This window comes from Tachypleus tridentatus, chromosome 10, assembly GCF_004210375.1.
Source record: "Tachypleus tridentatus isolate NWPU-2018 chromosome 10, ASM421037v1, whole genome shotgun sequence".
In the NCBI taxonomy this organism is placed as follows: Eukaryota; Metazoa; Arthropoda; class Merostomata; order Xiphosura; family Limulidae; genus Tachypleus; species Tachypleus tridentatus.
The window spans coordinates 44731032-44803120 of NC_134834.1; the positions used below are offsets into that span (position 1 = coordinate 44731032).

At 32.7% G+C, this 72089-nt stretch overlaps 2 protein-coding genes across 8 annotated transcripts in view; one reads left to right on the forward strand and one right to left on the reverse strand.

Moving 5' to 3' along the window:
* Positions 1 to 362: 362 nt before the first annotated feature.
* Positions 363 to 27677, reverse strand: LOC143229172 (akirin-2-like). Of its 7 annotated transcripts, none has more exons than XR_013015712.1 (6): positions 26904 to 27208; positions 26206 to 26397; positions 10996 to 11292; positions 5430 to 5531; positions 2387 to 2458; positions 363 to 1553 (listed from the first exon to the last, which is right to left on the reverse strand). XR_013015712.1 is itself a non-coding variant. In XM_076461092.1 (5 exons), the coding sequence occupies exons 2-5, from the start codon at positions 26390 to 26392 to the stop codon at positions 1543 to 1545; spliced, it is 558 nt and encodes a 185-aa protein (XP_076317207.1). In that variant the 5' UTR covers positions 26393 to 26397; positions 27563 to 27677; the 3' UTR covers positions 363 to 1542. The 7 variants fall into 7 exon arrangements, 2 of the variants coding, with proteins under 2 accessions (XP_076317207.1, XP_076317205.1); XR_013015714.1 differs by having other exon boundaries at positions 11005 to 11292; positions 26904 to 27204; XR_013015711.1 differs by having other exon boundaries at positions 5472 to 5531; positions 26904 to 27203.
* Positions 27678 to 47571: 19894 nt separating this feature from the next.
* The window catches only part of LOC143229173 (uncharacterized), a 32194-nt gene continuing 7676 nt past the window's right edge, over positions 47572 to 72089 (forward strand). The window contains exons 1-6 of the mRNA XM_076461093.1: positions 47572 to 48860; positions 58854 to 58891; positions 59268 to 59306; positions 61079 to 61150; positions 66531 to 66575; positions 69480 to 69533. Coding sequence (XP_076317208.1) covers positions 47780 to 48860; positions 58854 to 58891; positions 59268 to 59306; positions 61079 to 61150; positions 66531 to 66575; positions 69480 to 69533 — 1329 coding nt within the window. The 5' untranslated portion in view covers positions 47572 to 47779. The remainder of the gene's footprint in view (positions 48861 to 58853; positions 58892 to 59267; positions 59307 to 61078; positions 61151 to 66530; positions 66576 to 69479; positions 69534 to 72089) is intronic.

Genomic DNA, 72089 nt, shown 5'->3' on the forward strand with positions numbered 1-72089 from the left:
CTGGGAATGTCTGTAACTATCAAAGTAAAAATTATGAATTTCTTGTTCTTTTTTAATATACAGTAATCAAAACCCAAAGCAATGGCATCTACCAACTTCACTGAAATGATATAGTTTCAAATGCAGCATCTGCTTTTATATGCATTATAAATTTGAGTGGTTTTCCTTTGGTGGCAATTTGGGCACCCTTCCAGAAATCAGAAACATTTTGAGTACATTGGGTATAGATTTTTTCCTGAATGCATACTTTAACTGAGCTTTTAATAAATTAGTGTGTATACGAATTATTTGTCAAAATGAATAGAGATACAAAAAATATTCATAGTAGATGTCTATTCTCAAGAAGAACAAATATTTTAACATTTAATTTTAAGAAAAGCTTTATTATGTTTATATTTGTAATACAAAGTTGAGGAAAACACTACATAAGCTTCCATATGAAACTGAAGTTCACTGAAAGGTATATTATAACAAAAAGAGATAGTAATTCTTCAACTTCTTAGAAAAATCTTTTCAGCCTCCTTTAAAAAGTTAACACTTTCCTCCATACTATAACTTAAATATAAAACATTGGTGAATGTGAAGCCTAGATGGCACAACAAATACTAGGAGCTTACCAAGTGGTGCTAGAAATTTTATACTATAGAATAAGGAACAATGTCTCTTTATACACTTGTTTCTCTCATGTTTGACATATTCTAAATTCACATTTTATCAATGCCTCATGAGTGCAATTTTTGCTACTTCATCCTTAATTTACAAAACTACAAAGTTTAACATTATGACAACTATAATTAAAGCTATGGAAAACTACTATTTCGTAATTGAGGTTCAAACCACTTGCTTCTGCACATGATTAATATGTTCCACATACTGAATCTATGAATTAGTGTCTTATCTAACTATTTAGTCTTTACCTCAGTTTATAAATGTATGATAACAAACTCTAAATTTAAATAAAATCAGACCATTTCCAATGTTGCCTTACATTTAATCTCCACTACAGATTTTAATTTTATTATTTTTTTAATGCTGCTAAATAAAAAGAAGTGCACACACATATATAAATGTCAAAATCCTAACAGACATGTTTCTGTCTGCACATATACAATCATGGATATGGAATTTTTTACTGCATTAATATTTATCTAGAGTAAGGAAATATCCTTATTGGTTGTTACTGTTTTTTACAGCACATGGACCAATATTTCATGTGTTTTCTTCTACAAGAAAAGAAACAGCATTATATACATCTAAACTCACTGCATTTCAATCAGTTCATTTTAAAATACTGATATGCCTCTGCAGCCACACTAGCAAAATAACAGAAAATTATTTGACTTTGTTCATTTTTTTCAGTTCACATCCAACACCTTATTCATATCCCTTTCTCTCCAAAAAGTACACATTTTATGCTGGATCCATGCTTTCTTGGTATATTATTTTAGTTGATTTTCTGTGCTCAAAAGCTTCACCCACAATGCTGGTGGACAGAAAACAGGGTCCAACTCTTGATCTAATAATGACACACTAAGCAAGAGCTTATGACAGGTCTGGAAAAACAAACAGAATAGAAAAAAAAACCAAAAAAGAAACAATCTCTTTAAAAAAATTACACATATACATAATGTAGTAAGAAATATCTTTTTATAAAAATTTACCTTCAGATGTGCTATTAAACTGCATATAAGTAAATCTAATAATGGCATATGGCTAATCTTGAAAACGTAGCAACAGTGATTCAATAAAGGTGTAATATTAAAGCAAATATATGCATTTTTCATTCACTAATGAAAATCTTCCAACAAATTTATCTCCCTGCAGAACATTTCTAATATGAAAATTTTACAGCAACAATATTACACATACAGACACACAAGTCTACAGCACTATCCAATAAAATTGTGATGAGTAAAAGCCAAAAAAAAAAAAAAAAACTAAGAAATTTCTAAAATTAAAAAGTAGTTTTTGACATCCTTGTGGATATAATTTTATTATTCAAAAATATTAATTAGATGTTCTAATGAAGAAGGATATACTTTTAAAAGTTTTAACATAATCAAACTATTTTGCTAACTTAAAATGTTACTTCACATCTGTATATACAAAAGTATTATTTAATAATTCTAGTATCTGAGCTAAAGTACTATAGCATGAGTAATAACTCTTCTACACATGAAATATCTATGATTAGCTTTCAGAATGACCACCAAGAAAAAGCACATTAGTTACTGGAGTTTACAGATACTCATTTACTGGAAGTTGATTTTTTATAATAATGAAATAAGACTAATTGCTCTGTCAGAAGATTATTATTATTTTTTATGTCTCATCAGGTCACATCAGGTAAGTTAAAAATAATGAATAAACAGACACCAGTACTTACAGCTAGGTGTTTCAGTTTCATAGCTCCTTTGTATTTGGTCATAGGTAAATTTCACAAAAGTATCATACTGTTCTGAAAATTCAAACATAATATTGTCAATAATGTGCATTAAATGCTTTTCCACAATATATATTTATAACATCTAATTATCTCTGTATGAATTATAAGTTAACTGTTTGTTAAACTTAACATTTTACATGGTTATTCCTGCAAAGATACAATCTATTTTATGTAAAAACATATCTGATGCAACAACTTGTCAAAAATTAAAAAACATGTCTGATAATTCATTGGAACACTTCATGTTTTAATGAAAGTTTGAATCCTGTGGGTGAAACACACTGACTTTCTCAAATTTCTCAAACTGTAATGTCTCCAAATCCTATACAGTTGAGGGTAAAGGAAAATATGTTCTGACAGCATGATTCAGTATGTTACACAGATTCTCACATGGGTTGAGGTGTGGGGAATTGTGTTTACTAAAGAAGATAGTGGAACTCTTCTGCACACTCTTCAAACTAATCATGAATAATACCAGTACAGTGAATGGTGGCAATGTCATCAGATACCCATCATTATGATGATACAAATGGAGCAAAAGAGAAGAATGCACTTAATACAAAGATCTTGGATATGGGTGAGGTGTAATATTCACAGGGACTAAGAGAGACACTCTGTGTCATTAAAATGCACCTCACAACAATACTTCACTTCCAGCAAAGTGAAAATAACACATGAAGGTTTCAAAGCTTGTGTCTGTACAGAATAACATGTATTGAGATTCATTTGATTACATGACATAATTCCAGTAGTCAACAGTTCAATCCCAATTGTCCAAAGTATCACAGCAAATGCAACCTTTAGGTAGTAGTTGAAACTACTGAGTGTCATAAAAGTAATTTTTGTAGCTCCCCCTATATTATTCTTGTTGAAATGGCCGATGTCATCTATCAATTGCTGCATTATTGGACACTTCTTGCAGTTTTATATTTCCCCATGATAAATGTAGCTACGGTCATCAAAACACTGTGTTTGGTTATACACACACAAAAAAACAAAAAAAAAACAACTCTTAAAAGGGTGGTAATAATTGGTCACAATTAACTTATAGGCAACTCTGTAAGTAACTTTTTCTTTTCAAAAGAGAGATGGTTAACATGCATGCCTAAAAACGAGTCTTAACCTTTAGGCCTAGCTTTTAGTTGTTTTAAGTAATCAGTAATTCATGAGGAACAATGTACACATTTCAGAATTTTATTCCTGATGATCAGAGCTGAATTTTAATTAAAAATTTTTCTATTGACAACTGGTGAATATTGCTAATGATCAATTTATCATCATCAGGATCAAATGTCTCTGCAGCCACACACCCAAAAAATCAAAATTCATTACTATTTACCAAAAAAAAGAGAACCAGGCTTTAGCATGTTATCAGAGAAAGCAGTTAATTATCTGAACAAGTTCATCAATGCAAATATCAAAACTAGAATCCAGCCAGACCTATAAAATTGAATGAGTCTGTGTTGAAAAGCAACTATTTTCCTATGTGGAAGAACACTAAAAATGGACTACATAACATCATTCTTTGGTAAGTTTTATCCAAACTGTCAAGAAAGGGGATTTTTTTTTACATAAACTCTGATTCTGAGAAGGAAACAGATTTCTATGTAACTTCCAAATGCCTTTACATCATATTATATATCACCATTTTAGTCAAGAGACTCCTCTGAATCAGTGTACTTGTTTGAATATATCACACCTGTCCTGGACTCCACCCAATCCAAACACTACCACAAGTATAACTTTCTAAAAATTCCAACATTTTAATTCTAACATCCCCTTTGATATTCACCATCTTAACTGAGTGTGCATTAGCTCAGTCCAATGAAGCAACCTCTTTTCAGAAAAGGAATGCTAACTAAAATTACATATTTATTTAGTGCACCTATATGAAATGTAGCAAATTTTATAAAAAATGTACAGGTCTGCATGACATTAGTCTAACAAGTCAGAATTCTAGGTGATGTTCAGGTAAAGAATAAAAATATTTTTGTCTGTTGCACAGTTTGCATATTGTATTTTCATGACTTTTACAACCTCCAAAATGCACATCTACATTTTTGTTTTGAATACTTGTTTATTGTAGCTGGTATTTACTCTCCTTTACTACAAACTGTTGCTAAATCAGAAAAATGGGGTAAATTGAAGAACTGATAACTCTAAAATAAAATACGTAATACATTGTTGAATGACATTCTGTAAATTATCATGACATACATTTTGGTCACCACACTGCAAACAGGAAAAGAGTGAAGGTATTTTTTCCCAAAAGTAATTGAACTTTGTGTCATTTATTTTAAGTAACTGATTTAACCTCGTTTTATTTTATTAATAACAAGTTTATCAATTTTAATTTTGACAATGTGGATTTCATTAACTTCTTAATTTATGATGATAATAATAATAATAAAGATGCTTACAATAATTTTAATATACATATACTGACTGTTTAAAATAAACCAATTTGCAGTTCAACACTCTATTATATAATATTCTTCTATACAAAAAACAAAATTCAAATGTTGAACCTCAAAAACTTCCCAAAAGTATTAAATTTAGCAAAATTATAACTAAGAGTTGCTACTGGTCATTGTGAAATGTACATGAAGTTCCCTGCACCTTGACTGTATGGTTAGTTTAACACTTTTTAGAAATAACAAAATGAAGTGCAGTTAGCTGTAGAGTTAGATACACTTTCTAAAACTAATTAATCAATATAATGAATAACATTAACACTTCATAAGGTCCTTAAGAAATTGGAAAATAGAATGATTTCATTTAACACAACTGAAAGACTAAAAAATGCAAGAAAAAAATTCTTAAAGAAATAGTTGTTTATATTCTTTGAAAATCAACTTTAAGAATTTATTCCAAAACCTTTTTAATGTTTCATTCTCCACAGTTATTTACTTTTAAGCATCAACTTTCAATCCATGCAATAATAGCATTTGCATCACAATTTTTCATAACCATGATAATTAACCTCAGAAAATGCCATAAGTTGTTTGAATAGTTGTCTGTTCACCTCAACAAGTATTTATGATGTGGTTCAAAGTTGTTTCTGGCTCTTTGCCACTCACAGCATCTATAAAATATTGATGTCAACACATATATTTGCATGTCTTGGATCATGGATGGCACAATAGTCAAATGAATACAAAATCGAAGTAAGCTTAATAAAGCAGGAAGTTTATAATAAAACATTAGAAAAATGTTTATGTACATATCACACAAATGTCAAACAACATCTTGGTATAAAGTATTAGCATCAAAATTAGCTCTGAAACCACAGGAAGTTAGATGATTTAATTCTGATGTACAAATAACCTGTCTAATGCTGCTTCAAATATAATATTACATGTTGGTTGCACTTAGAAAACTTTTTAACAGTGTTTTGCAAAATGTGTTGATTTTAGTACAGTAACCAACTAAATCAAAGCAACTTTCAGCATAAATTATTTGGGAATAGATAATCTGCATAAAAATTTTGTTTTCTCTTTCTCTAATACTTTTCTCTTTATATACAAAAATGGTATACTACTTTTTATATTTAGTATTAATCTTTAAACCAAAATAGAGATATGACTGCCATCAATTACACTTTCTGATATAAAAATAATAAAATATGGTTTATCAACTTTTTGTCCTATGTTACCCAGTTATTGTGAAAATAGTCGGAAATTGGAATTGAGGTTTAGGTAGGTTTAGAGTACCAAGAACTACATGGGCATATTAGTTAACACATCATCAATATCAAGTTTATTATTTTTTTAAAGGATTATATGGTTTCATTAGTATAATGCAGTTATTATGATAAATAACACAATTCACAGTAGGCAATATAGTTTTAGACAATGAATATAATTAGTTTTAAAGTTAGATGCATTTTTGAAATTAATTTTTCAATATGACAAATAACGTTAAAGATTCATAAGATCCTTAAAAAATGGAACTGTTTTTTCACAGCATTTCTTTAAACTTCACAACTTCAACTTCTAAAATAAATCTGTGAACATTTATTTTTAATTACTTTGTACTAAATTGTACATAACTCCTAAATTGTACCTACATTATTTAGTAGACTTAAAGTTATACCATGTGCAGTTTCAAATTTTGATGTTTCTACCCTAACTTATGATTAATTTTATGGTAGTCAAATAACACAGTTCTAATTTACAAAAATAAATACATTTAGTTTACTATAGAAGTAAGTAAAATATTAATTTCTGAGACAATTCTTTACTTCTTCACACAGAACAGTTAGAATCTCACAATAAAATGGTTGAGGGGCCAATGCAAATTTAAAACATAAATGAGCTCTCTTCAATAAGTGCCTGAAAAGAGAGTCCATATGGCATGGCTTCATAGGGGTACACCTGTGTAAAATCTGCATGTCAAACCAAGCACCCACACTTTGCACCTCTTTCCTACACCACTACTGGCTAGAATGAGTAGAATAAGTGGCAAACAAGCACTTACCCTCAAGTAGTTGATGAGCTAATATGCATAGTGTTGTTATTTGTGTAAAAATAAACATTATATAACAAAGAAACACTGAAACTACTGAATACGATTGCTGCAAAACAATATCAAATGAGTCTTGTGAAACCTTGACTTACTAGTTCACTATTAATCAAGTAATAAAAACAATTTATAAATGTAAAATGATGTAAGGATAGCAGTACCACAGAGAATACAAACAAGAATATACAGATGATACAGCTATATAAAGACCATCCCCATATGATGTTTAATGTCACTAGTAAAAAATCGTTAGAAGGTCAGTCAAATTTACTGATCTTATAGTGAGACTCTGTAATATTCAAGACATTTTGACTCCACTTGGTTTTCCTTATGTAACTTTTAGGCTCTTAGTTACATTAAAACAATGCTTACCCTGATATAACCATAATATTATAATAAACAAACAGCATACCAATGGTCAATATACAACTTCCAACTGCATTAATATTATAGCATGCATTTTATGCTGTAGCAATAAATTTTAATACTGAAAGTCACGTAGGTATGATCAATGAACAGCTGCATTGTCCTTATATTCTTGTTTCCATTCTTTTTTGACTCTGCCCTCCTTACATCATTTTTAATTTACAAAATGTTTTTATTACTTGTTTTGTGATATTTTTCTTGACTAAAAGTGTATTCTATGAAAGTGTGGAATAAAATTTAATATCATAGGCAGTTTTTACTTCTTCACTTCATACATAATATAGGGGTTGGCTCTTAAAAAACACCAACTGTATAGTGCACAAAGAAATATGTATTCTACATGTTACAGACATCTAATGTTCATCTGATATTAGCTGACAATTCTTGTTTGACCCTATACTTAAGCTTTTTAAAGGAACACCAGATTTCTGTAAAAAATCTAACTTCAAAAAAGTAATGATAACATAGTTTACACTAGAATGTTTTTAAAAAACTGACTAGTTTTTATGATTAAGTAATGACATTATGCTCTACCCAGAAACACACAGAATGGACTGAGGTTTAAAATAACAATAGTGATAAAGTAATTGTAGTTATCTTGACTAAAACAAGAAGAAAAACAAACAATTTGGAAGGTTGGTCACTTTCTGGTTTGGTATCTTAGCAATGGTTTCTTGTCTTATTTTTCAGTTGTTAGGTAGCAAAACAAATAAAAGTGAGTAGAAACCATCTTTTAAAGTAAAACTCTATGTTATTGTTGATTTTGTAGCATCATATTTGTATTAAGCCTAATGATTATCTTATGTATTGTAATTTATCCTGGACAAGCCTCCAATTTATTATGTTATGTATTACAATTTAAAACAGTCTGAAACTGAATTGTAATTTGGAATTAGAAGTTAATTAAATATTAATAGGTATCAACTTTATGATGTTTACTAACAAGATTGATACATGCAGTTTTCTTTCTCAATACAAATAAATTTTAATATACAAATAATGGTTTATACACAAGAGTTTTACAAATAATACTGAGCATTCTGTCCATTCTAGAACTTCTTTGATGTCTTACTGAGGGTTCACAATGAGCAAATTAATTTAATTTTTAGTTTATATTGCTAAAGTTTACTCAAAGAGAAACTAGCTAGCTCTTCACATGCAAGTGTTTTACAGCTGAAGTTACATAACCTCTTCACAGAAATACTAACTTCCAAAATTAATCTGCTGGAGTCAAACAATTTGTAATGTATGAAACTATAAACCTTTTGGTTTCATGATTAATTGCAGTTATAGTTTCCAAGGTTTATAGAATACAAACTATAGCAAACCAACAATATAAACTGTTTCTCCACGTGTTGCAATGGCTACCTTTTATAATAGACAATATTCTCAAAATTTCAGTTGGCAACAATACTAGCAATTATTAGTACTTACATACACACAGAGTACATTGTTAATTCTTACACTTGAGAATCTTCCACAACTTTAGAGAATAAGTGGGAATTTCACAATACAGATTTAACAGTATAAGTTGCATGCATTTCTAAATATATATTTAACTAAAACAAACACTGATATAAAAATAATTATATAAAAAGCTTCAAAATATATTTAAAGCATGCTTAATGCTTTTTCTTTTCTAAAAAATGGAAATACCCTTAAATAAATAAAAAAAAGAAGGGTAGGTGAAGATAGTAGGTACAACCTTTTGGAACTTCTTTTACTTCTCTACAAATTTTGCATCTAGTGTTAACATTTTTCACATCTTCTAATTAGAATTATAAAAGTAACTATGTGGTAAATAATATTTCCCAGTGGTTTACTGTGATCTCAAAATCAGTACTGTATTAGTTCACCCCAGGTAATACCTAATAAGGCTTAACTTCTGGTATTTAAAGTATTTTGTGTAATGCATGCTAGTTGTACTTTTAACTATTATCCTAAAAGAAACTATGGATGGTACTTAAAGTAAAAAAAGATAGCTTTATTACACCATCAGTCTCAACAGCAGCAGTTTAAGAGTCAAACCATTACTATAAAAACTAATTAGTAATTGATATCTATTAATAGAAACCTTTTTAACTAAGTAGGTTTAAATGATCATATAGGCTACTGACCAAGACAACAATAAATATTCAGTTGTCATAATCTTACTATAAATATCCAATCAAATTCTTACATTTGCTTCTGTTGTTTCTAAAATTAAAAAAAAAACAATGAAAAACTACTGGTATGAGCTGTTATAGTGAAAAGCAAAAGTACTTTGTCTATTTAAATAAGCAGATTCTTAAAGAAAAAGGAATAAAACCTGAAGAAAACATCAATGTTTAAAAAGCTAAAAAGAAGCACTAATATCTATACAAGATAAAGATGAATTAAAGATAAGTAAATTCACTTCAATAGCAATATGTTTCCCACTAAACTTATTATTAAAAATACATTTTACTTGCGTAATCTCTTTGTTGCATACTATTATATATATTCACGTGTCTATGTAAATCAGTGATACCCGATTATGACAATTTTGTTGAAACATTGTACATTTACAATAATTTTCTTCATTACATATTCAAACCACCTCCAAACCTTTATATTCTAAAAAGTGAGTTCATCATCATCATCAAATATATTTAGTTGGGTTCCACACCATACAATAAAAATGAAAGTTGTCAAACATGCTTAGTGTATATACCAATACACCATCTTTTATAAATAAATAAAAAATATATATGTATAAAATTTCTTTTAATAAAGGTCAAAATGAAGACTTTTATTCTTCAGAAGTTAGAGTTTTTATTTATGATATACAATTTATTTGTCAAGTAAAATTGTTTTATATGAATATTACATAAAACAGATAGAAATTCACAGCACTACTCGTATTTTATGCACTTTGAAATGCAATATAAAGGTACTGAAAGTTGTTAACAAGACAGTAATACTGGATGAACTCTACTTGAATAATCAATAGGTTGACTGTTGCATCCACAGAGAGGATTCTTCATACAAGCTCAAAAAGAATAAAGAAATCAAATTATGATATAATTAAAAACTAACAGTTCTAACTGGGCAATCAACCTCAATCTTTTACTATAAGGGAACAATGTTAATCACATTTAGATTTGAGATAACTAATCATAGGTGAAACTATGAAAGCCATGCCTACCTATATGGTATCAAAATCTCAAGTTAGTATTCATTTGCACTCAACTTCTTGTAATCAATAGATATTTATGATAAAATAAATGCCGAAGTTCATATGTCTGTTGCACAACAAGTCAGCATATTCAAATTCATTACCTAGATACTTAAAAAACAGTAGAGAATCAAGGTAGTACACACGTGTATGTGTGTATGCATTTCATTATGATTTTACATACAAAGCCTATTATGTTGGCAAAAGACAAACTACATTGACTGCATACACAATAATAAATGCTTAAGACGTACAAGTTTTCAAATCAAGATAATGGATTATGTTAGAGTATATTTTAATATAATGCTACACATTTACATATGATTAACAATTTCTAAATTACAGCTTTCAGTGTTGAAATTAGAAAACATGTTATCATAAAAATACAAATTTATATACATACATACAGTACCTGCTAATTTAGTATTCAAAACATGATCATATTCTTCTTTGATCTGTGTTTCTTGCTCTTTCAACATGCGCTCACAGATAAGTCCAACTTGACGGAAGGTAAAAAGGGGTTGATCCTTACGTGCGGCAGAGTGTAGACCCTGGCCTTGAGCTCCAACAGATGGAGATGTGGTTACTGAAACTAAAGGATAGGCTGGCATTTGGTTTCCTGACAGGGAAAAGTGCATCGATTTATGACGCTGCAAACGTCGCACTTCTTCACGAATATTTGCTGCAATCTGACTTCTTACTAATGTAAAGATAAAAGACAATATCTTAGATGTTCATGTCATACTAAATACAATTTAATTAACTACCTTGGGTAGTGATTACATTAATAAGCATCACAAACTGATTACTCAAAATTAAATTAAATCAATTGTAACAAAAATAATTAACTGAAATTTATATTTTCAATCATTATTGTTTTTTTATTATTTCAACAACTGATTACACCTATGCACACAAGAGTAAGTTTTACTGACTTTTCACAAATGAAATAAAATATAAATATAATTCTGAATATTACAAATTTCATGTATAAGTATACAGAAAAAATGTTGATAAAGTATTTTTTCAACACATTTGTTTGTGAATTTGTGAATAAGTTGAGTGAAATACGACTTTCACACTAAAAACAGAAATATTTCTTTCCACCTTATAGTTGTCATATTTCATTTGCATGACCATTACAACCTCCAAAATGAATAAAGAATTTTTTGAGGTGGGGAAACTTTACAGTTATCTACTACTTTCTCTATCCTAATATGAACTACAGCAAGATCATCCAAAGCAAAAGTTAAAAAATATGAAATAACATCAAAAATAGTTTTTAATCTTGCACAACTGCAGATTGCAACAGATAATTACAATCCTTCACCCTGAACACCTTTTGCCTCCTAACAGTTTCATATCTCCTTTCATTTAATTTTATTCTTTTATTGTTCTTTATACTGTGTTTAACTAGTGTAACAAAACAATAAATAACCTGCAGAGAGCTTAGTTAAAGTTAGGATAAACAAACTGAGTTAGATTACTAGTTATGTTGACAAAAGCAACCTGTGCCTATCCTTTAAAGAGAAATTGTGTACTTAATTCTTTATAAATTTTATTATCTAACCTATTAAGCTTATAGTCTTTAAAATTTACTTTTGTTTCATCATGAATTTTACATTTGGGTGACTGATTTAAATGAGAAAAAAACTGTGAATTATGATAAAGTTACTGAAGGCTGAAAAAACGTCTTAAACATACTGAAACAAAAAATTGGTTTGTAAAGTAAATTTGAGATAGTATTCTCATTTCTTATCACATATGTATCAGGAAGCACTGGAGGTATAGGATTTATCACACCGAGGCCATCAGTTCAGATATAATTCACATTTTCAAACTAGAAAGTGGAAGGTTTAATGGTAGGAAAAAAATTTTCTTATAATATTGATTCAGACTTGAGTGGTCGGATTTTTTTACATTAAGTGTGATGAACTGAACAAAATGAATACATTGTTGAGGTTTTTTTTTATAAACATTTCATAATGTTTTATGAAGGAAGAAATGTGTGATAAACATATTTGGAAAACATTCAAGTGAGCAATTTTCTTAGACTATAATTGTAAGCTTTGTATGCAGAAACAATAGGATGTAAGGGGAAAACTAGGTTTGTGAATTTTGGAGAGATCAGAAATTTGATAAGTATGGGAATTTGAGGGATAAAGCAATTGAATAATTGAAATATACCACCAGAAAGTTGAAAAGTGGTTTGCATCTGTAAAATAACTCAAAGTTTAGTTCCCATTTTTGAAAATGATCAAAATCTTTTGCTGGTATATTAATTCTTAATGGTTTTAGTGCTTATGTTATTTGGAGAGAGGTTTAATTTTGGCAGTCTAGGTTTTTCCAGATGTACAATACGTGAAGACAGATGAATAAGTACAACTTGACAATTTTCTTGAATTTAGGGAAATACCAAAATGATGACTAAGTTTTAGGGAAGAATGCTTTAGTTATTTAATGAATTACCTCATTTATCTGTACTTCTATGAATGATATCAGGAGATTTGTAACATGAGTTTTTGAATTTGAAGTAATATGCAGAGAGGTGGATTAATTTGATAACCAAAATATCAGTACTAAAGTGAATATGCTCTATATCATGTAATCTTGCACAATTATGCAGATCAATTATTGCCTGGCCCTTTCTTGATGGGCCATGGGTCAAATGCCATGACATCATGTTTGTTGACTTGCATTCAAAATTTGACTGAACTACTATTTTATGAATTTATGTCAAAAAGTTTGGAATCAAATTGTGGATTATAATTCAAACTTTAATGTTATATGAGTAAGTTCTAAATTTAAAATTGAATATTAAAAGAATACAACTAAATACAGATTTTAGCGAGCCATGTGGTATGTTGAATGCAGCACTTGTTAAAATTGGATGTGTGTAATGTCAAAATACTATGTTTATAGTTTTGTACAAACAATGAACTCAAATTACTAATACTGACATGCTAGAATACAAAATAAGAACCTCACATCTTTTTATTTTGCTGAGATATAGCTATGTATTAAATCAAACATGGTGGCACTGTTCAAGTTTTTCCATTTTTTTGAAAAAGTCCCTTATATATCTATATATAGAGTAATGACATGTGAATAACCAAATGACAGCTTAGAATATCCCCTTTGTGGTTTTCTAAGCCATTTTAATCTGTGAAAAAGCTAACACATTCTTTCAAACCAAGATTTCATGAAGGTAGGTTGTGTCTTTAGTCTGCTCAAAATTTCATATTTTAAAAAAAAAATCTAAATACATCTTATTTACTAAGTTTAATAAATTATAGTGGAATTCTATAGTATTAGTATAATTATGTCCAGCAGCAACTGAATTCAAAGGTTGTAGTGACAAGAGATAATTGCTTGCTTTACTTTTAGATTGATAGTTTTAAATTTTAAGAAAAACAAGTTAAATAACATATTTCTAAATAGTAATAACATATATACATATATAATGTATAATAATTGAAATATGACTGTATATTACAAAATACTAGCCAGCTAAAACACAGCCAAGACAGGGAAGAGAAAAGGTCAGTTTTATATTATTAGACATGTAACATGAGTGCACATGCACCACATAAGTGCAAGTTATGTAATGAGGAAGATCAATATAATAAAAAAATAATAAATATATATGAGACTTAAGCTACTTAGACTAAATATTTGTATTTTTTGTTATAATATGTAGTTATTCTATTCCAGCATGAAAAAAGCATAATTTATATTTATTTCCTAATTTTTTTATGATGGTTACGTAGTTGATCAAGTGACAGACCCACATAGAGCATAAAAAATAACAAAATACAGTCTTACTTAAAACAACTGTTTGAAATGTTAAAAGGAAGTTTTAGAGATCTTGCAAATATTTGAGATTTTGGGGACAAAGAATAGTTTTCTTAACCATAACATGAAACCACTTTGCACTCAGACTAGTAGTGAAAGATGTTATTTTCAGACACAAATCTTTAGTAAAAATATTTCATTAAAAATTGTGATTTTTTTTGTACAAAAAACTTGTAATCTTTATTAAATGATCTATCAAAGTTTGTGAAGATATACATGTATCACAAGTTATAACACAAATACTTAACACGTGCGAATGTGCAGATGAACTCATGTATGTTATACCAAGCACGTATCCAAAGGGTTAGAGAAAAAAAGAAATTTGTAAGGTGCTTACCATTAGTATTTTCATTTAGTATCACTCCTATAGTTGAATTCCAAGATTGATTTTTCATAATCTTATACTTAACACAAAATGTTAGCCAATTTGTTAACAATGAATTTATAGAATGGCAATATGATCCTTCTTACTAGTTCTTACATTTAAGCTTGCTTTGCAACAAAATCTGTAGCCATTGCATAGCAGCTCATATAACGGGTCCGAGTTTGTTGTTCTTTTTTTTCATGTGCTAACTGTTCGTTCACAGCTTCATCATCTCTTGCCTAATTCAAAATCTAATTAGAGTTTTAATCTGCGGACGTCAAAACCTACTACTTGATGTACTTGACAATGCCTAAGATCTTATAGAATAATTAACTCTAATCCTGCCTAATTAAAATTTCAATTTGAGGATAGGCTGGTAGAGATTTTGATAAGTAATACAATTAAATCGGGTATATGTGCGCTCCATACTTGGTATTGCTGTCACATAAAAATATAGCTAATAAAAAGGAAAAAAACGTCTCACAGGTTAATTTACTCTAATTCTACTGAAAAAAATTTTAAGTGCTACAGATACTGAGGATTCCATCTTATTTATTAAGTACAAATGTTTAGGTCATAGCTCTGTCATCTTTTTATTAACAATTTATCTTACTCTGATACCACTTAAAGACTATTTCCCTACATAATCCAAACATCAAACCAGAACTATCAACAATATGACTTCAGTGGTTTCAAAACTTAATAATGAATACTGCTTATTATTGGTATGTTGTGTGGTCTGCTGGTTATTTGACATATTGAAACTGAATAAAGAACAATAATTAAATTAAGGTCTTTTCACACTCACACACACACACAGATATATATATATAAATACTAAATTTTATTATACATATTGTGTGATTGCCTCATAAATTACTGGTTACACCAACTTCTAATGATACCAAATGAACACTCTCCATCCTGAGGTTTCCTCAATGGTAAAATTTTTACTCCAACCTTCTTAAAAAGCTTGTGAGTTCCTCTAAAACCTCTTTTCTTAAGTGACTGAACTCGTTAATTTTTAAATGGTACTAAATAAATTGTCTCAGCTTCAAGACATGGACAAATGTAAAACTTTTTACCCAATCCCTTATGTATCCCAGGTATTTTACAAAAACACTTATGAGAATTATCCGTAAGTGAACCCAGTATTTGGTACTGATTTACATTTCAGCAAATAAACAAGTAAGCCTGCTACTTACCTTTCAAATCTTGACTAGACTATTAAAAACATTATAAATCTTTCATACACAAAAAATAAGACTATCTTAATTAAAGCTTTGTTGATGATTTTATTTGTATCATTTTTGCATTCAGAATGCTCAATATCTGATACAAAACATTTTTCATAATTTGTGCAATCTATGAAACCTACTAAATATATATCATTTTCCTTTCGGTAAGTCTTTAAATTTTACCTCTTATTTATTCTACTATAACAATATACTTAACTCTTCATGCTGTAAACAAGTTATCAAGCTATAGTGCAAAATAAAGTATACAGTTCCGTTAGTACTGACCATAATGTTCCAAAATACTTGTGTTCACAGTTTTTACTTCTAACCTTCTCACGTCTATTTCCACTATTTACTTTACTTTCAGTGACTCATTTTGAAAGTTGCTGAACCTAAAATAATGTGCCAATAGTGTTTCCAAAGGTTGCAGCAAGTAACTTCCAAAAGCAAACAAGTATGTTCAGACTATTAGAAAAGCACTTTGAATGTGTGTAAATGTTTATGACATAATTGAAATAAGATCCCCTAAACTTTGAAGATATATACATGTTACCTTTCAAACTTCCAGGGTTATGACAAACTTAGTAATATAAGAGTACAAAGTAATTAATATACATCCATATAAATATCCTATTTCCTATTTGTTGATGTTTCCACATCAACCATTAAATAACCAACTACTAGTAATATAAAAATGGTCCATTCTGTGTTAGTTAGCATTTCTAATTTTGCCTCTTATTTTGTTATCAGTCAGTTTTAGTATGTCTGTGTGTACCTTGTGCTAACTGAAAGTAAATATTATTGATAACACATCCAAAATCTCTGTTCAATAGTCACGATATATATGGTTCTTGAACAAAATATCAAAATCTAGTGTAGCTATTTTTCTTTTTTGGCACAATACATATTGCTTCTGTAACCTATGATACACATCACAGGAAATATTGTAACAAGTATCTTTTGGGTTTTTTTTTTACTGTTAACAACTCTTGTGAAGTTCAATTTTCATGTAGTTATTACACACATTCAACAGTGATTAGTAGTTCTTACCTAGAAGAAAATAACCATCATTTATAATTGCAATGGATTTACTGTTATACATTTATTTTAATACCTATGTTTGTTTCAGTTTGATGCATGTAACAGATGGTACAGCCTGTTCTCTAAATTTGTAGAAGATTCTCAAGAGCAAGAATCAACAATATATGGTTTAGGAAAACAATAACATGCTTTGAAACACCATTTAATATTTCAGAATCTCATCCTTAAGTATATAAACCAACATGCTGAGAAGAAAATACTGTTAGTCGCTACAGTCAGTATACTATAAGCCTCAGAAGCTATAATCGTGATTAATGTTTTATTAATTACAAAACTACAGAAATTGACCAGAAAGTTTGAAGATTTTTAACAATAAGAACCATTAAACTTCAGAGAATTAACTTCAGATGTTAGTATTTCTACGAGGACACTAGATATCTATCTTCCTCTGTGAAAAGTATGCTTGTAAATTGTGCTAGGCCAAACAAGAATAGAGCTAGCTAGCATCCCATTAAGTAAAGTATATTTGCATATCAACATTGATAAAATACTAAGTTCATACCAGAGAAAAGACTGAATACTGTTTGCAAGTTTGTAAAATGTTTGTATATAAAATAATTATTTCTATTAAAAAAGAAAACTGTATGTGTTAATTTTGTTGGCAAATATCGTAAATTTGATACATATCTAAATTAAATTAACTTCTAAATTAAAATTAAAATTTACAGCTATTTAAAATAATAATATATAATGTATGTAAAATAATAAATCAGAGACACAACCATGATAAATTATAATATGTAATATAATATACATACAGAATCTCTTTTCAACTAATGTAGCTGTTTCTCTATTTTAGCATAACATGTACTGCTTCTGAAACCTATTGTACACATAAGAGAATATGCATATGCATAAAGAAATGATAAAAAAATGAAAGATGTATAATGTTACATAATAAATGTATTATAAATGGATGATTCAACACAGAAAATGTAAATTTTCTCTTTTCCTTTTAAAAATGGAATCTAACAAAAAAAAAAAAAAGAGATCAAGACCTGAGAAAGAAGAAAGCCCTCACTAAAGAAGAAGCAGTTTCTCTAAAATGTTTCCTTCTCATCTGATGAAAGAGGTCTGTCAGAGCCACCTGAAGCTGAAGAATTTAATTGTACTCTTTTGATGCTCTGACATCATGTACAAAAGTAAATGACTAAAACATACTGAACCAGCTTCTTGATTCTGTCCTATAGACTGATAAGGTTGTAGATAGACATTCAGCAGATAAGGATGATCCTGAAGAACCCATGCCAAGTACTTCAAGTCAAAAACCTCCAATAAAGAGAGACAGGGCAGAGTAGAGTATGGAAAGAGGCAGAGGGGCCGAAGCCAAAAGTAGGACTGTTCTTTCTTAGCAGGAAAGGCATCTTTCCTGTAACATGTGGACCTGAGTAGAAGTCACTGAAGGGGAAGAAAGTCTCCCTACAACAGGCTCAGGGAGGTAAACCTGTTTTTTGATAGATGATATCTGCAAAAAATGTTTTTCATTTTTTTTATACTTTTCACAACAGAAATTGTACTCTTAATTATAACATAAACAAATAGATACACTAAAGACACACATAAAATTGGATCCAAAGTTCCAAGAAAGACCATAAAATTGACTGATTTTACTGTTGAGGATATTTCAGCATATTTTGGACTTACTGCAGATATGGATCTTGAAACTAATTCTTCCATTTTAGACTACTGACCTACCTGTCCTCTTTTTCATACTCCTGGGTTTACTGACATCTTATCTGAGGGAAGGCTTTATGCTTTTCATATATTTTTTCTTACATTTCCATAATAATACTAATGCTCTTCTTAAAATTTCTCCTACCTAGGAATTATCAAAAGATGAACAAATGTTCAGTACAAAATGTAGAATTGAATTCCTCTAGTATATATTAAAAAGGATGTCAAGTTGTAGGATCTGGCAGAAGCTGCAAGTGGATACTGTCTTAAGTTTAAATCTACATAGGCAAAGAGGGACAAATACCAGCTTGAGGTCTTGCAAAGAACATTGTAACAGGATTAACAGATAACTACAATGGACTACACCAGGGATCTTTCTTGGACAACTTTCACACTTCACCTCATCTATTTGACAAATTACTGGGTGTTGGAACTTATGTTTGTGGGACATGAAGAAGAGACAGACCTATTTCCCACAAGAACTGGTTGTAACCAATCTACTGAGGGGAAGCACTTAGTTAAATGTATGACTTTTGACAGCTGTAAAATGGACTGGCGTAAATGACATTTATGTTCTTCCCACTTTGGTATTATGGCAACTGTGACAAGAAGAAGAAGAGAGGATACTGAAATTGCAAAACTTCTTTACAGAAGTTCCAACCACTGAAGCCTGCAAGATAGCCATAGAACTCTATATCCAAGACCCTAACCCATCAATAGACATTCCCAGCAACCAATTAGCAACCCTCATAGAATTCACCACGATGAAGACAAACCTCATGTTCAACAACCACAACTATATACAAACAAATGGCCTAAGCATGAGCAACCCAGTATCACCAGTTGTAGCCAATATTTTTATGACACAAGTTGAAACACAAGCAATTAACACAGCATTGCATCTACCACTATACTGGTACAGATATTTAGATAACATGGTTGTGGGATTCACATCTACAGAACACACACTTAATTTTTTCAATCACATTAATGCTATACATCCCAACATCAACTTCACATATGAAAAAGAAAAAAGCAATCAAATATCATTTCTTAACCTCAAAATTACAAGAACTGATACACAATTTAGAATGGAAATCCACCGAAAAATCACCCATATTGGACTATACATTCCTTGGGACTCAGCACATGAAACAAAACAAAAACTCAACATACTAAGAAACCAAATAAACACAGCCATAAAACTATACTCACCAGATAAAATTAACGATGAATTAAGCAAAATGAAACAATACTTCATCAACATCAATAGTTTCCTCCACAAACCATAGAAAACATTATATGCACACACCTAGACAGAAAGCAAAATCAACCAACAAAAGTAAATATATCTCACGAATCAAAAAATCACGAAACCATATACTGCTGTATACCATATATTACCGACATCAGCAGAAAAACAACCAACATTTGGCAAAAACTAGTAACAAAATATGACATTCCGGTTAATACCAAATTTATTCAAAAACCAGGCACAAAACTAAGGTATATACTATGTAACAACTACACTGACAAACACCACACCAACATTATTTATAAAATAAAATGTGATAACTGCCACAACTTCTATATTGGAGAAACTAGATTCCAAGAACATAAAAAGTCACCTTCACACGTTTTCGAACACTGCTAGTTAAATAAACACAACATAATCATAGAAAACACTCAAATACTAAATAAAGAAACAAACATAAACAAATGCAAAATTAAAGAAGCCTTACTTATACAACAACTCAAGTCCAAAATAAACCAATACAAAAAAAACATTTATACCTATATTAAAAAAATAATATAAAATTATATATTCAAACATCTAAGCCTGCCCTCTACATTCCAACACTCAGTTACACAACCCCTTTCAAACATGTGGTCAGCTTCTGGTCAGTTACCTCTTTCTTTTTTGTGAAACTGACAATGACCGAAGAAGGTTGAAACGTTATTCGTTCCTCTACGTAAAAAAAAAAAAAAATTCTCAACCGAAACGAGCTGTTTTTACATATATATTTTTCTCTACAAGTGAGTTTTCTCGACATCACTAGTTGTGGACTACAAGTTTATGGGGTATAGGGTGGACCTGAATGGTCAACACACAAACTATTATTCAACTGAACAAAAAATAAAAATGTTATAAAAAACTTTTTTTTGGGTTTTAGACTTGTCAATTGTGAATGCTTGCATACTGTACAAAATGCAGACCAACCAGACAGCACTGTCACAGAAGGCCTTCAGAATGGACCTGATCACTGCTTTTGTTCAACCTTTACTTCAAAGCAGACCAAATCCTTCTTGTACATCAAGAACTTCACAAGAGACTTCACCTGTGAGACTCACTCCTGACAGGTATTACCCAACACCTGTTGAGAGAAGTCAAAGAAAGAGATGCAGACTCTGCCAGAAAATGAATAGAGTACAGGTGAAGTGTATACTCTGTAAGTAGTTTCTGTGTATGAGACACTTTGAAGAATGTCACATTAATGCTTTTCTTCTAAGAAGCTACAACATTTACTTGGTATACAGCCAACACTCATGAAGTTATCATAGTTGATTTATTTTCCATATTCTAACATCAAAGAAGTTGTTAAAATAAGTTAAATATGAGAGCTTCTAAATTGTTGTTTATGTACTTGGTAAATGTTTGAATGACTTCTGCTATTTTCATTTTACAGTTTCTATAATACTAACAAATATCTTTGACAGTGATTACTTTTTATCACTAACTATAAAAAGCTTATTCCCTTTCTCACTGTCTTTGAATGTCTTCACACTTCTTTATTAAAGAATTAATATTATTCTTATTATTAAACATGATAATAATAAGCAACAAAATTATCACCTGGCTGTTTTAGACCAACTATGGTGTTTATGTAGAATGCTCAATATTCATGTTGATTTGTTAGAAAATTTTTAATCTTTATTTTTTGATAACTTCAGTGATATAACAGCAAAACAGTTTAAATCAGAAATTTTATGAGACTATGTTTTAGCTAAAAGCAAAGTAAAATTTACTAAGCAGTGGTTCAGCTAAGTTTTACATTACATTTCTGTATTAAGCCTAATACTTAAATTAGACTACAAATAGGCCTACTATTACTGACATCAATACAGTCAGCATTTAAAAAGTTTTAAAAGTTTTCTACTTCTTGACAGAATACAGTGAAAAGGCTCAAGGGTACTATTCAAGTCTATTTCAGAGTACACACATACTTTGGTTCATGATAACATTTTTCTGTACAAGTTTTACTGAAAACGTGATGATTAAAAAATTACCTTGAGACTGATGAAATAAGTGAAGAGTAAGTGCATTCTGGAGGTACAGACAATTCAGTTTAGTTAAACTCTATGATTTACATTAATTATTCAACAATGGTATCTTGTCAAAAATGTATTTTTTGACATTTACTTGCCTCCACTCACATACATAGCTATTCTTGTTTGGTGCTGTCCTCTATATACATTTTTTTCTTGCCACAAGCCTTGCACTCCACAATCACTATAGTTGAACTCTGTCTTGAATGCAAATTATTGTGCCAACCTTCCACCAAAAGGAGTGCAATACACCATTCTGACATGACTCACTCTATTCAATTCTACCAAACTATCACTTTCAGTTTAGGCAATAGATTTCAGTGGGGAACAAGAGTGGGATGAGGTATCTATTCAAAATACATTTTTAGTGTTGAAAAGTTGTAATATTTGACACAGTACATTACCTCCTTTCACATGTGTAGCTAGAACCCCACACTGAATAAGTGGAGGGACTGGTGTTGAGAGACAGAGAAAAGCATCCTTCAAAAGCACTGAAAGTACACCCAAGAGTTATGAGCCATGTAATGGGAGATTACACAACTTCTATACCAGGTAAACTCTGCACACAGTGTATAAAAAGGTGTCACATATACCGACAGAGAAAAGAAACATAACCAAATGGGACAGTAAAATAGTTGGATTGGAATCTAAACCACAAGTTAACATTATCTTAGTCCTGTTAAAGAAATGCTGTTGAAGAATAATCCAGTAATGCAGGAAACAGCTGAAATTAATGTGCATCCAGTGTAAAGTGGTTAGAGTGCAATGACTCATGTGGCAAGCAAATTCAAGCCCAAAATCAGGAATATAACCTCTAATTCATAGTAGGAGGAGGATCCACACTGTCTTTGCCTCAAGTGCAATAGAATGGAAATATATACTGTATAAACCAATCTATGAATTGAGTGCACATGCACAAATCAACAATTAATCATACATACAGGAACCCAAAATCTGAATGACAGCAGCTAAGAAACTCAATTAGATTGGCACTCTATTGTGCAAAATCAACTTTAGGCCATGAAAACTATTTGACAGGGAGTGGAAGAGAAAGAACAATCACCTCATTCAACATCATCCTCCAGATACAACTAGACAGAATTTGGAGTGCAATGCCACCCTAATCCCATCACATGGAAGTGGATGAGTTTGAAGAGAAAATTATAATCACTACACCCTTTAGATAGAACTATACAGGAAGTGGATACATCGTAAACTCCTTGGACCCACTACATGGAGTTGGTGATCATAAGGCAAGTTGAGTGAAAACATTTGAAACACAGGAGGACTTGCACTGATAACAACAGCCCATGGCTGGTCTCTCTTGCTATGCATGGTGAATTTAAATAATAAAATACATGTGGAAAATGTATCTGACAAACCATCATAAATATTGCATTATTCTTGGTTTTAAATAATTATTTTGTGTTTACTTAGTTATCTATCATCCCTGGGATTAAGGAGGATCTACCTAACCTCTGTGGTCTCTTTGACCTACTACTATCTGAAGTAGTTGAGATTTTGTCTGGGAGCTGACAGGATCACAGATCACCTAATGGTCATGTTCCATTCATCTTCAATAACAGTTATTCATTTTCAGAACTCAGTATTACTTTGCACTAGAAGACTAAATGCTAGCAGGGTCCATACTGAGAAGCAGGTGCAAGAGAGAGACAAAAGAAGAATCCAAGAAATGAGTGTTGGGACACCACCGAACACTGACACTAATACATGCTACATTTCCTTTAATTATTTATTTGTTTTGATTAGGAAAATACATTAATTTAAGTTAAACTCATCTCCACCTAAGGCATTTTAGAGCTATCTGCACTGTTTTCCATATGTTACTGATTTGAAGACTTTGCACATTACAAATTCAAATTCATGTTTCAGGTTATAAAAGAACTGATTGTTATAAAGTTAGTGGTAATATGGATTGTATGATTTTTCCATCTATCCATTATATGTGTTTGACATTTTACTGACAAATGTATGTCAGCTAGATGATAATGGATTATACTGGAACAAGAACAGATTACACTAATAGTGATGTAAAAACTATTTTTCATTATTTATTTTGATTATTAAAGGATATTACTTTAAATATGAACAAAATGTTACTGTTATAACATCCTTTATATAGAGAAATTAAAGACCATATATGAAATAAAAAGCATATAAGTAATCTTAAAGAAATGAAATGGTTTGGCTTTTCTTTTTTCCTGAAATACCAAGTTCACAACAAAATAAACTATGTTGACATCTTTAAGTTTTTTTTCAGTTTACACAACATCTACTATTTAATTCAGTGTTTTTTTTTTCCTGATAACATCAACTATAAATTTATAATGAGCTATAGGAATGGCCCTTAAAAATGCTGGCTCTCTAAAAAATACAGGTTAGGGTAAAAAAGATGTTACGATGAGTGTAGAACATTTGAGAAATGACAAAGGAAGGCTAATATCCAATAATTTAAGATAGCTGAGTTATTAAATTATATCTTTTCTTCAATATTTACTGAGAAAGGTTTAGACAATATTCCTTGTTCTCAACAGTTGCAAGGTGGAAATAAGATTGAACAGGATGACATTAATTCTTCAATTGTTTAAAAAAAAAGCTCCAGGACCACATCGGGGTTTTGAAAGAGGTTAAGGATTGTGTATGTGGAAGTTCATTGGAAGTCATTTAAAAAAGTTTAAATGTTTTGCAGAATTATCAACATCATTTCACTGGGAGATAATCTTGCCTTACTAATATTTTGACATTCCCTGAAGAGGTTCCTTTTTATGTAGATAAAGGTAATGGTGTGTTCTAGTAGATCTGGATTTTCAGAAAACATTTGAGAAGATGCCACAAACAGGCTTGTTAAAAATTATTTCTATAGGTGTGAGGAATAAGTTAGTTTATTAGATGGGTAAGTGACTAGAGAACAAGCATATTAGAAGATACATCAAAGTCTAGTGTTAAGACTTTTACTTGTTTTGATTTATACCACACTTGCTTACAAAAGAATGGTCAATAAATTACTTAAAATTTGCTGCTTATATTAAGGTATTGCATGTTGTTCACTATAAAGATATTGCTACTGCTTAATAAAAGGACTCAGGTATTTGATTAGTTGGGTGAATAAACTGCAGATGATTTTAATTAAAATAAATTCAAGATATGAATAAAAGGATCTTGGTATTCTGGTTTATCAGTCTCAAGCCATTCAAGTACTCTTGTTGCTAGAGGTATGGGAAATAGAATTCTAAGGAATTTACAAATTCATTTTATATATCACTGGTTAAGCCACATTTGCAGCATTATGTTAAGCACCTGGCTTCTTAGTTTATGATGGATACTGAACTGTTGGAAAGGGTTTAGAAAAGTTATTAGAATGATACCTGGGATGGAAAGGTTGTTAAACAGGGACAGTTTACAATCTCTGAAACTGTTTTCTCTTGGAAAAAAAAACAAGGAGATCTGACTAAGGTGTTAAGACTGTTAAAGAAATTGATAGTGATGATTCATCAACTGTTTTCAGAATTAATGGTTAAAATGGTAGAACTAAGGAACACAAAATATAAATTTTGGCAGGAGTAGGATCATCTTCAGCTAAGTTTTACTTTTTCACTCCATAGTTGGATTTTGGAATGGTTTAGCTTCAGATGTGGCAGATGATGTAATTTAAGGAACTTTAAGAGAAAGCTTGATAGATATTTGAAAGATATATTCTGGCTTTCAGTTTACTTTTTTTTTTTTTTTTGGTGATGTAAAAATAGATGGACAAACACCTCTACACTTCATTATGACAGCTCATAAAAAGTGTTCAAAACTGAACTTCTGCCATAAGCAGTATCCCAAACTGCAAACACAATAAATTCTTTCATTCCAGCTTTAACATAAGCTTACATACATTTTTATACGATTACAATGAATTTTTTTAATAGCTCTGTAAAATTGAATATCCATGGTTTATCATTTTATACAATAATAAATAATATGTAATTTGTCAATTACTTTTTAACACATAATATTTCAAGTTTCTTTTAAATAAATTTATAGTCCCTACCTGATGATAAATCAGTTGACATTTCTTCAAATGGAGAATAACTTATTTCATGGGGCCTTGTACTTGTAGATGGAATGGCTGAAGGAACTGTAACTGGTATGCATCTTCGCCTTTTGGCTGGTCTTCCACTATTTTGACTTAACAATGGGTCAAATTCACTTGATCTTTTTAAAGTTGCACAAGCCATATCCTCTACTCAATAAAATATTTGATAATGATTAGAAGTACTGTACTCGTGTTCAAAGTTCACTATAAATATAGATAGATATACTCCTAGGCTTTGTGGTAATCTGTTTAAGTTGAAACTAACGTTAGGACACTGATTAGAACTAATATGATTAAGGGTTACTAACTTAGTACTAATGCGGAATACGTTATATAGATGTATGGACACAGTATACTTTTAAACTACTCCTATGCACGTTCGTGTACAGAGAAGTGACATTTTAAGGCAGTAAAGAGCTAAATGACTACTCAATTTGGGAAACGTAACATTGAATTGGCATGTCGTTTTCGGAAATTTTTCAATAACACTAACACTACAGTCAGATCTGTCACAGTTAATTCTTCGTAAATAAGCTCAGAAGCAACTGCATTTTATGTTAAACTAAACAAAACTGATGGCTACAGATGTTACAACTAAAATCATCAAAATATAATAGAATGTGATTTCGAAGTGAAGAACACACGCTTCATACCTCACATTCAAACTATTCAAGCCCACAGTCCGGTGTTTTCAAAATGGCTGGTCTTTTCGGGTAGTTGAACAGTTTCCTTACCTTTGTATTATTGTTCAAAATTCCAATTTTAGACCTAACATATCCACATGTATTCAAATCATTAACACTGTTTCCAAATTCAGTATTTTTGCATCATAAATCTAAATTAATATCGTTCATATTTCAAGTTTGTGGTATAAAGTATAACATTGAATTGTTTCTACATACGACAAACTATTAGGAAATAAATATATTTGATTAAAATTGAAGACGATTTAATTGAGTATTGAAGAAAATTATATCAACATATGATATGTTCCTGAGTATCTTAAAGTAAACAAAAAACATGTATGAAATATGACCTAATACGGGGGGATTTATGATGTTTTTATTGCTTATATTCATATGAAGATTTTAACGATGAGTTTTCATAAAATGAAATATTTTATTTTCATTTTACCATACTAAAATAGTCATGCACTTTAATGCATGTAATTGTTTGATAAATAATGTTCTACATGTTACAGTATTATGTGGTGGCTTTTACAGACATGCTAATAAGAAATTACATATCGTAAACAGTTGTTTTTCTTTAAGATTCACACTATTGTTGATACATTGATTCTAAACATTATTACCTCTGCCCCGCTGGTACAGCGGTAAGTCTACGGATTTACAACCCTCAAAGTGGGAGTTCGATTTCTCTTGGTAAGCTCCGCAGATAGCCCGATGTGGCTCTGCTATAAGAAAAACACACACTAAACATTATTAAAACCTTTTGTTTAATGCATTATTTTATTACATAGTAATACTTTTAAAGTTTATTATTGCAGTGTAAAAGAATAAACCTATAGTGTTTTTCATCGCAAAAATTATTAATGACCTTGTGATGAACTGAAATATTGTCGTATTTTACATTTATAACTGGCCCAGCATGGCCAGGTGATTAAAATGCTCGATTCCTATTCTGATGGTGGCGAATTTGCTGCACCACACGTATTCGCCGTTTTAGCCGTTATAATGTTACACTAAATCGCACTATTCGTTGGTAAAAGAGTTGGCGGTGGGTAGTGATAACTAGCTGCCTTCCTTCTAGTCTTTATACTGCTAAATTAGAGACGGTTAGCACAGATAGCCCTCATGTAGCTTTATAACTAGTAAATAATACATCTTTATTCAATGCAAAATCAAACTCTTCAATGCTATAACTTAAAATCACTTTTTCCAAACAGTGCATTGTAACGCATTTACCGTTCTACATTTATTTTAATGACTGTGCTTGTTTCTATATAGATTTCTTTCTTGCATGTGGCATATATTCTTGACTGCCTATTCCACAAGTTCTGCCTGTTCTCGAAACTTGTAAAAGGTTCTCGAGCATAAGAATCAACAATGTACTGGGTTCAAAGCATTGTTGCCAGGCGAACTTTGGTAATGTTCTAGAATCTCGCGTGATTGATATACAAAAACCGACGCGCTGAGAAACAATGTGGAATTATTATTGGACAGCTTCAGTGACGTAGCTATATATTCACACATCTATGTCACTATGTTAATAGTAATATGTAACATATTACTTCTGGTGAAATGGCCCAACACCCATCTAAAGATTTTAACATCACTTACTTGATAAAGCTATATATAGTGTCCACTGGAAAGAATAAGGTGAAACTAAAGAAAGAACAAACACATAAAACTATAGAAGACACAGTATGTATTGTTGGTCAATAAGTAGAACTGGACCAATAGCGTTTATAGATTTCGAATATTACAAAATGTTCAACTTCAGTGAATTACTTCGGACGTTATTATTTCTGCGAGAACATTAAATATCTCCCTCTGTAAGAAACGAACTTGTAACTAGTGTGAGACCTACCAAACTAGCTAGCTTGAGCGAAATATGACAATATATACTCAGAATTAAGTTGCTCGTTGTGGACCTGTATCGTCGATAAAATATTCAGTTCTAGATCTGATATAAGACTTAATATTGTCTGTAAGCCATCATTTGTAATAACTATTAGTAATAAAAAACCTGTGTGTATTGCTAGCATATAACATAAATTTAATACATATTAACATTTTGTTAACTACTGAATTAAAATTAAAATTTCTGGTTATCTGAAACAGTAATATGTAACATAATAAATCGGAAACTCGTCCGAAATAAATTATATGTAACACCACATAATTAATTAGAGCCCTTTAAAGCAATAGCATACATTCACAAACACACACAAACCTTTAACCCTTGGGTACCTATCTCCTATAGAAAGGGATAGTTAATCAAAACACAAGAAATAATTGTAATTGCCCTTTAACCAACTTAACATATACAACAAAAGGTAATAGAAATTAACAAAATATGTAAATCCCTCCAGTATACACTACATATTTGAAAGGCAACAAAAGTTCCAGCAGTCGACTGAAAACATTATAATGCTACATCAGTATACTTTGCATATAGAAACAAACTGGTCAATACAGAAACACAAATAGGTTTTCTAAAATAGTGCTGAAACAATAAAATTATATCAACGGGAATCCAACGTCTCATCCGACTACCAATCTGCCTACAAAGAAATCCCCTAAACAATGAGTAATCACTACAGTTTCCTTAAAAACATTTTACGAGATGTTATAAATTCTAATTATCAAAGAAAAGAACATTATAAGAAATTAATAGAAAAAACTATTAAACATCGAAAAAATAACAAACCTATACTTCCAAAACTGGCTTAATTCCATTTCGTCAAAGATGTGGTTAGAAGAAATGAATGCTTGTCGAACACGTCATATACGTATGCTATCAACTCTACTAGTACTTAAAAGCAAAAACACCGTTACACAGTTACGAGAAGACTCAAAAATATTCGAAAAAGCTGTCACAATACGAAATGACATAAAACTTCAGCCAAACGCTACGTCTCTTCTCGTGAAATGACCCAAGTTTGTTTTAATATAAAACTTACAGTCAACACCCGTCTAGATATTTTAACATTACTTCACTTGATAAAGTTATATATAGTGTCCGCTGGAAAGAATAAGATGAAACTAAAAAAAAAGAACAAAAATCTAAAACACATAAAACTATAGAAGACACAAGTAAAATCTCCTATGATACTCCTGACTATGTTCTATCCTCTACCAACCAACAACCAATAGGAGATACAAATCACCAAAAAGAATATCAGTTAAATCTATAAATCAGCAATCACCCATTTCATTCACAGAAGTATCAACCACACAGAACAAAAGATCTCCTTCCTACGGCATCAGATACAAAATATTTTATCTACATATAAAACTCGTCAAGAAAAAGATAACACCTAACCAGCAGAAAAAGTAGCTAAGAAAGAGCTTTGAACAACAATCTACTTATAAAATAATTAGATAAATGGAACGGCTTTGTAATTTAACCTAAAATAGTTATCAAAGTAAAATTGAGGAACATCTTCAAGACACTTCCACCCATGTAACATTAAAGAAACATTCAATAAAAACAGTCGAAGAAGAAACCAAAATATATTCTTAAACATCGAAAAAATTAAAATCCTTTGCCAAAAAATACTAACGGAATTAAAACCCTCCCACAGCCGTATACCTGAAATATATGGAGTCCTTAAAGACCATAAACAAAATTTACATTTAAGACCTATAGTGTAAGAGGATAACTTTCTAATAGAAACCATATCATGGTTATTTGATCAACTGTTTAAACCTTGTCCAACGTATGTTCCATCACACTTAACAAATACTAAAGAATTGTTAGAAAAGATACACTATTCTACACAAACAATATGCGCTAATTCCACTTTATATAACTTAGACATAGTCGCCTTGTGCCTATCCATACCCGTAGATGAAGGATATGCAGTATCATGAACTTCACATATTCACTTGATCAATACATTTTTTCATTGAACATCACTTTAGAAATCATTAACAATTTTGTCCTATACAACAGCTATTTTATATTTGGTGACAATTTGTATAAACAAATGAAAGGAGTAGCAATGGGTAACAAATTAGTAGCCACATTTTCCATAGTATTCATGCATAGGCTAGAAACCAAAGCTCTTGACACATATAGTCGAAAAGCAGGTTTAATACCAGAAGAATGGCACAGATACATCGACGACATATTTGGGACATGGAATCACGAAAAAAACACACACTACATCAATTTTATATTTCATAAATAACTTCCACCAATCACTCAAGTTCAAAACTAAAATTACTCATCACAGAAGGATACTTAACGTTCTAAGGCGTAGCCATAAAACTCTAAGACAGATAAATACGGAGAAAGAAAGAATGTAATTTGACGATATTTCTACATCGGAAAATCACACTACCCACAACAAGTAAAAAAAGAGAACAACAACAGGAGAATTAAAGTAAATAAATCAAAACGTCTCCACATCGAATGCCATACAAACAGCAAAATATGACTTTAAGCTATTAAATGACCATTACGAAACGAATACTCCGAATATTACATGGACAATGTTTTCAAATCACAAAAAAATTTAAAACAGCAACAAACCCCAAAACAAACAAAAACGTGCACGAAAACACCAACAATGAACATTACTTTCATAAACAACACAACCACAATCAAAATTCGTAGAGCCATTAAACAATCTTAATTGACAATCAACGTAAAGCAAAAATCAGGTAGAGCACTAAAATAGCTATTAGTTTAGTCTACATTCTCCCAAACAAGATGTGTCAAAAAACAATGTTATGCCAAAGAAAACGGAGCAGGACAAATGTGTCACATCAAAAACGCACTATACCAAGTCATTTATAGTACATGTGGAGATGGATATATATATATAAAAACAACCGGTAAACCTGTACAGATGCGTATCTCAGAACACGTCAGTACCTTACAAACACATGACCAACATAAAACCACTTCAGCAGAACACTTTCTATACAAATACGGTACCCCAAACACAGAAAACTCCTTTTAAAGTTTCTATCTTATAAACAACCAAAGACTTTAAAGAATAAAACCCCTCGTGTCACAGCGGTGTGTCTGCGGGCTTATACCGCTAGAAACCGGATTTTGATACCCGTGGTGGGCAAAACACAGAGAGCTCATTGGGTTTAACTTAAAAACAAACGAATGAACATGAAGAGAGAAAATACATGGAAGCCATATTCATTAACGAAAAAAATTCAAAAATAAACGGAGCCAATGCATGATACACGTAACTAAACAACCATTATACCTGTGCACATGACACTATTACTCTTAGTTTAACGCTTGCATACTCTGGAATATCACACAGTCTTGTAATTTGTCTTTAACATTGCTTATAAACTTGTTATCCTTTCCACCTATTATTGTTTCTTAGCCTCTTCTATTTCCTGTCTATGTATTTTTAATTGATTTAAAATGTGTCGTAGTTCAATTTGGTTTTATGTTTCATATATATTATTTACATTATATGTTAGTGTAGATGTTTTTGAATTAAGCACAAAGCTGTAAAATGGACTATCTGTGCTTTGCCCCCCGCGACTATCGAAACCGGGATTTTAGCGTTGTAAGTCCGCAGACATACCGCTGAGCCAGTGGGGGGTGTTTTGTTGGTATTTATTATAAATATACTTTTATATAAGTCAATTGTTGAAAAAAATTATAATAATTTATATATTATTAGACGTAAGTTACGGCAGGCTCAAGAAATAAAACTTTACAAGTAGTTATGTAATTTAATGACTATTCTAATATCAGTCATTTGAGTATGTGGCTTGGGGAAGCCACAAAGGCGAAACGTTGGTTAATATATATATAAAAAAATATATACGTCTGGAATGTAAATATAGTTCTATCAATTTTTTTTACCAAAAGAGAAATATATCATAAAAGCAAAATATCCTCCTCATGATAGCACAAGCAGTAATGACACCAACATATCATATAAAACCCTAATAACTTTTGTTGCATTGTTAAAACCCTGTAAAGTTATAATACATAAAAAGCAATTAATATTTCCCTGAACCACAAAAGATATATATATATATATACAAGTATCCGTAACATATATATATATACATATAAGTACCCTTAACATGTATGAATACAAGTACCCTTAACATGAAATATTACATGCTCACACAATAACCTTACATCCCATAAAAAGCTTGATTTAAACAAAAATACATATTATACTATTACAAACTCAAGAAAATCCTTTAAAAACAAAAATATAAATATGTACACACTGCATTACAAGCATTACACAAATATTTATATATATATATTTTTAGGGAAGTTAGGCAGCAAATCTTCCAACATTGCTGTAAATTTCCAGCGTACTATAGTGGTCTGGTAGATAACACCTCTGAGTGTTCTGAATCATCCTAAACATGATATTCTTCTTTTTCCTGCTACGACAGTGGCTCTTTGTGCTTCAACAGATGATCTTTCACACGGCTGTATAACGCCCAAACCTCCATTAATCTGACTGCCATCACATACCTCAGAAAGAGTTACTATTTTACTTTGTTTATGAGTTATTTTAGGAGCTCCGGTTTCTCTATCATTTTCTCTGGAGCCTTAGGAGAAAATGTTGTCGTTGATTTAGAAACCCTGGTGCTAGGTGGTACAAGTCACCACCTAGCAAGTATCGCTAGTGCTGGTGGATGTAGAGGTAGCTGCCCTGGGTCATTACTCCTGAGCTGCTGATTGAAATCATGGAGCTATTTTCCTACTTTGATTACTACCATTCCTAACATATTTCCTATGAGGCCTTGCTGGGACAAGAGATGTGATGGTCCAGCAGAAGGTAAACACACATAATATGATGTTTGTCTCAATTCATGAAATACCCTCTGATGAGGCACATGTAGCTCTTATGATTTTCTGTATTAACTTTGAATTCATATTTGGATTTTGATTTGATCCTCTCTTTATCTTCAAGAGGTGTTGGATCCAGTATTTGGTTGTCAAGCTGAATGAATGACACACTAGACATCAAGAGCTCGACAGAACCCACACTTCCTTTCTTCGCCATTTAGACGATTATTGGTGAAATGGCTTGTGTTGAGTTCTAATGTTCTAGAATATAAAACGCTCACTGATCAGTTGCTTTCTCCTCAGATCTTGTATGTTGTATGCATTATCAAGCACTATATCTTTACTTTCAACGTCTAATAACATAAACATGAGGCCAGTATCTGAAATAATTGACAGTGCTAAAAACCTCAAAGTACCTAAAACATAAAAAATAGTCACCATTGCTTCATTTTCTTTTTATTGTCTAGAGACAAGTATCGGAAAAAGAAACATGGGGAATAGCTAATACCAACTGTTGGGTTGAAACAAAGACAACCAGAAGAGTTAAGAATATGATCTGAAATAGGAAGAGTTACGATTCAAACTCCAGGATCAAAATAATTTATTGCTTGTAGAAACTTGGTAAGAAGAGTGGTTTAAAGATTACAAAAATATTTTCTTAATATTTTCTGTTACAAAAATATTTTCTTAAAATTATCTTTAGTATAAAAATTCAAAACTAAATCTGTATTCAAGCTCCATACCTACAGCTAGCATGTACTTACACTTTACATGCCTCTAGAATACGATTCCTACATTTTGCAGACAGCTCAGTTTGTGCAGATATTCTTAGGTCTTTATCTTGACCTGAATCTCAACTACACTTTCAAAGACTGTTACAGATATTATGATATTCCATGACTATCCTGGAACACAGCTGTGTTCCTCACACTACTATCTGGTTATTACACAAAATAGAACCCGGATTTAGTAGGAAAGAAATGTGGAGCGAGAATGCAGAGTGTGGTGCTTGCATTAGTAGGCTGAAACAGATCGAATACCGTATGAGCCCTAACCTAATATTTCTACTGTGAAATTCACTAACACCAACATATTATTGCCTTCGACTGAACGTTCTGCCTTGTAGAAAATAACTATAACTTTCCATAAAGATGTCACATCTCTCTTCGAGTACATATCAATTGGATTTTCATGTGTTACAACTGTTTTTGCACTTTAAACTGTTAAAAATGTACTTTTGAAATATAACATTGGGACTAAAAGTATACATTTGTTATGCTATATGACATGATATTTATGTTTTTGCATCAGACGAAAAAAGTTTATCTTACTCACTCACATTTCATGAGTCCACCTACTGTTCTTATCTCTTCTAATAAAATCCACTACATGCAGAATGTTTCATTGTCAAAACTGAAACATTCTCACACCTTCATTAGGTAGAATAATGTCCTACGGGCCAATAACTACCGTTAACTTATTATTCGAGATTTTAACATCATGCTCTTATACTCTAATTCAAAGATTGCTTTAGTATTGTGTTCCCAGTGATTGATTCATTTTATGTTGCACAACATTTATGAATGACTTCATTAAAATTTTATATATGTACATAAAATCTCTCTCTCTCTTTCACATACATACATATTGCCGTACACGTATATTTCCAGCTTCCGCACTAGCGCAGACACTAGTAACTTTTTACAAACTGCCTCCTATGTCCGAAAGTTTGAACTTTTCTGGAAGAAGTCCTCCTCCGAATGTGAGTTGCTCAACTAGGTCTTCAAACCATTCACAATCCGGTCATTCAACCATGAATATAAGTTATGTCTAGGACTTTTTGAGCTGTTAACAATGCTGATTTTTATGGTTATTGTAGAAAGTGGAAAGAGGCAACTGAATACCACCATGATAAATTTAAGCCTGGTGATACTCAAACGTCACCACACACAGTAGTAACTTGTGACTGACTGTTTCAAATGTATGAAGGCTTGAACTATTTTGAAAAAAGTCCTCTTATGAATGTTGGCTGCTCTGCTGGTCTCCAAGACATTCACGATATAGTTATTTATTAAAGAATCTGAGTTATGTCTAGGAGTTTCTAGACTTTCAACAAGCCTGGTTTTTATGATCCTTCTAGCAAGCAGAAAAAGGTATTTGAATCTCACTAGGACAAATTTGGACCTCGTCATACTGAGACCTTGTGAGATGATCTTTAAATTATTCCCAAATTTACATTATCCTATTTGGTTGAACCGCATCACTGAATTCATTAACCAGTGGGTAAGAGAAAATTCTAACAGAATTCATCAGCCATGGTAACCTATTAACTTTGATTACATTGTGCATCCTGAGAAAAGAATGAGAACAACTGGTGCAGCATCGATTCCTCTTGAGACGAAAGCCAGACTGCGAAGCTTGTAGTTATCAGGATGCTTGAGATTACAGAATAACTGCGTGATTTGTTTACTATTATAATATATTTTATTCTGTTAATCAGGAACAAGAACTGAGTGTTTAAATGAAAGTTAATACTTACACGTACCAAAAGAAACCTTCAATGATGCTGGTGCTTCATGAGCCAGTCTAACAAACGCGTCAGTCTGGTAACAGCAATACAACGTAGATCAGGCTAGTGGCTTTCAAATATATATTCAATAAATATATATGAAGTATTTCTTAAAGTGATTTAGATAAGAAGCTGCTTGGAACGTTAGAACTTATGAACAAAAAAATCATTTTCTGTTTCTAAGTTTGGACTGATAATTTTAAATATTTGAATAAGAAGTTACTTGCACCAAAAACTTTAGTCTAGTAGAAAAATGAGCAGTATAATGGGCTGAATTCAAAGATTGAAAGTGTGGTCTATGTAAGCATTTGGGAACAAACGTAAATGAACTGTGCTGCCTACAAGACAAGGTATATACCGAAGTGAGAGCAACAGATCGTGAAAATATTTCTATTAACAAGTTTATGGATGAGTAGAGAAACGAGCTCAAGTGGAAACACATGGATCTCAAGGAGATTTTGCACTGAAACTTTTTGTGGCAAAACTGTTTGAGGGTGTCACATATACACATCATAGCAAAGAAGATAACCAACGGGCATGGCTTAAGAAGCTGGTTCTTCACCTAAACATATATCAACTACTCTAGCATTTTACAAGTTTCGTAATCAGTCTAAACATTAACTGCTGAACCTACAATTAGTGTGTAGATAACTTTTTCTAGTGCCTATTATCATGGCTACAAACAACTATGACACAGACAGCCCTCCAGCAAGTTGCTTTTCAATCAATATTCAAATACCTATAAGGATATCAAAAAAGAACATTAACTGTCACAGTTCAGCTGGGATGAATTAATGGGGCCCAGTCATGATTCAGCTCCTGATCTTCAAACACAGCAGTTCTTTTGCTGCCTACTCATCTTAAGGGCGACAAGTGCAGTTTTTTTACATACTAAATAAAATATGAGGTTTAGTTTCTATAGAAACAAGAATCAATAGAACTCTAGAAGAATGTACAATGTATCAGGTATTGCAATTAAAAAAGACAAGTTCTTAAGAACTTTTTGGTAGATAACAGATATAGGATCAAGATATGCAATAACGAATTATTGTTTTTAATGGTAATTGATCTAACTAGAATACACCACATAAAAATATTTTTATGTAGATGATCACAACAGACCATCAAAACATACACGAATTGATCAACTCACTTTAGTATATGTACAAAAAGTAAATACAGGCAAGTACGATGCAATGAAACCTGTTCTGTTTAAATTTACAGCCACCTAATTTACATTTTGTCTTTAGAAATAACACAACCACCTCACTGCACACTGAGGAGTTATGCGCACTTAAGTATATGGGGAGAGTTTATCATGTATTTAATGGTCTGTTCTTGATAATTCTTCTACTTGAATGGATAGGGTAAGTGACTCTTGCAAAATATCTGATGATCATTTCATTTTTAAAAATCCCTCTATAGCTTTTACAGCAAGACCTTTAATGTTCTTTTGTCTGTATTTTTAAACTTTAACAAATCGTCAAAAGCAGCAATATCTATCATGTTCTGTGGTTCTACTACTAGAGATATGTCTTCGAGTTACATGGTCTAAAAACAGAACACGTGGAGTACAACAAAAGCAAAAGTGAATGATTCAGTGAAGTCTATTTTACAGACTAGTTTGAAACTGTCTTTGTCCCTCATGTTAAATACCAACAAGGTCAAAAGATATTACCTAGAACTAATCTTAATAGCTATTTTAGTGAAAGAAGGTAATATGTATCAGCAGATCACAACAGTCGCTTTGTATGCTTTTCTGGCAATTAAACATACCTAATGCAACCATTAGATGTTGCTTTCTATGGTACACTAATGAAGTCATTATAAGAGAAAAGTGCTTGATAATTAGAAGGCAAACAGTCGGAGCAAGTGTCAAACACTATTAAAAGAATGTTCCCCATCCAACTTCTTAAAAGTTCTACAAGTTTTATGTACCCACAATACAAGCAGAGCAGTGAACACATGGTTGCAGGTTCTAAACAAACTCCTGGCCGGCCACAACATCCCAAGATGGTGCCACTCGCCAATTTCTAATGCAGTTGTGCTGAAACCAATATTTTATTTAAACTATGTAAATGTGTTTTGTGCTTTTTCAAAGTTATTTGACGTTGAAAGTAGCCCTGTTTCAGTATTTCTTTGAACATAAAATTCATAGTTGTTTAAATTAACTCCCAAACTGAAGCAAGTTTTAATATTTAGCAAAGAAAAACAACAAAAACTTGTTTGTGCATGGTTAAATTTTTCTTTAATGATTGTATTGAAACATTTAAATAGTTCTAATTTAAAACACAGTTACTATTCTTAGCATTTTCAAGCTGGAAATACTGAACCACAAAAAAGACAAAATCTGTTCACAGAAACCCCAAGTGATGATATTTATTTAACCAAATCGCGTGAAACTTGGCATAAAGCTGCTAAATATCAGGGCTTAAAAATATTAATATGATTTTATTTATTTATCTCTCATTTATCCCTGTGTCGTAAAACATCCAGACTTTTCATTGTAAGACAACTAAAAGAACGAAGAACATACGAAGAATATTTAATTTGACCTAATCTTTCTTTTTACGCTCCCCCCTCCTCAGTGCAACACAAGTCTATGTACTTACAAGGCTAAAAATCGAGTTTTCATATTCGTAGTAAGCATAGTATTAACCACTCATTGTATAGCTTTGTGCTTACCTATAAATAAATAAATTTTGTTGGTGTCAAGATTTTATACATGTGTTGGGATTCTTTTTACAATATGTGCCTTGACTTGTTGGCGATAAATATAAAAAAAATAAAAATAAACGGAAAGCAGTCAATCCATTTGTTTTAAAATAACATACTCAAAACAAATCAAACGTATGTACAAAATTATTTTACACTATGGAATATCACAGCTATATCTAAACCTCTAAACAATTTTCTTTTCTTGTCAAAAGTCTACACAGGCTGTTTCAATTACTTTCGAACCTAATTAACAAGATAAATTACTGCACAATCTGCGATAAATTTCTATCTAAAACGTTAATTGTCTCATTTTAATAAAAGTTTACACTGACGGGTTCCATTACTTTGAAACACCCTTTGACATTTCAAATTATTCTCCTTCACTCTGTTAAAAGTGTGAAATTAACTTTAATATATCGTCCATTACGGCTGAACTAACAATCACAAAGTCTAACTTCAATTTCAACACCTTAACTTTTTCTTACTTAATTTATTTTTATTGGTTACGCCAGTAGAATCCAAACCTTTGTATAATTTTCTCTTTTTTCCCGTCAAAAGTCCACACAAGTTGATTCATTTACTTGAGAATCCAATTGACAAAACAAGTTATTTTTCGTATCTTTGTTGTTATAATACAGTTGCGAAACACTGTATAGAAATTATCATTAAGGCTAATTACTCACACGCTGGTTAACTTCACGGTTCCTTTCAATAACATTTTTTCATGACTGAACTTAATTTGCTCTCACTTGATCGCCTATATACATATATTGCCCAACTGGGAGCTAGAACTTGACGCTATGATATAACAGTACTTACTTACAGCCTATGAAAGCCTGTGTATTTTCGTAACATTTTTGGATATATAGATATTTAATCTCAATTTCAACAATACTGAGGAATATAACTAAATAATTAAACCTGAAGAAAAGACTTTTGAAGATCTTCTGTAAATGTAATTCTACAAAAATGCATATTCTAACTGAAGAAAAAGTTAGGACACCCTACCCCCTAATATCTAGTATTACCCCCTTAGGTTGAAATAACTGCAGTGAGGCGCTTCTTGTAGCCATCTATCAGTCTCTGACATCGGTCTGAAGAAAATTTGCCCCACTCCTCAATGCAGAATTCTTTCAGCTGTGAGATGTTTGAGGTGTTTCTTGCATGTACAGCCCGTTTCAAGTCACCCCACAGCATCTCAATGGGATGAAGATCTGGGCTTTGACTCAGTCATTCCAGGACTCTCCATTTCTTAGTTTTCAGCCAGTCCTTGGTGGATTTACTGGTATGTTTTGGGTCATTGTCGTGTTGCAAGGTCCAGTTCCGCTTCAGCTTTAATTTTCGTACAGATGGTCTCACATGATCCTCAAGCATCCTCTGATACACAGTAGAATTCATGGTGGCTTCTATGATTGTGGGCTGTCCAGGTCCTGCTGCAGCAAAGCAGCCCCAAACCATGACACGTCCATCTTCATGCTTCACAGTTGGTATGAGGTTCTATTCCAGGAATGCTGTATTTGGTTTACGCCAAACAAGTCCTCTGTTCTGGTGTTCAAATAATTCAATTTTGGACTCATCTGTCCAAAGAACATTATTCCAGAAGTCCTGATCTTTGTCTACATTCTCTCTGGCAAGCTTCAGTCTGGCCTTGATGTTTCTCTTCGAGAGCAAAGGTTTCCTCCTTGCACACCTCCCATGCAAGTTAAACTTGTGCAGTCTCTTACTGGTTGTAGACGCATGCACTTTCACATCAACAGTAGCCAGAGCCTGCTGTAGGTCCCATAATGACATGTTAGAGTGTTTGGAGACCTCCTTTAGCATCTTTCGGTCTGCTCTCGGGGTGAACTTGCTTGGGCGACCAGACCTGGGCATGTTGGCAGTTGTTTTGAAAGCCCTCCACTTGTTGACTATTTTCCGGACAGTGGAATGGCTGATTTCAAAATCTTTTGGGATCTTTTTAAATCCCTTACCAGACTCATAAGCTGCTACAATTTTCTTTCTGAAGACCTCAGACAGCTCTTTTGCTCTCACTGTGGTTAGGAGCACACCAAACTAAATGTCTGAGGTTTAAATAAGGCAAGCCTGATTCAAAATGCTGAGTAACGATCTTCTAATCATGTGCACCTGGTGTGATACACCTGTGTATGAGTTGAGTCATTTTAAGTGGGAATAAATGTGGGGGTGTCCTAACTTTTTCATCAGAATATGCATTTTTGTAGTATTACATTTACAGAAGATATGGAAACGTCTTTTCTTCAGTTTTATTTGTTTAGTTATATTCCTATAATTTCTCAGTATTGTTGAAACTGAGCTTAAATATCTATATATCTAAAAAATGTTGCAAAAATACACAGGTTTTCATAGGGTGTCCCAACTTTTTCACATGACTGTAAGTTGTTGTTTGTAATGAAGTATATAACTACACAATGGACTATCTAGCGTTATAATTCTACAGACATACCGCTATGCCAATCGGGGACTACTTATTTAAGGCAAACATAAATATACAGAAAGTTCGAGTAATATATTTGTATTGTTAATTTACAACAATTGAGCTACATACACAACGTTCGACTCTTACCGAGTTGCGCAACAAAGTTTATAACTATCGCCGTTTAAAATAAACAACACTCTTGTTATGAAAACTAAATAATCTGCCGTGGGGGCATTATAATGTGACAGTCATTCCCAATATTCTTTGATATGTATATATATAAAAAAAGAGTAGCCCGAGAATTGACGATAGGTGGAAACGACTAGCTGCCTTTCCCCTAGTCTTTCACTGCTAAATTAGATAAAGTTCGTGTAGCTTTGCGCGAAATCCAAATCAAACCAAACTAAATAATCACTATATGTTAAAATACTAATATTAATATATCATAATTGTCTATCTAACAGTTGGTGGTGATCAGAAAGTTTTATTTTATATATCGAGTCAATTTTTTATTTTGCCAATTGCAGTAGTCACAATTTCCGGCTGTAATTCATAAAACAAAATTAAAAAATACGAAAATTTACAAAGATTTAAATGTAACCTAATAGTCTATGTTGCAAAATGAAATTAGGCTGGGTGACAATATTTTTGCCGAGACTAATTTGTACGTAAAACATAAAGTATATTGACTTATCGAAAATAAAGTATAATTATTTAATTTAAGTGTTCAGTTATAATAGTCATAAGACGTTAGTGTTAAATATATTACATTTTGACACATTATCTAATAGACTTTCAAGAATTAGAAGCGTTTTTAATAATTGTATTCCAATCACATTATATTTGTCATAATTTAGTATTCAAACCTATACAAAACAATATTACATTTTGACGTATTTAAACTCATAGTGTATCATACTTTTATCATAATTCTACCACAAAGCTCACTTAATTTTTGTCAGCTTAAACTGAAATATCCAAATAACATAATTAATATTCATAAACCATTCATAAACACGCGTAATATGCATGCTTATTATGTTTACTACCCGCTTTAGTTATATACAAATTTGTAAAATTTTTCGTATGTTTAGTTTCCATGCTGTAATTGCAGCAACACATTATTATGAAAGTTGTTAAGGTTATTTTGTTTTATATTGCTTTGTTTCTAAGCTTTCAATAGTATGTAATGTCTGTTCTTTTCAAACTGATATAGTACCAATGTGCAGCATTTGGGTTGAACAGATAAGAGTTGTAATAATATCCTTCGTTGTTAAGCAGAGTTGACTAAAAGACATGTCACAAAGTAAAGTTATCGACTGAACAGAGAAAGCGCATTTTCATGTTGAATTCAGGTGCGTTTTCTTGAGAAAGTTACACTAATTTGTCTTATAGAGAAGATCACATTCGTATATCGTCGCATTTAGTGCGACGTAGGTAAATCTTGAAAGAAAAAGTTGCTAAATACACTTAATAGAATCAATTGTAATCATGCCTGCTTACGTATGCATGCTGTGTTTTCTGTTTATTTGTAATAATAAACATTTTGCTCGGACTTGCATGTATCCATGAACATGATTTTATACTGAAATGTTTGTTTTGTTTGGTTGTTTTGAATTTTGCGCAAAGCTACTCGAGGGCTATCTGCGCTAGCCATTCCTAATTTAGCAGTGTAAGACTAGAGGGAAGGCAGCTAGTCATCACCACCCACCGCCAACTCTTGGGATACTCTTTTACCAACAAAAAGTGGGATTGACGGTCACATTATAACGCCCCCACGACTGAAAGGGCGAGCATCTTTGGTGCGACCGGAATTCGAACTCGCGATCCTCGGATTACGAGTCGAACACCTTAACCCACTTGGCCATGTCGGGCCTATACTGAAATGAACTCAGTCGAATTATCTAGTACAGAATGCTCCTCTTATTTCTTGATTAAATTTGCTGTTATATTCGGGTTCACCTATGTGATACTTGAAGGAAAATCGGCCTTACCTGAAAATATTACATCCTAAAAATCAGCTTTCGATACCGTGAAGACAACACAGACAGTCCATTGTGTGATTTTATGTTTTTGAAATAAACACATTCGGAATGAGACAAAAAAGAATAAATAGTGATATGTAATAAAACCTGCATAAAATATCAAGGTACTGAAATGTGTAATTTCTTGTTTTAAAAGTATAATTAAGTATAACCAATAATTTTAGTGTGATTTTTTTGAACTAATAGACCTTTCGGTCAAATAAACTCAAAATGCTAGTGTAACGTTACAGTAAGCTTTTGTCAATGTTTTCCTCAGAATCCCTAAGTCATAAAATGTTTTTAAATTACCATATTGGTTTAGTAGGAAAAAAAGGCATGTATTGTTCTACCTTGTTTATTGTTTATTTGTTATTAATCCCGAGGTTACTTTCGGTTGTTGGTGCACATTAGATGTCAATGCATCATCGGTTATTCTCTAGCAGATGTTACCTGTTAGCACCCATCTACTCTCCAGATAGCCGTCTCCGGCGTAGGAGTAAATGACTGGAGGGAAAGAAACCAGCCAACACCACCCGCTACCAGCTTTTGCGCTATTTTTTTTGCTAACGAATAGTAGGTTGATTGCCACCTTATGACGTATTCCAGGCAACGGGGATTTTAACTTGTGACTCGAATGTTACGAGTCGAGCATTGTAATCACCAAGCCATGCCTTGTATTCCATGATGTAAAATACACACAGTTCCGGCTAAAACACGTAAGCTCTAAAGAACAAACAAGCACTGTGTAACCATCTGTTAGAATATTTATTAAAAAAAGTATTTAAAAATCATATGCTTCTGCATATGATAAATAGAATTCAGCTAGAATAATCATTTCAAATCCTTTCATACTCTACACAGTTGATTTATTTAGAAAGCAGGTGTATTTTCAAACTCATCAAGTATTGTGATGACAAGTTGTAGAACCTGATTTCTAATCTGTTTTTATCAATGATTAAACAAAGAAAGCTTCTTAAAAATACAAAAAAGTTAACAGAATAATCTAAATCAAATTTGATGAAACGTCTAAAAGCTACTTCTTTGATTTTCATAAAATTATGTGAAATGTTAATGTCACCTCAAAAATGTTAGATTTTGTTTTAAGGGTGAATTTGTTTAAAATTTTGAACTAATTTTGAAATATGAAATATGTACAGAATTCTAATAAAATGTGGGTATTTAGTTCAAAATTGTATCTGTTTTTTAAAAGTAAAAAGGTAGAAATCAGTATATTAGTTTTGATTTTATTGTTGTTTTTACTTTTGCAATGGCCTGGCATGGCCAAGCGCATAAGGCGTGCGACTCGTAATCCGAGGGTCGCGGGTTCGCGCCCGCGTAGCGCTAAACATGCTCGCCCTCCCAGCCGTGGGGGTGTATAATGTTACGGTTAATCCCACTATTCGTTGGTAAAAGAGTAGCCCAAGAGTTGGCGGTGGGTGGTGATGACTAGCTGCCTTCCCTCTAGTCTTACACTGCTAAATTAGGGACGGCTAGCACAGATAGCCCTCGAGTAGCTTTGTGCGAAATTCCAAAAACAAACATACTTTTGCAAACACACAGTCAATGCAGGTCAAAAACAGTTTGACTTTCTTTGATAAATTAACTTTCAGAGAAAATATCTTCTTTTGATGGTATCGTTTGTAGGTCATAGGTGAAGTTTTATTCATGATTAACTTAAAATAGGCTTAAAAACACAGAACAATTTTATTGAAATATCTTGAATAGATAAAAAGAATAAAACTTGCATATAGCCTTTTTCTGATGAAAGAGAATAACAGATCAAAACAAAGAGCTCTCTTCGTCCTGAAATTTAAGTGTAACCACATACTTGTATTCAGCTTTAATCATGTGTGAAATCTCCTTCTAACTTAATGTTTCCGTTTATACTCAGTTATTTCACATGCTAATACATTAAACGAAAGACATTTCTTTGTTTTATGCTCTTTAAGTTTTATATTTTTGGGCAAATTTTAATCTTTTGGTCTGCTAACCATGTCATAAAAAATATTTGTGATAAATTAGATTCATATTCTGAATACGAAGTTCACATGTTGGCGTCAACACGACTTATTCAAAACAGATTGTATTTAAAATGGTTGTGTTGTATCGGGCTTCTTTTTATTATCGTTGCTGTCATAACATCTGATAAGTTTTAATATTTCTTTAAGAAGCTGAAGACAGCCAGTAGATGAAGCAGATTTTCCCCTAATAATTGCTTTGTAGTTGTTTTTTGCTCTTAAATAATGCTCTACGGTACTTCTACTTTGAAAAAGTACTTTGACCATAAATAAATAGGCAAAAATTGTTTCAAATTCTCTTTGAGGTAAATGTTCACTGGAAAAACTATCTTGTACATGTATAAGTAGATCTTACTACAAAGTGTGAAACGTGCTATTTTTAAGTTTAAATTTAGTATTAAATTCTTTTGAATTCTATTTCAGCTTGGTATTACATATAACTGAGTGAGTGTATCGGAGTACTAAAATATGTGTGACTAAGAGACGAATGTTTTAATGAATTTATTTGTATAACATTGCATAAGTTATTAGTGCTCGGCATGGATAGGTGGTTGGGGCACTCAAGTCACAATCTGAGGGTCGCTTCAAATCCGCGTCCTACCAAACATATTCGCCTTTTCAGCCGTGAGGACATTATAATATGATGGTCAATACTCATATCCGCTGGTAAAAAAATAGCTCAAGATTTGGCGGTGAGTGATGACGAATAGTTGCCTTCCCTCTAGCCTTACACTGCTAAATTAGGGACAGCTAGTGTTGGATATCCCTCGTGTAGCTTTGCGTGAAATTCAAAAACGAAACAAACAGTCAAACTCTCTGAAAAAATGACACAAACTTTTTCCACAATATATACCTTTCAACCATTGCATACCTCAAGCAGCTGGACGATAAAATGGATATTTACACAATTATATATAAAGACATATCGATAATATGATCCGTGTAAGATATGACTTTTGAAAAGAGGCATTGGGTAATCACCATCCTCGTACACTAAATGGATTACAAAAAGCGCAGGGAGGAAAAGTATGATCTGAACATAACATAGAGATGTTATGTTCATAAAGCAAACTAAACTCCAGTAATATTGTCACAATTGGATAATTATCTTATATAGGCACGCACTATAGAATATAGTAACATGGACTGTTACAATGTGGTGATCCTCCAAAATCATTTTGATATAATGCACTTAACTTCTGTAGAAAGAAAAATAACTAGAAAAACAGTAGATATATCTATGTAAAGTTTAATTGAGTTTACTATTGGACTGACAGTAAAAGACAAATATTATTTATTGTACAAAAGACAACGTAAATATGATGCGTACCCTAGACGATAAACAGTGCTTCTCTCAAGTATTGTACAAACATAAGTCAGGCGTTAAGAAAAATAGGAAAGAAATTGATACCAGAAATGGCTGAACCTCTACACTGTCGACCACACTATTACGGTTAGAATATACAAAAATATGCCTTTTCTGCGATAATGTTTACTCTGAATTAATTTTGTGACATCAATACCTCTATGCTAATAGTTATATTTTTATTGCGATAATGCTTTGGAGATATATTTTTATCATGTATGTTTAGCTCATAATTTACATGATATCCTAGAAAATGTGCTATGATAATAAAGAATATGTTTTGGTTAGGAGAAGGTAAAATAAATATAAAACACAGTTTTGGAACTACAGAATATTAACACAAAATTTACTGACCCTCTTTTAAAAACATTTATACTGAATTCCATGATAATCTAAACAGTTACATATATTTTTCTTAATTTATATCTGTAACTAAAAATAACACCTCATGATGTTGTTTTTTTAAATCTAACACTGTACCTTATTTCGTTTGCATGATTAGTTGTTTTTTTCTATGCTGTACAAGGAATTTTCAATTATCAATAAGCTTATAGTAAAAGTAACGTAAAGGAGAAAGACTTTTTCTATTTAAAATTTGATGACTTCACACGCGGATGTATACACATGATTCATCAAGTTGGATTAGCTGTTCATACTATACCATGACGCAGTTGACTTACAAATGTGAGTCAGTGGATTCGTAATTTTCCTCTACCAAAGCTATAAGTACATATAACTTTCTTGAGGTTTCATATTATCGTAGACACTCTGTTGTTTTGCAAGGGATTTCTTCCGTAAAGAATTTTATTTTTTCGATGACACAGGCTTTGATTAGACTTCTACCTGTTTCATCGTATTTTTAAGGCATTACAGTTTGTGAATACAACACTTCTATCAGACATATAGAGGTCTATGAATATGAAACATATACTGATTGTTCTCTGCTTTAATTTCTTACATGGATACGGACAAGATTCTGTATATAGGGATTTCACTAATCTCAGTCCAACAAATGAGGGACAGTATTTCGATCTCGGAGCCTTTGCAGGTGGGGTAAATGGAGAACAATTATCTAACTTAAATGCATTTGGGGGAATAATGAACCCAAGTCTGACTTCTTTGAATATTCCATCTTCCGAATTTAACTCAGCATTGAATACTGTTCATATTCCAGAAACAAATAGTTTCAGCCAACCAAATTATTTTGATAGTGCCCTATCAAATATTGCAGACAATTTCATTGCCTTTGGAACGCCAAATTCTCCACCTCATCAATCTAGGGCTATATTTCAGTTAAATGACAAAAGTTTTGGACCAGAAGATTTTAACACTGATATCTGGAATATTAAGAATTTCATTGGGCATCGAACACCAGCAAAGCAGTCTTATGCATTCAATACTGGCGCTTCTGATAACTTAGCAAATCAAATGTTTTCAAATTATTACAATCCACTTTATGAGAATGCTTATAATGAAGAAAGCCAGTATTTAAGGTTTGGAAATGAAAATGAGATGGACTTCTCAAACACTAGATTTGATAGTTTTAATGAAACTCCTCAATTTGGTTCTTACTTAGATTTTAACCAAAATGTTGAAAATACTTTTGGAAATTATATTTTTCCAACACAAGGCTTTCCAAATAGTAACGTACTTTCTCCTTATTTACAGAATTATGATACAGTTGAAGAAGTAAACCCAACATATTATTCATATTTCCTCAATCAAGGAAGCTCTTATGATACATCAATGGGAAGTAGCTCACAAAGTTTCGATATGTTTCAGCAAGGTAATTCCGTCGTTACGTCAAATAATTTTCCCTTTGAGATCAACGATAATGATACAAGCTTTAATTTCAGTTTTCCCACAGAGACTGGAACTCCTGACGGTTTTGTAAGCCGCTCGAGTAATAGCAGTAGTTTAACGGGTATTGGAACTACTTCGGAACTCAACTTTGAATTCTTTCAGACTACTTTAAATCCAAGCAATTTTGAAGGTAAGGCTACATTGACTTTGATATTGTTGAGTTAACATATTTTACATACGAAGCGTAGTAAAGCATGCTTTGTACAACATTAAAAATGAAACAAAATATACTTCATGAAAGTGTAATTAAGTTTATCATACATCTTTTTTTTTCATATGACAATCAATATAATAGTTAAAACATATCTCATAAGACAGTATTTTTACTGAATCATAAAAAGTATATAAGCTTAAGAAAATGTATCAAATAAGATACCGAACAGATCAAATACATTTTTGAAATATTAAAAACTCTGCAAAATAATATAATATATAACTTATACAAGTAATTCATTTATACTAAAAATATGCTTAAAGAGGTCTTGTATACGTTGATTGAAATATGACCTGTAAAATATTGCATGAAAATAATAAACTATGTCTCATAAATTAGTAAATAATAATGTTATTCTAAACCTGTCAATCCTATGAAATATCTCTATAATATATTTGTAATTCAAACTGTACACTAGTATAGTTCTAAATATAAATAAAAAATGAACATCTAGAATCATATATTTCCACCAATAACTAAAAAATATCAGGAAAGTTTCACATTTATAGCTTGAGATATAAAATCATTGAAAAATTTAACAAATCGAAAAAAGCTCATGTATAAAATTTAGCCTTAATAATATTTGAGGTTACAGAACAATCCATTACTTATAAGCGTGATGGATTAATGGTTTATGTTTAGTTAATAAGCGATTTTTGACTTAACCAGAGAAAATTACAGCAGTTTTTCAGGGGGTAGAGTTCCACCTTAATCCGCTTATCAGAAAAAAAAACACATTAATAATTTATATAGATTGTTGGGATGCAACCTGTAAAGCATTTTGCCGAAGTTGAACAGGTAGAAAGCTAAGTAAGTGAAGAAGTACACAATGTCGAAGGCAAGCAGGTTTGGGTGATGTCCGATTTTCAGAAAATCTAACACTATCAATCATTTTTGAGTAAATGTTGTCAGAAAATGTTTTTTTAAAGGATTTGAAATGTTTAATCAATTTCTCTTCTGTCAAAAGGTGTCTATCGAACTAAACATTTAGGAAGATAAAAACAAAATGATAGCTAAAAAGCAAGACGAGAATCAATTTTGCATATTACTGTCATGGTAAAACTTTCACATTGTATACCCCATAATTTATGGGTGCTGAATCCAAATGTCATCTCTGTTAAAACCTAGAACAAAAATTTTTGTATTCAAATTGCACCCAAAAATTGTCACTATAAAAGAAGAACAAAACTTTTATAATAAGACGATAATGCTATGTAATTAGTTTAGACCTACTTTATTACACCTGTGATAATTAACCATTAATAAATATACAGTTATAGAGTCAAATCGAAATTTTTTCAAGCTGAATGAGCTACAATATAATAAAATAATACTGTTATTCAAATATATTAATTCTTCTACAGACTAACATTAAAAAACATTCGTTTTTTCTTGTCATCTTCTCTTTTACATGACATTTAACCCACTAAAGCTCTTCTATAAATAAATAAAATAACTTTCAGAACTATGTATTATACTATATATATATATATACACACACACTTAACTTTGTACAGAACCTTGACTAGGAGCATAATTATTAATTACTGCGACATGCATGAATCCCGTAAGTCTTATGACAAAAAAATGGCTATACATATATTATGTTGCACACTCTTGTACAGAAAAATTAAACAAGTATGATATATGCTTAGCCAGCGCATTATGGATAGTTAAAGGTTACTTATAAAGCATTAACAATAATGACAAAAAACACACACAAAGATATCTCTAATTTCGAAGACACCCCTAGTTTCAGTATTACTACTCTTTAACGTACATTAAGAGCACGTCTAAATAGCCTTTTTCATAAAAATAAAAAATGCAACTATTCTCTTCAATACCACATTACAGCTAAATATTTTTAATCTTACCTGGCAAAATAAACTTCTATACAGATTGGAAACTGGATATTACAAAAGAGTGAGGTCATTTATGACGTTTAACTTGTATTAAGTCTTTACTTCAGTTTTTAAGTAAAGCCAGACATACATTTCTTTAATCATTGTTGCAAATGTCACTAGTGGATATTCATTTGCAAGTTACTTTGCGCAGTAGTCTAAACTTCTTAGACTTGCAACATGCACTCATGCACTTTGTGGTACAGTTACTGGCTATCAGTTCCATAAAGGACTTTGGGATTGGAGGTGAAAACATAAGGATGGGCATAAGTGAGGGTTTGGGAAAGGAAACACTGGACATTTCATGTTTGCTTCTCGCCCCACTGATGCATAATAGTGTGCGTATTTAATTTGGAAGGAAAATTCATTTGTTAATGGAAGGGCCTCTGGTGTGTGGAATTTGACAGAAATGATTTAAATGCGTATTCACAGTGGTGGTGATACTTGACACATCGTTGATTTGGCAGATGAGCAGTTCTGTAGCCTTCGCAGGCTGGTCATCTAGGTCATCTGTCGGGTGGTGTAGAATAACCGACAAAACGAAATATGTCTACATTTATTCCATAATAGAGCATTGCAATTTCAAGAAGATTTATTGAAGACCATGTCTGCAGGACATCAGTATCCTATACAGCTATCACTTGTTGTCTTAGTTTCTACACAGCAAAGAATAATCCTTATGTTAGCGTTTTCAGGTTGTGCCTTTAATTTCTCATTGTCTTTTTCTAGATTACATGATTCCATCCTTTATTTTGTTTTCATAGAACTTACAGGATAAATTAATGTCACAGTAATTTTTGCTACTGGTCAAAGCTTTATACCAAAGTTTAGTAAACATTTATATAACACATAGCCTTGAAATTAATTTGCTTAAATAAGCTTTCTACTTAATCAGGTAAAAGTCATGTAAAAAAGAAGGTGCTAAAAATGACCTAGAGCTATTTTTAAACATTAATCCATAAAAAATAAATATCCGTGAATAACGGTATTATTTTATAGCATTGTATTTCATTCAACTTGAAAACATAATAAAAAGTTCTTGATGAGACCTGTATAACTCCATCTTTATTACGGTTTAATGATCAGATGTGGATTCAGCACTCCGAAAAGAAAAATGGTTAAAGGCAGTGCATGGAGGATTTTACAATAACAAAAATTTCCAGAAACTGGTTCCCGTTCTGCTTTATTTTAGATATTTTGTTTTCCTGTTTCTCAAGGGTTAAACTTGACAGTTACCGACTGGAAGACAACAGAAGTGGATTCCGTAATTCCAAGTCCCTTATAAAAAAGCATTAGCAACCTTTTCTCAAAATTACCTGAACTTTCTTACAGAGACACACTTTTAAGATTTCAGACTTGTTTGGTGGTCATTAGTCATATGTGAAATGGCGGTCACCTTAGAAACCAGAGAGAGTGATTTTCTTAGTTTTTGTTCTTGATTTCTTCTTTATTTATACCATACAAATAACATAATATTTAATGAAACACTTTTTACAGCCACGATAATAGTATTTTGCATTGTATAAAAAATACTTAAAATTCATAATGCATTCTTTAAGAGAATAAAATTTGACAAATTTGCTGGGAATCATTCACACTGGTTCAGTTAATCAACCAGTCAATTGTTGCTGTTATGAAAACACTACAATTTTCATTTATACAAGTTTTGAACGCATGATAATAACATGCAAAAATCAGTAACCAAATTACATTTAAAATCTAAAGATATATATATATATATGTTTACTTTAAGTAAAGCAATGATAAAAACTTAAAAATAGAGTACTGAAATGCTAATTAAGTAAACCGAAGTTCTTCCAGAATTATCATTAATAACTAACATACATGACTGATTTTACAGTTTTATATTTTTTTAACTTTAGTTGATTTTTGTATCCCATTACTAAACAACTTAAAATGTTGCAATAAAATGCTAAGTGATATTGATTTTCTTCCAAGGCATGAATACTAATTCAAATAAGGCAAAAATAAACATATAAATGACACAAAAGTAAACATTTCGTGCTTTTTTGGAGACGAAGTCCTAGATTATTTCAAAGGAATCCAAGTTGCTTGTTTTTGTTTTTGAATTTCGCGCAAAGCCACATGAGAGCTATCTGCGCTAGCCGCCCCTAATTTAGCAGTGTAAGATTATAGGGAAATAACTATTTATCACCACCTACCGCGAACTTCCGGGCTACTCTTTTACCAACGAATAGTGGGATTGACTGTAACATTATAACGCCCCCACGGCTGAAAGAGCCATCATGTATGGTGTGACGGGGATTTGGTCCCGCGACCCTCAGATTAGGAGTCAAACGCCTCTACCCACCTGGTCATGCTGGGCCGTCTTCAAGTTGCAATCGCCCGGCATGACTAGGTGGTTAAGGCGCTCGACTCGTAATCTGAAGGTCTCGGGTTCGAATTCCCATCGCACCAAACATGTTCGCCCTTTCAGCCGTGGGGGGCATTATATTGTGATGGTCAATCCCACTATTCGTTGGTAAAAGAGTAGTCCAACAGTTGGCGGTGGGTGATGATATCTAGTTGCCTTCCCTCTAGTCTTACACTGCTAATTTAGGGACAGCTAGCGCAGATAGCTCTCATGTAGCTTTGCGCGAAATTAAAAAAAAAATCCAAACCAAGTTCCAGCAAATATCCTATTTTGCTAACATTTCAGCTTAGCTATACAGACGATATTGTGACATATAGTTCGTTAATAGCTTTAAAGATGAAAATCTTCTCTTTCCTGATACCACAGGAACAGATATAGTCCAAAAATACACAATGCAAGATAAATATTGGGATAGAGATCCAACAACTTTCCAGTGTAAATATAGTTGAGAGCCTCTAGAGGTGAACTGGACACAACAGTTGGTAAAACACGTACATTTGAGCGAATCAAAGCCAAAGATAACTATTTTATAAGCCAAATGAAAAGAAAGTCAAATAAACTGTAAAAAGGTTTAAGCTGTGAGGATCTTCCGTTCAAGCTAATTGAATCTGTATCGATTATTGGAAGGAAAAACTTGCTTAAACCTTTCCTCTGAAGTTTTGGCGACATCATTTGGACATTCACAATTACACGTTATTTCTTTCCTTCAACTTTTTAATTCTGGAAATTTTTTTCTCGATGTCCAGAAAAAATAGTAAGGTAGGTATGTGATTTTTCTTGCATGTGAGTCGTTGCAAAACTATATTTTATAATCTTTGAGAAATTAAAGTAATACGTGAATTTCATTTTTTAACGAATTGCATTGCAAAACTGATGCGCTGAAGCAGCTTCCAACAAAGTTACTTTGAAACAAAACATCGTGCCATACTGTAGAGATCTCTTGTGCCAGGTTCTATGCCTCTGATGAAGTCACATTGTCCTTTTTTTAAGTTGCGTGACCTACCAGTGCTAAGAGGACAACATGAACTTCACTGAGTTAATACTGAAGTACTTTAATGCTTTCAATACAACATTCTTGGTGGGTATCTGACAGTAAGTAAAATGCTTTTTGAATGTGATGAATAAACCTATTAGAGATAGGACCTCAACAAGGTTGCAGACATCACAGATGATCTAGTGGCATACAATAAAACCAGATTTTGGGTGCTACTGACAAAACTCATGAACAGTAAACAGTCTTCGCTGCACTTTTTGCCTTTTATTCTTTATATTGTTTCCGGTGTCAAAACTCTGTAATCTGAAGTCATCAGCATTGACTTTTAAGTTCTACAGGTGTTCAATAAAAGGTGGTATATATAAGACATCTTCAGTACTTGCTTCAGCAACAATACATCTAGTAAAATATTCCAAAATTGACGCACCAACTGATAAGTCACTATTAAAAATGTAAAGTGTTATTAACAATTGGCTATTGCAACTAAAGTTTCTTTTTACATAATCATCTCAGATAATATCTTAATTAGACCTTCTTCTATAGTCTCATTTTGAAATCGAGAGGACCCCAATTTGTGGCAAATATCCTGTTCAACTAATACACTACATGGTCGAAAGTACGTAAGTATGTTGACACCCCTTCTAGTTAGTGGTTCGGCTATTTCAGCTATACCCATTGCTAACAGGTGCATAAAATCAAGCATACAGCCATGCAATCTCTATAGAAAAACATTAACAGTAGAACGGGTCGTACCTTAGAGCTCAGTTACTTTCAACGTGGCACTGTCATAGGATGTCACCTTTCCAACAAGTCAGTTTGCCACATTTCTGTCTTGCTAGAGCTACCCGATCAACTGTAAGTGTTGTTATTGTGAAGCGGAAACGTCTAGGAGCAACAACAGCTCAGCCACAAAGCGGTAAACCACACAAGCTCACAGAACGAGACTGCTGAGTGCTGAAGCGCGTAAAAATTTGTCTGTCCACATTTGCAACGCTCATTACTGAGTTCTAAACTGCCGCTGAGAGCAGCGTCAGCACAAGAACTGTTCGTTGATAGCTTCATAAAATTAGTTTCCATGGCCGAGCAGTCGCACACAAGCCTAAGTTTACCATGCGCAATGCCAAGTGTCGACTGGAATGGTGTAAAGTACACCGCCATTGGATTCTGGAGCAAGGGAAACGCGTTCTCTGAAGTAATGAATCACGCTTTACTATCTGGCAGTCTAACGGACGAATCTGGGTTTGGCGGATGCCAGGAGAACGCCACCTGCCTGAATGTATAGTGCCAACTGTAAAGTTTGAGGACGAGGAATAATGTCCTTGAGCTGTTTTTCATGGTTTGAGCTAGGATCTTTAGTTTCAGTGAAGGGAAATTTTAATGCTACATCATACAATGATATTCTAGAGAATTGTGTGCTTCCAATCTTGTGGCAACAGTTTGGGGTAAGCTCTGTTTTGTTTCAGTATGACAATGCCCCCGTGCACAAAGCAAGGTCCATAAAGACATGGTTTGTCGAGGTTAGTGTGGAAGAACTTGACTGGCCTGCCCAAAGTCTTGACCTCAACCCCATCGAACACCTTTGGGATGAATTGGAACGCCGACTGCGAGCCAGGCCTTCTTGTCTGACATCAATGCCTCACTTCACTAATGCTTTTGTGGCTAAATAGGAGCGAATACCTGCAGTCATGTTAAAAAATCTAGTGAAAAGCCTTCTCAGAAGAGTGGAGATTGTTACAGCAGCAAAGGGGGGACCAACTCCATATTAATGCCCATGGTTTTGGAATAAAATGTTCAACAAGCAAGTATGGGTGTGTTTGTTGTGTGTCCACATACTTTTGGCCATGTAGTACAATTCAGCTGAGCTATTCAGGCGACATTGTGACATATAGTTCTTTAACAGTTTTAAAACTTCTCTCTCCTGATGCCACAGAAATAGATATAGTCCAACAGATGCACAATAAAAGATCAAGGTTTGAATAGAGATACAACAATTTTTGAATGTGAATATAACTTGAATGACATACCTTTTCATTACGGTACTCAATTCATTACTAAATACCTTTATTGTATCGATCTTCAGTTTTTCCTTATCTCGTTTTGTAGGATCAAATGTTGTCAGCAGCGCCAGTTGACCAAGGAAATTTCTACTGTTAAGATCATTTAGCCTTTCTACTGCTAATTCACTTCATCAGAAGAAACGAAGAATTTAGCATTTGTGTGATATGATTTATAGAATGTAGTTATTTTTGGATATGCCACCAAGTGTTTCGCCTTTTTAAAATGAAATACGACGTTTTTGAGACACGCTGGGTCAAAATTGTTTAATTACTAATTATAATGTGTTAGAGGTGTATGTTCCGCTTATTAATAGAGCGTAAACTATATGTTATCAGGAAACTAAAAATACAGTATTCCCCACTTTCAGTTGCGTCTTTCTGAGTTCACTCTATTTCTCTTTCTCTTCGGTGCAAAGCTAACTGAGAGAAGTTAATAGAACAAGAACGACAGTGCCGCGGTTCGATGTTGTATTGATTTTTTCCCTATAATCTATTAATATGACTTTGTTTAATCTTTGGCGCGTGGTTTAAATGAACTACCCTGGATGCTCTCCCTTAAACCGGTAATTGAATATCCTGATAGTTTGATATTTTGACCCTCGCTACAAAGATATAGAAAGTATTTTGCTTCTATTGCTTTTCTTTTTATTGTTAATGTTGTTTATCCTACTTACGTCTCGGAAGAAAATTCCGCTTTATTGTCGTTTGCGAATACTTCTTTAAATGCATTAAAATTTTCTTTGACATTTTCTTTTGTCCAATATACTAGCGCAGAGGTATGTGTGCGGACTTACAACGCTAGAAACCAGGTTTCGATACCCATAGTAGGCCGAATACATATAGCCTTTGTGTAGTATTGTGCTTCACTACAAACTTTTTTTACGGCTCAGTTTGTTTAAGCATGAATACCTCTTCGTTATCATATCTATATCTCTGCATTTGTAATATTCTGATCATTTTGTGCTCTTCAACTTGCAGGTCACTTTCAAATATAATGCTTCTAATATTTGTACAGGTTTCAGAACAACAGGTATAGCCATTTTGGAAGAAAAGGAGTTTGTTCCCTTGGCCTGACATGGCCAGGATGTTAAGGCGCTCGACTCGTAATCCAAGGGTCGCGGGTTCGAATCTCCGTCACACCAAACATGCTCGCCCTTTCAGCCGAGGGAGCGTTATAATGTCACGCTCAATTCCACTATTCGTTGGTAAAAGAGCATTCCAAGAATTAGCGGTGGGTGGTGATGACTAGCTGTCTTCCCTCTCGTCTTACATTGCTAAATTAGGGACGGCTAGTGCAGATGGCCCTTGCGTAGCTTTGCGCGAAATTCAAAAATAAACAAACGAAAAAAAACAGTGTGTTCTTAAGGATTACAACAAATTATCACTAGAAGCCAATTTTCAGTAACAAAAATTGCTTTTAATAACCATGCAAAAGTTACTGTACCTTTACAAATATTTCCCTCTCTTAGGATCACCATTCATTTCATTATAAAATATGTACTTTTACAGGTTTATTGCAAATACACCATAGTTTCAGATTTAACTATGTAAGAGCAGTAGAGCACACATGTTTTTTTTAAGTCAAATATCGCTTATTACTTTAAATAAATTGAATATTAATATAAAACATTTATTTCAATTCAGTCAATTATTTTACTGACCAGTGTATAATATTCTATCTCTGTTGGGGTTTTTGGAAACATTGTTATTTTATAATTTTTTGGATAGCATTTTCACTTTTATTGTAGTCTATTATTTTATGCTATTATGTACATAATATTTTGCTGTTATTTTCCTCTTATGGTATTAATTTAAAGGCATACTGTGTAGTAGTACTGACATCAGTTCAGATTTGAAGACTAGGTGCTGGTAGTTTTAGAAAAGGTTTGCACTTCCAATAATCTAAACAAAGGCATTTTACTAAACTGGAAGTTGTTAAGATATATGATTTTTCAGTTTGGACTTATTTTACTTGCTGTAGTGTATATGTTTAACGAAGCTCAAGTGTTTTTTATATATTCAGATAAAGCGCAGCTAACCTTATAACAATAGGATAGATCCACAAAGCAACAGGTGATCCAACAAGATGTTTGTTACGAAGTAGTAGCAGTCACCTCGTAATCTGCCCGATCTACCTTTCAGGAAAACCTCTGTTTGCATTCTTATACAAAGTGCAGTGTTAATGTATCTCATGAATAGAACAAGTGTGGCGTCAATAGAATGATGAGGAACAAAGGCAGTTGGAATGACATAAATGTATTGACTTTCTTGATCACATGCTATGTGAAAACTGATAAATGAAGAATAATACTATATCATACTAACATGATATGTTTATACGCCCAATTGTGAAAAGTTTTCAAATGTTTCATGTGTTCATTTGAAAACTAATGATTGCATAAACAGAAACAGTGATTGCAATATAGAATATACGAGCGAATTTTATAAAGTATTTACTTCTTTAATTAAGATATTAGTTGTTAAATTAACTCTACTCAATTGAGTTGCTCAAAGATAAATATCATGTAACATAACATCTAATGCTGTGTTTTCCTTTCTTAGAAAATGTGACAACTGTTGATGTAAAGTCAGAGGAACAGGTAAGTTTTAGGTTTCAGCAAATTTATAAATTAAACTCCATTTTTGATTGAAGTAGTTAACTGTTGTTATTGTAAATAATTAGAGATGCCATGGAAATATAAAAATATTAAATGTTCTTTATCATTTTATAATCTTTGAGCAATGAAGTTGGAAATAAACAACGGGTTTTATTTAGAACCATTCGATAGTTAATGAGATCAGTGGAATCACGCACAAGTATTTTAAATTTTTAATGTTTTAATATTAAATATTGAATAAACAAAACATCTTTAAAAACTTGTAGGATTAAAATATGTCTTCCTACTTAACTAAAGAAAAGCTCATTACCTCAAAGTTTTGCCATTGTTTATATCGGTCTAACATTGTCTGTTTCAGCTCATCGAAGAATGCATTGTGAGAATGTCTTCTTTAAAGGTATATTTTTAAATTATAATTTTGAATAAGAGTATCGTATTTTCGGTTCCATAAGACTGAAAAGCGATTTTCAAACTGAAAATTGAATAAAGAAGATAAAATTTAAGCATATAAGTAAAACAAGTGTTAATCTGTATTTTTCTTGTATTTTATAAGAGATGGGATAATAATTTCATTTTGTTCTTAGTTAGTAATGCAGTACATGCATTATGAATATATCATAAACAGTTAATATAGTAGATAAATGTTTTATATGTAATTAAACATCCAAAAAATAATTGTAGCAAAACAATTATAAAAATAAATGAATGTTTCAAGAATGCCAACCGATCAAATTTATTCTTCGAATATGTAAAAAACAAAGTTTTTACAATTTTAAAATGTGTAATCTTTTTACGTACTCGCAGTTAAGAAAATAGCAGATTTGCTTTTTATGTAATCCTATTCATTATTCTCTCTCTTTTTTTCTAGTAAGAAAGAGATATTTGTTTGAAGTTAAGTACAAAGATGCATACATGTACATAGGTATCTTCTAGCGTTATAAATTCATAAGTTTACCGCTGTGTTACTATAAAACTGTAAGAGTTGATCAAGTACATTCGTATGAATAAAGAGACAATGAATAGATAGATACAAAATAGACATACATTAAAACATATATATGGGTAAACAAGCAAATTATATTCTAATATGTAAGCGGTAAAGTTTTGGACCTACAATGCTAAAATCTAGAGTTTAATTCCTTGCAGTAAACACAGCTCAGATAGACCACTGTGTTAGCTTTGTAATTACCACAAGTGAGTTAGGTGGATAGGAGATAAAGTATAAGTATGTACTGGATTTGAACGTTTCGTCTTCAGTCTAATTAATCAATACAGAGGGTTAAGTAAGTTATATTAATGCGATTTTCAATACATAAATCCGCGAGTCACGTGACAGTCCTAGCCGATAAGAAAGTGGTAGCAGTACAGTATGTATTATAACTACATTTTGAAACTGTGTGGCACTTCGTAGTTAGCATGGTACAATTGAAAATTGCTTTTGTAAAGTGTGTGTAACAAAAAATATTATACACTCAGATCATTAATATGCAATCAGATCAGAGAGTTAGAATTTCCAAGATGGGAATATGCCTTTTACGTAATGAGATTGAAAAACTGTATAGATCAACTTGGGAAACGAGGGTTATTCAGAAACAAAAATGTAATAACTTGTATCCCAGTTATGGTAAGCAAAGATTAGCGACAAAATTCATCCATATGTCACACACAACAGTACACAACATTATCAAAATGATCTTTCTTTCCAAAAGAGACACGTTACATTTACACAAAGTAGTTCTACGACATATTTCTCTAACCGTCGCAAACGTCAAGCAGCTGGAGAGCGAAACAGGTATTCATGCAATTCAGTGCAACTGGCTAAATTAAACTGGCGTTAACCAACAACTGTTCTCGTACATTATGTGGATTATGCAAAGCTTGCTGGGCGAAGGTGTAAGCTTTGGACATGATAGCTTAGCGACGAAACATTTAGCATTGGAAATTATGATGCGCTGTCTTCATATACCGAAAGCAACGACGTGTGCTGTTTCGACATAATGTGGTTCCAAAATTATATAACGTATTCAACTTTTATATTACTTTGTAATTCATCATTTAATTATAGAAATTTGAAAATGAATGACTGAAATGGTTCTACCTTCATGTTAATTACATTAGAATTGAAAATTAGAACAAAGTATTTGAACATTTTTTTATTATTATTTTCAGGTTTTGAACACGGAAGAATGTCTATCAAAACTAAGAGGAAACAATGAAAGTAGAGGCAACAGTAATTCTGATGTAAGCATACTATTAAACTAAATATATATAAAAAACAACCACATGTCTGTAAGCAACGCTCAGTAACTTCTGAACGGTTAATCGTAGACATAAAATAAAAATACTTTCTTTAACGAGTAAATTACAGTACAAAATATTCATTTCTTGTAATTTCTTAAATTTAATTTCGATATTGTTAACTATCTGACACAGAGGCGTAGATTTTCTACACCCGATTGGGGAGGGTATGATTTTTGCAACCACTTATGCATGTTTAATTTGCAAATTGGTAATCTCTGATTACGTTAACCTGAAAGCTGTAAACATGCAGTCACAGAGTAATCTTGTTGCCACGATACTTCAAAGTTTCCATATAGGTTTGTATAAGTGAGATGTTGTGAACAGTTTTCAAAATGTTAATAGCATAAAGACAAATGTGTCGCAAATTAACTGCCACATGAATTTATTCCTGGACACTGCACAGTATAAAAGATGGCCATTATACTTGACAAGGTTACAAATAACTTTCATTGCATGAATTACGTTTTCAAATACTAATAAAATTAGTAATTACCCTTGATAAGTTTATATCTACTGAAAAACTGATCATGTTGTTTGATAAAAATAATTAAAATGTCTTTGCGAACTTTTGAAAATTACACATCAGTACAATGTAGCACATAATTATTCATACTTTTCATTGAAGTAAGATTCATTTAGTCCTCTAGTTTACATGTTCCCAAACGTAGACCTTCTTTGTGATCATATGTTTATGAATTCTTTCATAAGCTCTTCCATATTTATCTTGTCGACCTCATCTTTGTGAGTGTGACAATCTTCCACATGGTTGAGGCGGCACTGAAACATAGTTGACTTTACCCACGTCTTCAACCGTCTTAATGAAGAAAAGCTGCGTTCACATTCGCAGCTATATACTGGACATACAAGCAAAATCTTCATGAGAAGAAACACTTCACTAAACATCTGCTGGCTTGTTTCATGCATTTTACAGTAAGCATCCTTCGCACCTTTCAGAGATACTGCTTTTGTTGTTCCTTTGAACATGGGCAACTGAAACTCGAGCCGTTGTGCAGAGATTTATGGATAGAAGTTTATAACTGATTTGTCAATCTTGCCAGATATGATCATGTTCTCAAGTGCCAGATATTGCCTCAAATCATTGTTGTCTGCACTGATTCTAGTGGTCAGATGTTCTATTACTGTGTCCACAAATTCAAAATATTTGTTTCCGTAGTAACCTCTAGCTGTTGCAGAATGGTGTGCTGAGCCATCACCTGTGATCCTTCTGGGGGGTCTGCGAATGCGTGGTAGTTCAATAGGCACCAGATTTATGGAAGTTACCTTTTTCTCAGCTTCATCAAATATCTTGTTGTAATTTTCCTCTCTTCGTAATACCCGAAATTGCTCAACTGTCATTGCAGATGCTTTAATCATGTCAGATACTGTCCCTGAGTTTGCTTGGAATGCACGGTTTAGTTCCTCTAATGCAGCTAATGGATGCTGAGCCATCAACAATCCTAAAATTATCTTTCCTTTGTCAAATCTGTCCAGCAGACTTCGTGCTTTCACTGCTACATCTGATTTTTCTTTTGCGAATTGAGACAAAGAATCAACAATGTCACTGTAGTGATCATTAGCACATGTAATTGCAGATAGGCGGCATAACCAGCGTGTTGGAAACAGTGGGCAGATGTATTTAACTGGACCATTGTGGCTGTTTGACGATACAATATTTTCAAAGATTGTCTTGTATTTGCCTGACCTCTGAAGCAAGACATTAAGTTCATACACCCACTGGATAGAATCTCGAACACATTCATAAGCTTCAACTGCATGTTGCATTATTAAATTAGCCTTGTGTGCTCCGCAGTGTAAAAACAAAGCTGACGGTTGCTTCTCTTTTATTTTTGCCTGGCATCCACTGTACGCAACATTCATGTTAGCGGCCCCATCATAAGTTTGTGCTTTTAATCCTGACATTGGTAAATTGAGTCTAGTCAATACATCAAGTATAGTCGAGAATATTGTTTCACCAGTTGTATTGAAAACATTGTACAAACCAAGAAATGTCTCATGAACGTCAAGGTTCTCATCTACGTATCGTACACATATTGCTTCCTGTTCGGCATGCGTAACATCTTGAGTGCCATCAACCATTAATGCAAAGATTATACTTTGCTGCACTTCATGTGCCATGTTCCTAAGTATTTGATGGCTGAACATCTCCATTATTTAATTCTGAGCCTGGGGTGATGTGAATGTGGTTTTCTTTGACAAGTAGGCCGTCAACTCAGGATCTTCCTCTTCCAGGAGCTTCATTAACTGCAGGAAGTTCTCCTCCGTATCAGTATGTCCACGTAATGCTAAACCTTGACGCAGTAAGAAACGTAAACTTCTGAATATTTTGGCTAGACTTCTTTTGCATTCTTCCTGCTGCTTCTTCTTTCCATCATGTAGCTGGACAGTCACTGGAGTTACATCAAGTGAACCTTCTGAAGATATAGCGAATCTGTGCTGAGAGGAGGATTGGTGTTCGTTGAATTTCTGTTTTGCTTTTTTCCAGTTGCAAAAACCGGTGGATATTAAGGTATACCCCACTGGCCACTCCAATTTCCCTGTAAAATGGCCTCTATTTTCCGCCTTGGCACAATGAAAGCATATGACTTTTTGTGTCTGATTGTCGATATGCAGCCATGGGAACTCATCAAACCACTTGCCCTGGAAGTTGATATTTTGAGATTTTGCTTTCTGTCGGGGTATTAGTTGTGCGTCTGGATGATATCCACTGTATCTGTGGAGTGTCAGATTTTTCATTATTGCACAAACTTGTTTCACATGATAGTTCATGATGTGCAATAGTTGCACAAGCATTTTCAGACTCGTCCTCTGATGAACATGGTATTTCCTCTGTATGGCAAGTTTCTATTCCTTTGCTTGAGGTTGTTGGATTATCTGCATCTGCATTGTCACTTGTAGTACTAGTAACTGGCTTGCAGAACTTTCTAATATCGGAAAGTTTCAGACGCTTGCTTGTCATAATTATAATCTGTTTCCTAGATGACTCAACAGGCTAAAATACAGTCTTTATTGAAAATCTCTAACGTACAAGGAACGAAGATAGAACAGAATGGAAGTCGGACTGAACTATACAATGCATTTAAGTCGAACGCGCGAACCTCACAGTGACTACCGAGCCGACTGACCGCCTGGGCATCGCTGGGACAAAAATGTGTGCTAGTTACAACACAAGTACACCATTGTGCAAATTAATTGAAACAAATTGTCATTTTACAATATTTTCAGCATGGCGGCCAGTGTAGGCTCGCTGGACCTGCTGATTTCCTTTAATAATTATTTTTTCACACAGACGACGTCATTTGCTGTGTTTTGCAGTACGGTAGATCTATTTTTGGGATATATGATGAAATGTTAAGGAATATTACGTCATTTGAAATTGTGTTAGAAGGGCAAGGAGACCAGTCAAGAAACAACTTCTTACCAACTCAATGAAGGAAAAACGGTATCAATGGAATCTGAAATACAAGAACTGGACGCAAGAACAATGGAGGAAGGTGTTATTCAGTGACGAGACTCATTTCTTCGTACAGGGTCAAAGAAGTCTGCATGTTCGCAGATCTTCAGGTAAGAAACTTCGAGAATCTCACATCAATCAATTCGTAAAACATCAATTGAAGAAGATGTTTTGGGGCTTTTTCGGTTACTATGGCGTCGGAGGCTTACATATCGTAGAAGGTATCATGCAAAGACCACAGTTCATCGAAGCTTTGCAGAGAAGAGTCGTTCCAGAATTGAAAAAGAGATTTCCAGATGGATCTGGCATTTTTCAGCAAGATCTGGCTCCGTGCCACACATCGAAACTTGTGAAGAATTTTATGACGAAAACGCGAATAAAGGTGCTGGACAGGCATGGAAACTCTCCGGACTTAAATTCTATTGAAAATCTTTGGGCGAATTGTAAAGAAATACTTCGGGAAAAAGACTGTACTACGAAAGATAAGCCAATTGGGACCATAAATGAGGTGTGGGACCGCGATGCAAAAATTAGTAAAGATTGCAGTCAATTCGTGAACTCGATGCCAAAGCGGATTAATAATCTTCTGAAAAATAAAGGCGGTCATATCATTATTAATTTGTGAGTAATTTTTAGATTCTCAGAAATAAAACACAAAAAATTGAAGAAATCGTAATTTTCCGTCTTATTTCAATTAATTTGCACAAGGGTGTAATTGCAAGTTTCTCGAAAAATACTTAGACAATCACAAATATATTATATTTCTGTTAAAGCTCGTTGGCAAACACGTTGTGATATAATGTCTATAAGCATGTCTATTAAATAAAAACACCTAAACAAAAACTAGCAACACAATTCGACTAGAGGCTTCAAGCCATTGAAATCGCTCCTTTTATGTTCTAATTATACAAGAAAATACAATATTTTTACTATCTATGATAAGAGAATATATTGTTCTTTTACCATAAAGCACCAGCACTTTATTAGAGGTCGGTGATAATCTGAAAGTTCATGGATTAATGAGGGCCATAAACACGGGTATAAATGAGTCCTGTTGTAAATTCGAGGCTCAGACTAAAGGAAGCGGAGGGGGTTGATGTAGGGCGCGTCTGGATCCGAGCGGCCCGAACCTATCGTTAACTGGACACTAAACGTACACTATGGTCAACGCTTCGGCAGCTAAGGAGAGTAAGGGGTTCGATAATAAAACCGGCTAGACATGCATAAGAAAAATGGCGTGGAAAACCGCACAATATACAAATAAGATTGATGCAGCTACAAGCTACAAATGGCCTGCCAGATCTAGATCACAGGAGTTTACACCTGGGATTAATATTTTCGAATTTCATGCTCTGTTCAATCTGTTGTGATGAAAATTTTACTTAATCTTACACAACGTACAAGACGTAGGTAGATTCTGTGATAGTGCTTGCAAACCTTGCATGTATACTTAGGCATACTGACTGATACTTACGAACTATCACTTAGATCGAAAAGCTTAGAAGCACGCCTTAGAAGCAAATAGTAGTTTAGTAATTTTACGCCATTTAGTGAAACATTGAAATTTATGTTTTTTCCTAAAAAATACTAGCGTAAAAATTTAAAAACAAACGTTAGTGTTTAACATGTAAACCTGAAATTATCAAGGTTGTGTTTTACCCTTTCGTTTAATGTTTAATATGTATCTGTTTTTGTATGAGTTTCTTGTTAATTCATTTAAAACTATAATCTAAAAATATTTATATTACGAGACTCAGATAATTTTTATGATAAATTAAAAAGCGATAGCTACATTTTGATCAAACTTTTATTAGTATTATAAAATGTTTATACTTTCATTTATTCCAGAAGAAAAGATTTATGTGCCTCAAGCAGTTGCTTGGAAAAAAAAGGGTAATTTTTTATTGTAATAGCATTTTGAGTAAGTTAAAAAGTGACATTGTTGTACTTAAAGTTTTCTATTTTAAGGTATGTGTGTGTGTGTATTTACTTGCTAACTATATATTTACGAAATTATGAATAACAGCAGAAAGTATGACTGCACATTTTTATCTTCGTGAGAGTAAAAATTGTCAGCACAGAGTATAAATAAATGCTTCGTGTTACTAACTGTGATGAATAGTATTCCTGATAATTATAGCTTTACTGATAGTAACAAAAAGCATCCCAGAGAATTTTTATATACAGGTATCTCTTGTTACAGTATCAAATAATATTCCATTTTATAGTAATATACTTTTACATTGTTAACGGAGACAAAAATCATGTCGTTTAATGTAATATATTACGTTGTCCAGAAATAAAAGTCGGAATTCTCACGATGACATTTAGAAGCTGAATATTGATTAACTTATCGTTAGTTGGTTGATTTAATCCAAGATTTGTCACTTACAAGGTGTCTTAATTGTCTGCTGTTTCAATTCTACTCAGAGTGAGTTTCGTAACAGCCAAGGCAGCATGTACAAGAAGGACTTTCGTCTAATTTTCCTTTACGACTTCAAACTTGGACGAAAAGCTACCGAAACTACACAGAACATCAATCAAGCATTCGACCTTGTTTTTGTTACTGAACATATAGTTCACTGTTGGTTACAAAGGTTTCGACATCGAGATGAAAGTCTTGAAGACCACAAAGGTCGTGGGAGGAAGCCATCCTTGAATGAAAACACGTTAAGGGAAGCAGTTGAGACACAGACCCTCGCACAACAGTACGTGAGCTTGCAAAACAACGTACAAGCAAATCAAGCATTGTGAACCACCTGAGTGCAATTGGAAAGACGAAAAAGTTGGATAAGTGGGTTACGCATGGGCTGACTAAAGATCAACAAAATCGGCGTTATGAGACCTGTCAAGGATGACGCTCAAAAAACTAAACGAATTGGGAATCGAGGTTCTGCCTCATCCACCTCATTCCCCAGACCTTTCCCCTACAGATTTTCATTTTTTCCATCACTTTGACAAGTTTTTGAACAACAAACGCTTTCAAAACCAGACAGCTGCAGAAGAAGCTTTCAAGAAGTTCATCGACCATAGAAACTCTGATTTATACAACAGTGGTATAAACAGCGTCGTTACCCGTCGGCAAAAGTGTGTTGAAGTAAATGATGTTTACTTTGATTTCAACTTGTTTTACATCATTGGTTTATACTTTTCCAAACTTTGGAGTTCCAAAACATTTATTTCTGAACAACCTCATAATATATGGTGATTAACAGCATTCATTTTAATGTTATGTTGTTAAGTATGGCAAAAATACCGCAGAATGTGGGTTGTAAGAAAATTTTATCTTGTTATCTTTGGCAAACATTATCCCAGTGTTTGTACCGTTTAGAAGCTTTGAGCTTAGATTTAAATAACAGAAAGGATTGTTCTCGACATACAGGAAATCTGCACAATCCCTCAGTGACACAGCAGTACTCTGTGGACTTGTAATGTTAAAAACTGGGTTTCGATACAAATGATGGGCACAGCACTAACACCCTCTTGCTTGAGTTTTTTATAAGAATAGATTTCGCATACAACTGACGTTGCCTAGGAATGTTGGGTTCTAAGACCTACACACAGGAAGTCTTGTGCTCTGCTATCATTAAAGAATAGTGATTCAGTGAAAGGGGTTTCTTTAGAATATTGATTCGTATCAATAAAACTAAAGAAGGCTTAGTTCCTTTGTTTGTTTCTTGTTAAGTATAAAGTTACACAATAGGCTAGCTGTGCTGTAACCACCATGGATACCGAAAACTGGTTATAGAGTTATAAATCTCCAGACTTATCGATGAGCAACTGGAGGAAGGGCATGATTCCAACAAAGGACATGAAAAAAAAAATGACTGACTAATAGTCGCATACTGTAAATAGTGAAGTGAATTAAAAAGCTTGACATTGGAAGTAGTAAAGAACATAGTGGAATTTCCTTTGGAAATGTAAATATTTAGGTCTACAAAAGTGACAAAACAGTTGTGTTCTCAATCCTCTTGCAAAAAACGTAATCGAACAAAAAGTCGTTTGTTCCATGCTGCGATTATTATGTGTCATCCGCCAAAAAGTAATGTAATTTCATCGTCTTCTTAAGTATCTCTAAAAAGTTTAAAGGATTTATTACAGTTCTCCGATGATACAATATTAAAAATCTAACAGAATTTTTTAATGTGTTTTCATGGTATTTATTAGGGTTGTAGCCTAAACTTACATTGGTGATATAAACATTCAAAAAGTAGATACATTTTGCATACTACTAAGCTCTTACCAGTATGTTGCAAAACAAAATCACTTTTATATGGGAATGATGCCACTAAGGTTGGCTTTATGAAGATAAAGTATACAGAAATAGTTTTAAGTCATCATTACCGTTTCTCATGGAGATCAGCACCTTTAGGCTCCTCAAACGGATTTCCTAGATCTGTTATTGACTCCCGTGCATTACGGAAGTGTTTTCTACAGTGGAAATTGCGATTCAAAGCAATAGTACATAACAAGAACCATCACATGGAACACATTTTTGTATTCTTACCAAGGATCGTGAATATTTCTCTGTATTAGTATTTTGTTTATACTAATTTCAAAGCTGTTATATTGTCATAGTAAACAGAAACAAGCTTTACTTTATTTCATAATTTTTGTATGCGTGTTGTGGACACAGTTTCAAACTAAATTATTTTACAATTAACGTGTTTATAGCTACATTAATTATAATTATAATTTAAAGATTATAATGTTTCTCAACCCAAACCAACCCCTTTTTACATACCTATTTTTCTCTACAAATGGGTTTTCTCGTCAACACTGATTTCTTATTAACAGCCGAAAACTCCTTTGATGAAGAAAGCCTTCATTGCAGCAGACTTCACACCCGAGGTATGACATGCCTGTATTTTTGTCTTGATAGAACGTATACTTGTTTTTATTCTTTTTAAACAAAATTTCTTATATGATTCTGTAATATCAATATAAAAACAATAACGACGAGAAATGAAATAAGTATGTATTGTTTTATAGCATAGAGAATTAAATAGCTTAACGACCCGGCATAGCCAGGTGGTTAAGGCACTCGACTCGTCATTCGAGGGTCGCAGGTTCGAATCTCTATTCCACCAAACATGCTCGCTCTTTTAGCTGTAGAGACTTTATAACGTGAGGGTCAATCCCATTATTCATTGGTAAAACAGTAGCCCAAAGGTTAGCAGTGGGTGGTGATGATTAGCTGCCTTCCTTCTAGTCTTACACTGCTAAATTAGGGACGGCTAGCACAGATAACCAGCGCGAAATTCACAACAAACCAAAATATCTCACCAGAAGAGTAGTCAATTATACGGCGTAAAGAATGATGAATCTTAAATGTCTTTTTAATAAAATGGTTATAAACATAATTTTATTTGAAAAAATGCGATGTAAACAATTTGTTTTCTGAAATAATATCCTATTAACAGCTCTTTACTTCTCGTTTAGTGATTATTGTTATTAATAGATGCAAACACGAAAAGATTGTGATGGAATATTTGTAACAACGTGTCCACGAAGGTCACTCTTAACAAAAATAGATTTGTGTGTAAAGAAATGAATAAATACTTTTAAAGGGTGTAATTTCAGCTCAGTAGTAGGTACTTATTTAGCGATAACCTAATCATAACTGAGTTAAAAATTGTTGTTTAAAATTACCTCAATATTGATACAACTGATTTTTTTTGTATAATTGCGATACTGTATGCACTATTTTGCCTTTAACAGTGTTCTTATTATTTTTTGTATTATTCTTTGCTTCAACCAAAGACCTCTCAGTGACGCAATGGTAAGTCTGCAGAATTATGACGCTAAAAATCGGATTTCCTTAGCCTTGATGAGTAAAACACTGAAAACTCATTGTAAAGTCTTGCGCTTATTTGAAAATGTATTAAATTACAAAGCTATCACGAGGGAGCAGTTGCTGTATACAACACATTTAATATCCCTTTATATTTGTTACTATAGTGTTATCATACACAAACAATTGTTATTAATATTAGTAATCAATATTATCGCTCCTCAATGTTTGTATGTATAGAGTCTTCGATGATTGGAGATCAAAGGATGTCGTCTATTGGTGAATATCCTTTGCAATCGAGAGCTCATGTGACGACATAGTTCCACAGATTGACGCCAGAGGGTTTGTTTTGGTTTGAATTTCGCGCAAAGTTACACAAGGGTTATCTGTGCTAACCGTCTCTAATTTTGCAGTGTAAGACTAGAGGGAAGGCAGCTAGTCATCACCATCCATCGCTAACACTTGGGTTATTCTTTTACCAAGAAATAGTGGGGTTAAAGGGCGAGCATGTTTGGTGAGAGAAGAATTCGAAACCGCTCCCTCGGATTACGAGTCGCATGCCTTAACCACTTGGCCATGCTGGGCCGACGCCAGAGGGCTGATAGTGTCTTAGTGGGGGCGGAGTCAAATTGTAGGATTAGGTCATTTTTGACGTGTAGCCAGATGTTTTGTTACGTGGCTCGTGAGTGACCTGTCATGTGTTGTAGATCTTCAGATATCAAAGTGTTTCAATCTATAATTACATCATATGGACCATTTATATGTTTTACATTTAGATTATTTATATATCACACTTTTATATATATGTCATACAATCTATGAAGATATGTGGTTCCATGACATGTTGTGACTATATCTTCATATCTATTCACTTACAACCTAGGCCCGGCATGGCCAAGCGTGTTAAGGCGTACGACTCGTAATCTGAGGGGCACGGGTTCGCATCCCCTTTCAGACGTGGGGGCGTTATAATGTGACGGTCAATCCCACTATTCGTTGGTAAAAGAGTAGCCCAAGAGTTGGCGGTGGATGGTGATGACTAGCTGCCTTCCCTCTAGTCTTACCCTGCTAAATTAGGGACGGCTAGCACAGATAGCCCTCGAGTAGCTTTGTGCAAAAAAACAAACAAACAACTTACAAGCTATGTTGTCTTGAAGCTAATTATTTCATGCCTTTTCAAGCTGTACATATATATTAGAGAACTGTCATATATATTAGAGAAAATTAATACTGATAAAGGTAACTAAATAAAATTAAAAGGAAGGGGTGCGTTAAAAACAGCAAAGCCAGAACTTTGAGTAATTATATTAGTTTTTATCACCTAAAAACAAGCCGAAATATAACTAAATTAACAAATAATAAACAAAAAACACCGCACTAATTAAAAAGGGTACAAGCTATAATGTAGGATATAAAATATACCCTAGGTTTTGGAGGTGATTGAAGAAGTAGGACCCACATTGCGGTAGGGATACACTGTCTATTAGTCTTAACCTCAATTCGCCAGTCTCTTATAAAGAAATAAAATAATAGAGTAGCAATAGATATAGAACATAAATTATGGGAGCGAGATGTGGGTGTTCAAGCCCACAACATCCCACATCTATGTCACC

Bases quoted from the DNA above. Each gene is read 5' to 3' on its own strand.
- LOC143229172 (XM_076461092.1), bottom strand. From the start codon at position 26,392: ATGGCTTGTGCAACTTTAAAAAGATCAAGTGAATTTGACCCATTGTTA. The intron at 11,293-26,205 runs GTAGGGACTATA...TCTTTACATTAG, and splicing joins GTCAACTGATTTATCATCAG to TAAGAAGTCAGATTGCAGCA. The intron at 2,459-11,004 runs GTACTGTATGTA...TTGAATTTTCAG, and splicing joins TTTGAATACTAAATTAGCAG to AACAGTATGATACTTTTGTG.